This window comes from Mercurialis annua, linkage group LG7 (assembly GCF_937616625.2).
Source record: "Mercurialis annua linkage group LG7, ddMerAnnu1.2, whole genome shotgun sequence".
NCBI lineage: Eukaryota > Viridiplantae > Streptophyta > Magnoliopsida > Malpighiales > Euphorbiaceae > Mercurialis > Mercurialis annua.
In genome coordinates, this window is record NC_065576.1 from 42,139,552 (window position 1) to 42,203,810 (window position 64,259).

Below are 64,259 nucleotides of genomic sequence, written 5' to 3' on the forward strand. Positions count from 1 at the left end.
CGACCATAAATGACTCTAAATATGAGACGATATGCATAATTTTCTTTAAAAGAAGGGTAATTGATTCTAGGGGTCACTGTACTTTTCAAGAATTGCAAAATGGTGACCAAACATCAAAACGTAACAAATTGGTTACTAAACTTTCAAATATCTGATTTTGGAAGGTTTTTAAGTGTTTTACGGTCAAATTATACATACGTAGTAATTAAATTTTGATTATTTATAACAAATAATATCTTATATTTCATATATACACAATCAACAAAAAATCGACTTGAAATAATTTTCTTCGGTAACCAAAAATCCTTCTACCTTAACATAACCAAATAGTATAGTAACTAAAATGTTACGTTTTGAAGTTCGGTCACCATTTTGCAACTTTTTAAAAGTACAGTGACCTCCAAAATCAATTACCCTTAAAAGAAAAACACATTTTCAAAACTTTTATCTATTGTGATAGTTATAAAAATTTAAATTCGGACTCCAATTTTTTTTGTCATATTGAAAGAATTTTCAATTTTTTAAATAAATTCCAAAATTCCTGAAAGCTTAAACTGTTATTTCCAGTCAATGTGTTTCAAATCACAATTCAGCCGATAAATTTTACTATTTTTTTTCTATCTCCATCACTCTTTTATTTTCTTCATACAATAACTTGTACATCAATCAATCTAATTTTGGGGTCCATTTGCTTAACATCTTTTAAAAAGCATTTTCAATGAGTTCCCAGCAATGTGTTAATTGCCGACAAGTAGACAAATGATTGCTAATTAGCTGGATTATATCTATACTATATATAAAAGCACGGATGGGAGGGGACAGACAAATTTACCGAATAATACTTTTCAGTTTACTACTAAATAAAGGTTTTATGGTCATTAACTAATTAGTTATTTAATTGACCACTATTGTAATTAAAGTACTAACTAGAATAGGTAGCTAAAATTATCTTCAATTTAATTTTTAGTATGTAAAAAATAGCTAAATTGTCTCCAAATTAGTAGGAATACCTATCTTTTAGTTTGATTGAACTACAAAATTAAAATACTGTATTTGGTCAATATATTATTATTTAAATTTCTATCTTATTATTTTAAAAGATATTATTAATAAAATTAAGTTAATTATTTAATTATAGTTATTATAAAACCAAAAGAAGAAAATTTAATAACCGAATATATTATATTTACTTTTACAAAAAATCTTAACTAATTTAATATTAATTATAAATAAAAAATTGATATAATTATAATAAATTTACTAATATGTTCATTGAGGAATTACGTTACGAGCCACGTGCATAGCACGTAATGCGAAACTAGTATTATTAAACACACTCATTTTTATCAAATTCAAGTACTATTATGCGTTTATGATATTTTGATTATAAGTTGTGTTGTTCAAACAGTCAATTTTACATGTGAACATATATTTTCTAAAATGCCTTACTAATGCTTTCTCCGTTCCATTTTAGAAGTCCTGTTTGCTTTTAGACATAGATTAAAAAAATATTTATTATTTTTGTCTTTTTATATTTTTTTATGTTTTATCCCTATTAATTATAGTGTAAATTAAGAAAATAAAAATAGAAGTTTAATAGAAAAACAATCCAAAAATAGAAATGAAACTTTATAAACGGGACATCCCAAAATGGAACGGAGAGAGTAGTATATATTAACGACATCCACATCAGTGATATTATGTCAAAAATCCAATCAATATTTTATATTATAAAAATTTAATAATTCATTCATGTTTCATATTGTAAAAATTGAAAATTTATATCTAAATTGCAAAATACTTTAAAATTCATAACTTAATTTACAACTGATCCAATAAAATTGTGTTCTAATAAAACGATAAATCTATTAATATTTGACTTGATAAAGATAAACTTCATGAATGAATGAATTTTTATTCAAATTAGTCATAAATTATAATCTGAAACACAAACAAAAATACTTTGGATATTTAGGGATTTTATATGATTAAAATGTATGATTGCTACAGTTGATTTATAAATTTAATTAAAATTAATAGTTTAGCAAGATAAAAAAATGTGGATAATCAATCATTTTCTAAAATCTCACCTTCTAATAAGAAAGTGTTAATCCACTATCAATAACAGATTATTTTAATATTTTAATATTCTAAAATAATTCTTATAATTCCTTAGATTTTATATTCAATCTATCAGCAAGTAGTTTATGACATCAGTAGTCCATCTGTATATTTTTTTTTTTGAAATCATCTGTATATTTTGATCATCCGTTAAATGAACAGATATATAGAGAAAATTATAAACTACGAAATGCTCTTATGGTTTTTTAGTTAGGAGCTCCCATCTATAAACATGCAATATTGGAGGGCCAAACTATATGAAAATGAAGTATAGGGACCCAGTTGCAAATAAAGAGAGATAGAGTTAAGACACCAGAAATAAAAAGGTTGAAGAAGATCCATCAAAATGTAGTTAATTTGCTTCGCCTTTAAACTGCCATTCGCGGCGGCACATCGGACAATGTGCTTGAGAAGTTTGTGAATTCACCCACTTTAAGATGCAATGTAGATGGAATGCATGATTGCATACTCCCCAAACTGCAACATTATATGCCAAATGCACATTATTAGTTTGCAGAATAAAATTTCAATTCAATTTTAGTACATATAAAACCGAAGAAACCAACTGAATGGTTCGGTTTAGTTTGAAATATATTTTAAATCTTTGTTAATTTGGTTTGAACCGAATGCACATTTCCTGGCTAAAACAGGTAAAATACGAGGAGATGAATATTTAACTTGGCATACACAGGAGGTTCAAGAAATTATGCTGTGAAAATTGATTGAAAAGAACAAACCTTGAGTAGATATTCAACAGTAGGAAAAAAAGATTGATACTGAAGACATTGAAAAAGAGAATTTAAAGAAAACTAGAGATGAAGTTGATAAGGGTAACTTACTAAGTGGGCAATCATCCCCCGGAAGTTTACAATCAGGACAACAACCGTCAAAGGCCATCCTACAGATCCCACATGTTTCATCCTGCGCATCCCAAGTCCATGTAGCAATCGCATGCCACCTATAATTCACAAAGGAAATTAGAGTTTTAGTCTCTCTGATTAAAGAAAAATGTCGAGATTTTCAGCCAGTTCGTATAAAGAATGAATCCCATGAATGAACACAAGTTCTCAACCGTATGGAAAGCTAATGAGAGATAAAAGGACTTACTCTTTGGACAAATCCAGAAGAAATTCAAGAAGGAAATATGTTAAGGAATAGCTGTTATAATTACACCATTTTACCTTAACTATAATACAACAGGTGCAAGCATCATCTAAGAGTAGTGAAAAGATTTAAAACACCGATATTATAGAAGAGTAGTGAAGTTTTCTTTATCATATGCACTAAGGCGATCCTGGTTGAAATACGTATACAAGGTTAAATGGAAAAATTGAGGTTATCATTATATACAAACGTAGTTGTGTACATGCTCATTCTAGTACGATAAACCATATAGTTTACATAATTCCTCAGCAATATGAAAGAATAATTTGCTTAAATGATAACTGAAAGTCATCTCAAATCGATTGACAAATAATAAATTTAATAAATTAAATAAAACAACAGTATATAATTCTAATTTCAGAAGAAAGATTGTATATAATAAAAAGGATACGGAGCAGCTTGACTTTCATCGCATACGCTACGCCTGCTCTCCTGCATAACAAACACATATGGATTAGAAGCAGATACACTGTAGCAATAGTCATAATACATTATATGAAAATTTAGGCTAATAATCACCCATGGACCCTGACCTTTACCCTAAACTTCATTAAACCCCCTGACTTTTCAAAACGGTCACTAAACCCCCCGACCTTTATGGCGGCGCCATTCACGGCCCTTCCGTCTCCAAAAAAATGAAAACGATTTAATCATTTTTCAGCCTTTTCCTCGCCATCTGTCCCCATGTGGCCCTGTCTCTCTCCGTCTATGTCAGGACATGTTGAAAAATTGAATTAAAAAGAAAAAATTTAGTAACTTTTCTCTCTCTCTTTATTTTCTATGTTTCCTCCTCTCCTTTCATTTTCTCTTCTCTCCACCATTGTCGTCTCTTCGATTACCAGTGACAAACATAAAAGTCTTCGATCCTTTCTTGTTGTTGTGCTGTAAAGAAAATAAAAAGAGAAAACAAGGACATTTGAACTGATTTTTCCTTTGTTTGTCTAATATTTAGTATTCTGTGAATGTTTTCTAATTGAAACTCATCTCAACCGTCCTCATCGGTGTTCCGGCTGCAGTAATAGTGCCATCCCGTCTATGTTGTTCTTGCTGCGTATGGCGGTGCTCCGACGATATGCTTCAGTTCTTTATAGAAATAAAGAACAAAAAGAATATGGATCCCTCCTCTCATAATTGAAATGAAACGCTCCAATTCTCATTTCCTTTCAACTTTAATTTTATTTGTCTGGCTTATTCAAACTTTTTTCAGATAAATAATTGAGTTCTGAATGCAGCAGCCGGAGACAGACGCAATTTCCCTGCCATGACATGACTATTTGCAGCCAAATGAACAGAATAATAATCCAAATTTAACGGTTGTTTTCTTCCTTCTTATTATATATCAACACCAAAACTTATTGGAAATGCAGACACGAAGTGTTTAACTGCTGCCCGGAAGTCTAGATACCGATATTGATATTCTTCCAGGCCACCGACTAGCATCAGGATACTAGCTTCATTTCACTTTCAGTCGAAAAAAGCAGGATAGCTATCAGACTTGCTTCCTGTTCGAATTAACGTAGTCTTGTGACTACTGACTTCCTCAACCCTCGAAACACTTGATACAAAGTACAAACTGCATATCAAAAATGCAGGCAATAGTTTGGAAGCTGCAGAACTCTTCGAAGTTCGAAACTTCGAATCCATGAATGTTCTATTCAGCACAGTTAAGAAAATTTGAGAATGTTCTATTCTTATAGCATTCTGCTGCTGCACCAATTGAAAATGTCCTTACATATGGCATATCACCCACTTTTGACTGTTATATCTTCAAAGTTCTGCACAACTAGTTCACCTATGCTCCTTAACCTTGCCAGTATCTTGATCGACATGAAATAGAAGTTCTAGCCAAAAGTGCTACACTACCAAATTGTAGAGATTTGGAAGTAGATAGCAAATACTCTTTCATTCTCTATTGACAGCTAAAAGAAAGAAGGATTTACTCATTGTCAATGTCAATTTTTACAAGATTCTACCTTCAGCTTTCATTATTTGAAGAATTCTTCCGTGTGTGGTAGATTTCATTCAGTTTTTCTGCTTCCAGTCCACACGTGGAGCTAGCAAGTTGACTAGTACTAATTATTAATAGTCGGACAAACTAGGTAGATGCCGAAGCCAAGGAATTCTCAAGCTGTGGACCTCAAGACTACACGATCTGCGTCAAAGCTTCCGCGCTATTTTCTAGTGCAACATTCTTGAAACTACTATGGCTGCTGCTCTAAGGTGTAAATACAGAAATAAGATAAATAACATGCTGATGATAATAACAAAAGATGACATAAAAAAGTCAGGAGAGACCTGATTCAGACTTGACAATGTGCAAGAAGCAACAATAAAAACATCGACCAGAGGAGGAGGCATATTAGCTTATCATTCCATGCTAACATCCAAAAATTCCCATAATTGTTTATTTCTTCTCGTGATCATAAGCACTAATGACTACAGAGACTAAAAGTTCCAATCTCTGTTATTGTTCACCTTCAAAATTCTGCAGAGGATGGCAAGACAAGGCTCAATACTTGGCCAGCCGAGTATTATGTCCCGAAATTGCAGAAAACGAACCATCATAGTCGGAAAAAGACTAACCTACTCAAAGACATAAGAAATCCATCGTTTTCTCTTCAAAGCACAACGACCTTCTACCGGCCAGCATCTAACGTACTAAAACAACCTATAGCTATTAGGAACTTGAGCTATTGGAGCACTTGCTGCACAATGTAAAATGGACCTATATAAAAAAATCTGCACTTGAATCGTGTCAAACCACCACCCCAATAAGCAGAGCCTAACAGTTAAGACTTCTCTAGAGCTAAGAAGCAGTTGCAGCTGCAAACTGCTTGTATTACAGAGAAAAAAATAATACTTAATAAACCCTTCAATACCTTTAAACGTCTTACATATTCACATTTTGTTCCTTGTTTTCTCTTTTTTATCTTATTTACAGCACAGCAACAAAGAAAGGATCGAAGAATTATATGTTTGTCAATGGTGGTTTACTAAGAGAATTTAAACTAAGAACAATAGCAAAATGAAACTTCCACACAAGCAATCACAATACAACAATTTGTCAATTTCTAGTGAAGTAAATGAGGATGAGGGAAAATATTAATCATCAAACCAGAATCAGAAAAGCCCTAAAAACTTGTGAGATCATCCTGGTATGACATGTTTAGGGTTTGGTGATAGACTGATAATACATGTATTAGAGAGTGAATGACATAAATTTAAAAAGTTTCATTGAGGCAAATGTACAAACAGCTTGAGGGCATAATTAGTAAGAGAGATTACTTGGTAATTGGAACTTAGTTGCAGCCCAAAGAGTCGCCTTTGTTTTGCCTTTTTCTGAGGGTGAAAACTGAAATAACTTTGATGACGAGTAATGAAGGACGGAATTAAAGCTGAAGAGAGGCAAAAATACCCACCAAAATATGATTTTCGATTTATGAAAGAACAGCAAAAGAGTACCTTTATTTTGTTCGACTTTGGGTCCCTCTACTTTGTTTTATAAAACTTAAGTCCTTATATTTTCATTCTTGTCAAAAGTAAGTCCTTTTTTTAGCAGCGACGACTAGTAAGAAAATTTTCCTTTTTGTATTTTAGTTTGTAGTAGTAATCTTTTTTTGTTCATCCAATGGTAGCAAGTGCATTAAAAACAAAATAACTGTAGAATTTTGTTCATAAAATCTTTATAATTCTATTTTTAGACTATATTTTTAATATAAAAACTGAAAATTATTTGTTAATTTTTTATACTTGTATATTTCTTTAAAAAATATATAAATTAATTTATCAATAATGTACGATTTTTTTTTTGGTAAATGATAAATATATTAGCACAGTTTTAAGAAATTATTATTACCTCATGAGTTGAGGCATGAAATTTTATTTCTCTCATAAGTTTTAAGAAATTATTATTTCTTTCTAATATTTTAGTTATTTTAATCATTATGTATTAGACGAAATTATTCCTATAATTTTTTTTTACATCTCTAAACTTTTTTGTAATTCAGATTTACATCCTTTTTATGATCAAACAAAGTGATCCCTTTGGTTTCAATAATGTAAACATTTAATGTATTCTATTAAAATTTTATGATTTTGCAATTAAAGACTAAGGAGAATTCGGAATATGATTCACAATTTTGGTCCTTTATTTTACATTTTCTAATGATTTAGGCCTTTTTATTTTTAAATTTACAATAATTAGTCTTCTATTTTTTTCTTTGACCGTATATATTAACGGGTTTTCATTCATACAACACTATAACTGTTACCAAAATTTAAACTTAATTAAAGACCACATAGTTTGATTTGAAGCAAGAGAATGCAAGTGTAAATTATAGTTAATGCTAGAGTAGTGTGCTCTAATTTTTAATACATATTTACAATGAATATATCCTTGGAATCTTTACCTATCACGAAATTGCATTACAAATTCGTCATAAACATCAAACGACAATGATTGTAATCAGGGACGGTTCTTTTACTTTTCATTTTATTTTACATTAAAAAAATTAATAATTATACATTGTGGTTATATTTTTTATGGTACAATGTTTCAATTTTGTTCAAGTTGAATTTGTGCCCTACTTTAATTTTGGGTCTGACTTCGTCACTGATTGTAATTCGTTGCAAATTCCATCGTGTAATAATATTAACCCGTCGTAAATCCATTACAACTACGTTGAATTGCATTACTAATTTTTGTCACAAATTGATTGTTTTCTTTAGTTGCGATGATCATGAATTCCATAAAAAAAGTAAAAGCAAAACTTATAATTAAATTCTTAAATAAATCAAAATAATGTATAATAGATAACAAACCAATTACTAAGTAGTACAACATACATGCCTGTGTGACATGAGAAAAAAAGAAACCAAGAGATTACACAATTAATGGTAATGAAAGCGTCAAACAAGAATAAAAAAACATATGCAACTTTGTTGCACTCAGTAAAAATCAAGAATCAATCACAGTTGAAAATAAAGGAATAAAATCAAAGCATGGATCATCACCATTTGTTAACAAAAGCACAGGTCTTCCTGATTTCACCTTGCCTACCAGTAAGAACTCCAAGATAACCCAATTTCTCCATGGATTTAGAAAAATCCCTACCAAAAGTCGATCCACGGCTGAATGATTGAAATTTTACGTAACTTCGGGTCTCATAATCGTCAAGAAGAGCCGCGTCGGACTGGAAAAACCCTCGTTTATTAGCTACAACAGAATAATAAGCTGCATCAAATGATTTGACGCTTCCAGGGTCCAGTTCAGCAACTACGGCTGAGCTTCCTCCAAGTAAGCACTTCTTCTTCAACTGAGCTGCGTATATCGGATCCAACGACGGGTCTGTGTCGCCTCTGCCCGTGAAATTGTATAGCCTGCTTGAGATTATAGAGCAATGTCCAGTTCCAATGGTGTGCCCTCCTGTAAATCATTAACAATCTCACGTTTATACATATATATGTAAAGTGATCTTAGATACCTGACAATTTTAGTTTTCTTTGCTAAATATAACATGATCATTAAATTTTGCCAGTTTGTTCTGTCATCTTTTCGGCTTTTACCAAATTTATTAACGACTTAAACGTTGACGTATAGATTCATGCCATGTCAACTCCGAATGAGCCATGAGTATATTTGATAACCCTCGAAAAAATATGACCAAGGTCATAAAATTTAAAGCTCATAAATGTATAGATAAATTTATTTTGCTTTATATATACTCTGGAATTACATATTGTTTCGATTTTGTAAATTATAAGTTGTTTTTTACATGAGTAAACTTTAATTTTATTTCACCAAGGATTTTTAGTTACTAAAGTTGATATATTTCATGTTTTCCGTTTTGGGTGAAATAAATTTAAAGTTTAGTCTCAAACAATTAATAAATTAAAATTTGATAATCAAATTGAAAAAAATGAAAGTTTGAGTACTAATTAACGGAATCAATTACCTCATAAATCAATCATTAGTAATAATAAATAATAATAAAAAATCTTAGATTTTGGTTGTGACCTGATAAAACCGCAAGTTCTTTGGCATTAAAACCCTTGGCAGCAAAATTTTGTTTAAGTTGGGCAATGTTAGCGAAAGGAGATGGTAATTCTGCTGAAGCTTGTGAAGCAAGGGACGTTCTTCCATCTCTACGTCCAGTAGGAACATCCCAAAATGGTCCTCCAATCTGATTAATAATACATTTTGATTGATTAGGTACATTAATTACATAGCGCGATCATGCAAAATATATATAATTTTACCATTAAAACCGAATCTCGAGCTGCTAAGGCGAGAATATCAGCACAAGAAACGACTCCAGGACACTCCCTTTCGAGTGCAGATTTGACAGCATCAATCACATTAAAGCCTTTTAAGGTTAGGTTTGGAATTGCATCTCTCTCAGCTTTATTATTCGCTGTAGATTGTAAGAGCACCGAACCATCGCATCCCTGCAATCAAGTCGAGTCAAAACACTGCACTGGACTTCAACTCCATGAATTTTTACTTTAGCAGTTCGAATTCGAGCTCAATATAATAATTAAGAATCAAACTCGACTAGAAATTAATCAAAACTGAGTACCAACTTACCGTAACGAAACAATCATGAAAATACATTCTCAACAAACCAGCAGCAAGAGTAGGGTCCCTGGCGACATAGTTGTAAACTGTTTTATGGGCAATAAGCTCAGCTCTAGGGCATGTCCTCCTATAGTACCCCATATTTATAGTACTCTGTGGGTATGTCCTTCTATTCATGAACCCTATATCTATACCCCATGCATTAGTCACTTCTAGCACGAAAAGGAGACAAAAGAGGAACACGAAAAGCTTTCTCGTTGCCATTTCCGATCGTTTAGTTATTCGGAGAAGATCGGAGATTTGTTAATATTTGTAGGCAATGATGAGATTGTTTGAGAGGCTAATTCCTGCTTTTATAGTTAAATTCAGACCCCTTGACAATGTCTTTGACAAACTGTCTGTATTAATCTATCATTTTAGTAATCGTTATTGTTGGTATGATAAGGTCAAGAGCTTAAGATAATATGACTTTAAATTATTAATTTAAGATATAAAGGTTACAAATTAATTTTTATTGTGAATTAATTTTCTTTTAAGTTTAGTTCTCATTCAACATGACATCATTTTGTTCATTATAGAAAAACTCTCAATTTATGACAGCCAATAAATTTGTTATAGATCAGTCACGACTGCTTGAGACGGATTGCTGCTCATAGAAAAAGAAGTGTAACAAATTATATTATGAAAGAAAATAAAATGTCATATTGTTATAACGGATTTATAATATTAATCATTAAATAATGTATAAGTGAGTTAATAGTAATTAAGATAAGTAATTAATTAGCTTTGTCCAAAATAGATTTCATCCTCATTACTAGTAATTTTATCTAGCACTTCTAAATTTTAATATTGTTAAAAAATACCAATATTTTTGTTATAGCACTAGCTGAAAAAAATAATAATATAATTTTTTAACTAAATCAAGTGTATTATATCAACAATAAAATTTAAATATTATTAAAAAATAATTAGTAAACGATCCAATACTTTATACATTCATCTTGTAGCGAAGTCATGCACACACGGCCAAATTATTGTAATTATAATAACAATAATTTTACAGTTATATCAGTTTTGCTGCTAAAAGATATTTTATAATAATAATTTTAAAAATTATTACTGTTAGTTAAGTATAGATTAACAAAATCAACATTATTGTACTGGATAAGGTAAAAATAATAATATGAAAGATATTGTGTGACATCCCACATCTAAAGTGTGGGGATAATTTGAGTGACTTATAATGCTTAATGTTTGCTTTGACGGTGAGAAAGTCGCAAATTAAATTTAAAAAGTAGTGAATGTAAAATAGTTTGAGTGAGTTATAATATTTAATACTTGTTCTAGATTCAACTATTAGATTAACTTGGATAATTTATTTTTATTATATGTTTACGGCAATAATTTTAGCAATTTCAAGTAATCTCTGTAGGGACATTGAATAGAAATCAAAAGAGAAACAAAGATGAGTAGCACGAAGTCCGTAACGTAGTTTATGAAATAAAAAAAATGAAATTTAGTGTAATGTGATTGCACGTTGGCTACTACATGCGAAATATGGAAAGATGTACTCGTAGGATAGCTTCACCTTAATACTATTTTTGTTGTTCAAAATATAAATATAGGTTGACCTTACATGACCATTCCTACAAGTTGCTCAAAGATTATTAATTAATGTTAATTACTTCAATTAGAAAAACCAACTTGCTATAATAATCATTATTATTATTATTATTATTCACCAAACCAACCAACAAATTTGATTATTTTGAGTTCTTAAAAGGGCAAGTTGTCTATTAATCTTGAAATTTCTAGTGCAACCAAAGAGGATCGTGATTGGTGGCAAATAACTACTTTGAAAAATAACAAAATTAGATATTAGAGTTAATAGAGATGAATACTTCCTCTGTCCTATAAACATAGAAAAAATAGTACATTTTTATGTTCTATATAATAGAAAAGGTTGTCTCGTATAATGTTAGTAATAAATTTATCAAAATACTCTAATAATTTTATGGTAAAATATCTTAAAAAAAACTGTAGAAGTATGGGCCTCCTTTCCTTCTTTGGGCCTCAACTGCACTCAACTTCTCATCAATCATTGGCCACGTCCTTATTCCTCTGTGCATTAGATTCTACTAGTACGACACCCTCGCGATGCTTCGGGAAAAAAATTATTTAACTAAAGAATAACCAATAGAAAAACATAGACATAAAATAAAATGAATTTAATTATACATAAAAATACTCCAAACGGTAAATATTTTATTTCAGTCCTTGCATTCGCTTCGAAATTAAACATATTTAATTTAAAGTAGAACTTATATTAAATTTCAAAATACGATTAATTGTTCATTGTAATGTCATAACTTCCAAAACATAAAAAAGATCAAATCATTTTAAATATTTTTGGAAGGGCGCATAATTAATCATACATTAATTCTATAGCAGATTAAAAATTACATTTAATTCAAAACTAAAGTACTCGTATGAAGAAGTTTTGAGTATTCTATATACAAATCATAGTTTAACAATAAAAATATTTAAAATTAATCTCATTTATGAAACCAAACATGTCTAGCTGTTTCAGTTAAAAATGATCGGCTACAAACATATTTGTTGCATTTAGTTACTGTAAAAATACACAAATGAGTTCAGATTAATTGATGTTGCTGCTTTTTCGAAGAGTCTAGATGCTACATCTTCTTTATAGGTGATACCATAATTCAGTAACCCAATTAGCCCAGGGAAATTTGAAGACAATACAAAGCATGCAACATGGACCCTATTGGATTATTTCAAGGATTTATTTTTGTGTAGAATGGATATATAAGTACCTTTTCACCAAGAAACTATAATCTCATCTTAATGATGATGCTACACCATGGCTCAAAGTCTAATTACAATGCAATTCCTGCTATATCTTGACTTAAATTTATCTCTTTCTAAACCATTGTTCTGTTATATTCTCGAGCTACAGTACATAAACAAAGTAAGAAAGAAATAGGAACATAAAATTACAGAATACATTTTTCTGAAAATAAACATGTTAAGGCAATCTGTAATAGGAATTAAGTTTGAAATTATTTTCAAGAAACTTTCATGAGTTTCCACTACCTACATTGAAAAATAGCATAAGTATGCATTATGCATGGTGATTAAGCTTACCTATTTATGTGAACTATGACAGATACTTAATTGAGTGGTGCCTAGATCACCTTCATGTCCAAGGATTGCAGTATTAGTCAAAGCATCCATCTACATGATTCTCGCTATTAGACAGACCTATGTGTACTCACCATTTATTTCTCGAAATCTGAATGAAAAGGCCAAAAAAATCTTGCATAATAACTTTCGAAAGCTCATTTTACGATTCTTAGGTCACATTTCATTGATTTATTATTAATTATTATGCGAACTCTAGCAATGCAATATCGCAAAACAAATACATCAAGTGGAATAGCACGGACCAGCCAGAATGAAAATCATAATGGGAATAGCAGGAAAGGAAAGTAATATCAAATTCACATTGCTAAAGTGTCTATTTCTTATACTCCTGCATTTTATTTCACAAAGCTTCAGTTCCTTCTGCCCACAAATTAAAAACTGATAGTCCTATAAATGAAATGAAATACTGTAATTAGTAAGTATTAAACATAAATTGTCTATATTTCAAATTATGATATAATGATAACTGAAACATTTCAAATTCTAATATCATCAAACTGTAGCCTACACATTCAAAATCGATTATCAATCAATAAAATAAAAGTACACCTTCATATAAAAAATTAATACAGTTATTCGGAAACAAAAAATTAATAATTATAGAAACTAAAAATATTAGGGTTTACAGCGAAACACCTTAAGGGGGTCGATTGACATTTATGATCAGCTGGCAAGTCACTAAAAAAAAAAAAAAAATAGTAAGACAGATTTTTAAACTTGTAAAAATAATAACAATCAGGCAAAAGAAATCAATTGGAATTTTGCACTGAAATTGACCCAAGTAAGTAGTAAATAACTAAAACCTCTAAACATCGTCATATTCGAGCAAAATAGGGTTTAGACGTGAATATCAGGTGCACGAAACAGTGATATAAAGAAGAAGTAGCGAGAAAAAATAGAGGCGATGAGAGAGTCGGTGATAAACCATGGAAAACAAAGAAGATCAAGCCAAAGATTGAAAATAGGGGAGGAATTAAATCTTACAATAAAACAGACACATTAACAAAGTATGGAGGAGAAAGGAAAAGAAAACAGATAAGAACCAAGGATATAGACGGAATTTTTGAATTAGTCAAGGGTAATTCATAGAGATAATGGCATGATTGTAATAAAGCTTAAGAAAGTAAAATAAGTTGGAACCCAAAAACACTGTTCAATGTACAGTGTTTTTGGGTTCTACTTTATACTATATAATATTGATTTGCAGCAAGTCACACGCTTTCATTTTCTGTTATTCTTTTTGTTTTCTTGTACAGTCACCATAATATAATCTAGAAGATAGTTGTTGTATATATAGGTCTCTTCTTCTTCTTCTTCTTCTTCTTTGTAAAGATAATAAGAATATATATATAATTAAAGATTTTTCTCCATTTCTGTAATACCCCAAATATTTTAAAATAATTAAGTCGTGTCACGTGTCGTGAATTCCGATAAATTAAATTAAGAAGAATTTAATTTAATTATATTGAAAATTTAAAATAATTTTTATTAAGTCAATTAGCGGGATTTTAAGGAAATAACATAGAAAATTAATATAAAATAAATTATAAACCCCGAGCTAATAATTATTTCGCCAAAGTCCGCAAAATAATTTATAGTATTTATGATTAAAGTTTCGAGTCAATCGGAGATCGTTTAAAATTTGGACGCGGATAAATTTTTAGATTAAATTGCAACTTTTGAAAGTTTTAAGAACCAAAATGCAAGTTAGCAATTATATATATAAGAACATGATTATGAAATGAAGATTCCAGGATTATGTTGTTTTACCTTCTTCGGTACTTTAACATTTGTGTTCTTTTCATATAACTATGTTATTATTTAAAACAACACAATTGAAAAAGCAATCGTTTTCAAAACATACATATATAATACATTTTAAAACGTACATTTCAAATATATAAATATTCATATAACTTTTCGTATTAAAATACGTAGTTTTATGAATATTAGCGAGTAATTTAAAGCTAGTGTACTCACCACTTGCTATCCAAGGACTTCAATTAAGCACTTCGATATCTCGATTTGTTTGCCTCAAACCTTATCGATAGTCGCTTCGTCGAGTCTTAGCTTGGAGACACCTCATGACCGAAGCCTCAAGTCCTTAAAATCAAATAGCTTTGTCAAAAACGATTTTTTCAATCTGTGTTGAAAAAAAGGTTAATTTATGATTTTAGCAATTATTTATGTCTACACTACTAATTAATATTTTAATTTTTATTGTTTAAAATAAATTTTCTACGAAGTTTGAATTTTTTTATTATAATATAATTTTTTGTAAGATTATGGATTATACAAATATTAAAAGTTAATTTATGTATTTTAAATGATTTTTGTAAGTTATATAATTTGAAAAGTTATTTTTGTTACTAATGGTTATAAATTATACAATTAAATCATTTTAAAATGTAAATTTAAATCAATTAAGTTTGAAATAAATATATATTTTTATAAGATTTTGATCATAAAATTTGAAGAGTTTTAGTATGATATTAATATTCAGAAGTTATGAATTTTCACATTAAATAAATGACCAATAACTATTATATATGTGTGTGTGTCTTACTCTTTGCTCACATAAAGGAACATGTCATTGATAAGTATTTCTTTCGAAAAAGATATTTTTATTGGCTAGCTACTACCATGGTATGTATTTCCGGTAATATTCTAATATTCAAATTTTGCATAAGCATCTTTTATTATATAAAGATGCCGTTAACATCTATAAAATATGGATATAAATTTTTTTCATAGAGTTTGATATTTTATGATGTTAAAAAAGTTATCTCATAATTTTTATATTTTTAGTGCATTTTGATGTTTCTTTTGAATTTGTCCATTTTAAAGGAATTGAACGCACCCAGAGATCATATAAATTGCGGCCAATATTTGTTTGCTAGATCTTTCAAATTTTTTTTATGAAAGTATGTCCACTTATAAATGTGTGAATATAACTTGATCGTTAATTACTTCTTTACTAAGATTGATTATTTAGGAATAACTAAACTTCATTTGAATGTAAATTTTAGATGCTTTTATAAGTAGAAAATCAATAGCTACAATTTATTTTAAAATATTATAAAGCTAGATATGTGACAAGAATTTATCTTAATTATACATATTTAAGCAGAACATATTATGTTTCTATTTGTAGTACGATGTAAATTTGTAATATAGATTACTAAAAGTGTGTAATCGGTAATTTAGTTCGATTTAGTAGTATATATGTCAAAACCAATCACTTTTATAATAAAATACAAACATAATCAAATTAAAGAAATAAAGTTTGAGTTTTGTATTTTATTGAAATACAAGAAATTTTTTTCTTTTTCAAAATTTTAAAGATAAAATATAAATATTAAATATAATAATTATCATGTGTTATACATTTAGCGCGGTTTTTATTTGTTTCATGGGTTTTTTAAAAAATTTAAAAATAAACCGAACTAAATTTTTAAAATGTGTAATATGTAAACCAACCCAACCATTATTGCTTTCGTTCGGTTTGACTTCTATATTATTTATATCTATATATACTATAATTTTAAACTCCAAATTAAGATTAAACATATTTTGACTGCTCATCCATTCCTTCACGCCCTCATGCTATTTGAAATTATAATATTGCAACTTTTATATTAACATTTGTTGGTTCCATAATAGCTAAGTTCAAATGTGAGTTTATAAATATATCATTAATAACCCGCTTATCTCGGTATCTTCCATTTAGTGAATATTTAAAACCACATTCAACAACAAAATAAGCCACATTATGAGGTACATAGAAATAAAATTCTGAAATGAAATATCAACCATTTCCATTTTTATATTCATTTTCTATTTACACTTACAAATTAGAATTTAAGTTCCTCTAAATATGAGAACAATTGATATTTATTACCATCATCTTACTGAACATCTACTTATTCGGATATAATTGAAATTTTTTGGATCTTATATATATTATACCAATATCGATATTAAATATGCATAATTATAATTAAAATTATAGAAATTAAATAAATTATAGCATGAATTGCATGCATAGTATATGCACAAGTTAATTATAACGCAAGTAAACATTTCGACATATGAAGTCATTAAATTATAAACATAATAAAATCCTGTTTCTCAAACTATTGTATACACACACATCTACTAATTGTTAACCAATTAACTTCAGAAGGCAATCCATATATATTCATAATAAAAATTCAAATTTAAGACATTTTAAATAATATTATATATTTTAAAGTTAAAAATTTGAAAAAATAACTTACACTCGCGCAAAGCGCGGGCATCGACCTAGTTACAATAAAACACTGGGTAAAATTACAACTCTTCGTAAAGGGTTGGATAAAATTACAATGGTTGTGTATCAGCAAATTTGGATCAAACTCCTAATAATTGCGACTCCTCTTTCATGCTTCATACTTCAACAAGCTCTTTTAGCACATTCTTTATTCCACTTACAACAAGGAGTTTAGATTTATTGTTCCATCCCCTTTGAAGAGTCATTTGGCTCAATCTCAAGCCTAACACCTGCATGACATGTGAATCACATTAATTTGACTCTTAATATAGATGATTAAGGCTGGCCGTTCAGTTTTAGTAGTTTCACAAATAAGATAAAGGCCAATATAAGATAGAATAAACCATACCTTGCCCATAAATTCCAAAAGTTCATTGTTAGCTTCCCCATGAGCAGCAGGTGCAGCCACAGTTACCCGAATATCATCAGCATTTACTCCTGGTAAGCCAGTAAGGTAAACAAACTTGATCCAGCACTCCTCTACTTTAATGAATTATTCCCTTTATGCAATCATAGAACATAAAACTGTATGGTTCATTATGTAAATGCAAGCTGCATCTTTGTATCTGCATACACGTATCATGTATGTAAATAATGAAAGGCATAATTTGCAATTTGTGTTTGACAGAGTGATAGGGATTATACCTGGGAACACATGTGTTGCTTGTACTAGATGTCTTGAAGAATTCTTGCTGCTAGTATGACACTGTCTTTACTATAAATTGATTTCTGGGTAGACTTTATAAACCTTGTAGCTAAGTTAAATGGCTTAGCATATCCTGGTAAATCAAATAACTTTTGGTCTAATGTAACTTGATTTCTTAAACATGGATAATATTGGTATCACCCTCTTATGATGTATTGTTCAATGTCCATTACATTCATGTATGCTTGTGATGTAAAATTTTGGATGCTTAGGATTATAATGTTATTCAAAATAATTCTGATGTGGTGCTTTATATTGGTTTCATTCAAGTGGAGTTATAATTTTCCTCTTCTTGGTGATGCCTTCTTAGACATAGATTGTCAAGCCAATGTATCTTCATAGACGCTTTTGCACCTGATCCTCGCTTTCATACTCATGTATCCACAAGTTTTTCCAGAAAGCAAGGAGAGTCGACTGGTGATTTCTGTTCCTTGTCTGATAAAATATCTCATGTCAGATTTCCCTTTGCAGTTTATAATACTTTGCTTACATATTATAAATGACATCTTAGATACTCGAGTACTCTATCCGCCCCATTTTAGAAAGGACACATACCTTTTCTTTTGAAGGCCTAACTATCTTTTAATACCTTTATGTCTTTTATTAGTTACGATCAAGTCTTTTAATTTTTACAACTATGTTCAATTTGAATTTTTTTTTTTGCAATTATGAACAAAACTTTGAATTTTATTCTTTAAAACCAAATGTTTGCATTTTTTATCAATTGCGACCAAACTTTCATAGTAATTATTTTTTTTCTTTTCTGAAGTTGTTCATAAAAAAATTATTTTTAAAAGTTAGATAATATTTTTAAAATTTGGTCGTAATTAATAAAGGACGCAAAAATTTTGATTTAAATAATGAAACTCAAAGTTCTGGACATCATTGCAAAAAACTCTTTCAAATTGGACATAATTGTAAAAATTAAAAGGTTAGGTCGTAATTGATAAAAGATACAAATGTTTAGATTAAAATAAATAGTTTGGCTTTTTTGAATGTCCCATTTTAAATGTCTCATTTTTATTTTTGGAGAAGTTATTTTTTTTGCCCCTTATTATGTTCTTTAAATTAAACACTGATACTTTCGACACAATTTACAAGATATTAATAAGGATAAATAAGAACAAATGAATGTAAAATTGTATTTTCTTAAAATGTATGGAAAAAAATTGACCCTTTCAAAATGAAATAAAGGGAGTAACTTTTTTAGTTGGTTAAATCTGTAATAGTTTCCCCATTAGTGTAAAGCTCTCTGATTTTATTTGATGAAACAGCTGAACTGTTTCATGCATAGAGCGCTACAAGGACCAATTATGCCAAATGATGCATTCAAGTATAGGAACTGGTGCCCTTTCATATGCTGAGGATGATGTTGTGCATGATATAGAACCTTCAACACGACCAGAATTGAAATTTAGAGATGATAAAATGCACAGTTTTCAAATTAATAACAACATAGATTTGATTGTGGATTCCAACGGTTCACCGTCTAACTATGTTTCTTATCGCATCTCTGAAATTGAAATAGTTCATCATGATGATCGTGAACCTATTATACGATCAAATAGTCAGTATCATAATAAAGAATTAGTGAATAGACTGAGAATTTCAGATGCTCCAGAAACACCCATGTCAAAGGTAACATCTCAAGAAGGGACTACCGGAGAAGACAAGAGTAATTGAACGACTTTGGACTTTGTATCGGATATGTAAATTGACTACGCATCTATTCACATTGTAGAAAAGTATACAATTTCCTTTCCTATCTATATTTTAAGCTACCAACATCTCTTGTTTTCAGCTGTTGTGGTATGAACAGATAGTCATTTCAAATTCTACGAGGATAAGAAGAATATAGCTAGGATGTCTGATATCCTTGTTGTCTATGCATGGATTGATCCTGCCACTGGTAACTGTTAAGGTTGTGGCTTTGGATTGTTGTGTTTTATTACTAAACTATTTATGGCTATGTAATCATTTTTAGAAAAAACTTATATAGATGTTAAGTTTTCATCATTAATCTAGTTTATATAATGCTCAAAAAACAATTTTAGTGTCATTTTTCAGAACAGTTTTCTTAGTAAATTAATTTCTCCTCTTCCCCTATAAGCTGATTTGAAATATAACACTAGAACTAATCTACCCTAGCATCTTAACCCTATGAATTTTTTTTCCTACAACAGCAAATAGAACTTTATCACTTTACATTTCACGTTTTTCAATAAATCTAACAAAATGATCAACAATTGAAAGAAAAAAATGCACTTCCGAATTCCAATTTTTGTTCTTTCTGAATGTTAAAAAAATAAATATAAAAACTTGTCAAGAAGCAAAAATAAAAGAGAAGGTTGTCAAGAAGAGAGTTTTCCGCAAACAGAAATTGAAAATCTTTAATACTACGAAATAGAGTTAAAAAACAATGGTAAATTTGAACGATGAAGAAAAGAATAATTATACAATGCAACGGTTATGACACGTCATTCGTTCAAACTAATGAGGCGATAGTCATGTGTAAATATTTAATTATAAAAAATTAAACAGTATATAAAATTTTCTATTGCAATTGTTTATTGACTTGTTGTAAAGATAACATAGCACATTCATTGTGTGGGATAAACACTCTGAAGAGAATGGTCAGCTCCTTGAGTTTGTCTCTTTGGTTCGTGTTCTTTCGCCTTTATTACACTTGTCTCTCTAACCTTTATTTTATTTTTCTATCAGTGTTATATAGTTTTAAAATGGTTTTATGAATGAAACAATAATAACATGAAATATCAAAGGAAAATCAAGTCAGCTCAAACTAAAACTCGGGTATTTGCAGAAGATTGCAGTTGAAGACCAACACTGGAAACATTTTGATGAAAATAAAAATATCATTATAGCATCATTTACAACTCTACACTTGCAAATATGAATAAGCATAAGAGAGCAACCATTTTTTTATCATCATGAACTGCTAGGCAAAAACACAACAGGAATCAATTATCCCAAAGCTGGGCATCACGGATTGTTAGAGGAACATATCGAACAGAAGTTTCAGAAGCATACCCTCAACATGCACGGAGAGAACATTCCTGTAAAAATGGAGCAACTGCACTTTTCTTGATACTCTTGATAGACGAAGTAACCGATTCTGGAATATGCTCCACACCAACAGCACGACCTTGTGGTCCAACCATAATGGCCAAGCATGCTGCCAAATACCCCGTACCTAGATGCAAAAAGAAAACACAGCAAAACTCTGAGTCACTTCATCCAGCAACGAAATGGTTATCAATAACATGAAGAACCCACAGTATATCAGCATGGACACAACAAAGCTATGGTCCAGTCATAAAGTCAATCTGGAGAGTAATAGAATCTGAGCTAACATCTAATGCATGCATGCCAGGTTTTAGATGCTCCTCCAACAGCTGAAGGCATGTTGCATGCATATGAGGTGCAGAAATAGTAGCATTGTATCCTATTGGCATGGGGCTGTCAACGTAAGCTTGAGCACGTTTTGGTACACATAAAGCCCTACCCATAGTTTCCATTACTTCAACCACCTTCTTGAAGCTGATCACCCCGTAATGTTGCAAATGCTCTTCCATTGCTTTGTTCTTATTAATACTACTCCTAGTCCAGAATTGCTGTAAATTTGTCAAAAGATCATATTTCCAAAGTAACACGATATGATGTAAGAAGATCCAGCTAAAGAAAAAGGAAATGCATAAAAAAAATAAACACGACACACTTATCCTACTCATTGCATGATTCTCAAGACAATTAAAAGGACGGTGCATGGTAGACTACCATCTAACACCGCAACATCAAATTGAAGTTCTTAAGTCAAAACAAACAGACCCCATGGTGGAATCTAACCCCAGGAATGCATAACCTAACCACTAATTTTTACAAGGCCAAAAATTAAAACACAAACACAGTGTATTTTCTATCAGAAAAGTTGAAACTAAAGTGTCAAGGCAAGATATTTTCCATGCAACTATGCAAGACCTCTGTCCCATGGACAGGTATTTGTAGAGTTTGGAGGTCTAGAGCTGAGTTGAGCATCATTTGCAAAGCCATCAATCCTGCTAAAAAAGGCCAGTAGAAGTAGAACATAGCATGTCCAAAAAACTTGGCATTTATTTCCCTGAAATTATACACATAAAGAAACCCAAAGTCGACTAAATTTGCAGTGAATTGAAGTCAACATACACTTTGTTCATGCACTACGATAAATAGAAATCATCTTTTTACTCTAAACCTCACGGTCTTCAATTCAGCAATTGAATTTGCATAGCAAAACTTATCATTTCAGCATTTCCACTTAATTTAATTTTTCTTCCAACGATCAGCAATTGAAATTAAGACTGTAGCATCAAAATCATTACATGAAATCAAATTCTAAAAACTAAAAACAAAATTACCTCCATCCAGAAGATGATTTAACCGTGAGGAGACAATTGAACTTGGGGAAGGGAGACAAAATAGAGAACTGATAAAGCAAATTCTTAGTGTTACTAGTCTTACGGAGGAGAGCTAATTAAAAAACTGTGGTGATGATGGTGATATGAATAGAAGGAGTAGTTAAAGAAGATAAGAGTTGATATCCTATCTTCATTTTCAACTCGCAACTCAGAGCAGCATAAAGTACGGTCTCACTGTAGGATGGGGTAAAGATAATTAGGTATGATTTTAGAAATGGTTTTGCTAGAGGCATATTCATAAACACTGAATTTGCAAAACACTGCAATCTTATTCTAGCTTCAAGATTCTTCGGAATATTGGATACAGTGTCCTTTACAATAAGAAGAGATGCAACCGTTTCACCTGCTCTTTCTGCGCCAACAAATTGAGATGCCTATTTATATACAAAAGCCACAAGAAGCTGAGACAAAAAAGCAAGACCTAAAAAATATTGCAATTTGTGGATCTCTTGGCCATTCTATTGTAGAAAACGTCTCCTATCATTTCTCGTCCTGGCTAAATATTCCATGTATCAAGCTGCCCTCTGGATAATGAAAATTTAAAAATAACTCAGAATACTGGCAGGCTATAGCATATACAAGGAGCAATTTTCAAGCGGTACACCAATACCTTAGATCAGATGACAGAAGATCACGAGTTACAACTTCATAGAGCTGATATAATCATATAAAGCATTTGCGGCACCTTTAGCTAGTTCAGGCTGGTCACGTATCTGATTAAACAAATCACAGAAAAGAAAGATGAGAGTTCAGATATTTGTGAACAGGTCAAAAGCTTGGCAGGGCTCAGCCTGTTACTAAAAGCTCCGAGTCATATCTAAACCTGATTGAGGACATTAAAAGAACTTAGAAAAGATAGGCAAAGGTACAAATGACTAGGGACTTTAAGAAAACATTAGTGCAATTTGCTACTGCCTACTGATATTTTAAAATGAAATCCTTAACATTAAATGTAAAATTTGCAGTCAAAAAGAATCAATGCATCAAACGGGTGAATTAACTTAAAAATTTATGAATCCCGAGACCAGACAAAAAATCGTCAAGATTGCAAGACCATTTCCAGTCCTTTACCCAATATTTGATCTGTTGCAGTAACGGTAGCTGATCCTATCTTGAAGGTTCCACACATAACCAACAATTCATATACACATAATTCAGAATAATATACAGTATTTGCTGTGAATAATGGGCCATATAACATAGTGAAAGTCTTAGAAATCAAAAGAAAGTAGGCAAAGTTGGCAGGTGAAGCTCATACTTTGCAAGTTTTCCAACAATCTTAACTAAAGTTTTCAAAACTGAATCAAAAGTAAGCAATCAACTATTTGTTCAATCCTATGTCACGAGCTATATCATAATAATTAGTTTATAAAACATATTATGATGATATAATTCTAAAAAGTAATAACTACAAACATAAACAAGCCGATGAAACCAATGAATAGGAAAAGACTGGTAATAAATTGGCTATCTGCACCAGCAAAATACACTATACTTGTACGAAAGGTATATATGTCAACTTCACCAGTTGTAAAGTGAGCACACAAATATCATTTGAGATAAATTATACATAAAGATATTACTCTTCTTCATCTGATAGATTTAATCATAGCCATTGGTTATCACTTGTGTAAAGAAACACTCTGTTAAGCATGAAGCCATGTACAACAGGAACAGGAAGCATGCCCTTGGATCAGTAGGTCAATTTTCATGTAATATTTACTTTTCTATAATGAGCCACTTGAGTTTACTCTATTCAGAGTTCTCCAGCAAAATGGGCAAGATTCAGATCTTGTGTTCCTGCAACATCTGAATAAAGGTTTAAATAACTCGAAACTAGAAGAGCTACATGAACAATCCATCCATTGGAGCAACAACAGACATAAAGGTGCCAAGTGATTGTAAGCCAGTTTCATTTGAAGACATGATCTGCCCCTACTTCTTGGTATAGAAGCTGCCCTACATATCCAATTCAAATTAATTCAACCAAAAGCACATGAATGCAAAAAATCGTTCAGGACACTCATATTAATAGTCCAATTCAACAATTCAGTACAGCTCCTAAGAATATTACCAAGTTAAAATAGTAGCTTAAGTAATGACTAGATATAAAGAGTAAAATTGTGAATACGGCATATACATTCCATAATTGCCAAAACAACCAGTAATAAAATTCTTTAAATGAGACTTAGAGCTAAAATCCTGATAAAAGAAAAATCCATCAAAGCCTCGCATCCAGAAAATCAAAATTCGTCAAGTGTTCATGTGTTCCTGGTTATGGTCCTTATGGATATGACACTGGAAGCACTAGATCTGCCTCAGCTCCATACTGTGACCTCAAAGACAATCCGAGTAATGGTGTAAACTTTGCTGTTGCTGGTTCAACAACTATAAACCATGCATTTTTCAAAAAGAACAACCTTACATTTGATGTTACTTCTCAGTCTATTCAAGCTCATACTATTTGGTTTAATCAATAATAATTTTATATTGAGGCTAACTTTACATATTTATTAGGCATACATAGAACTTAGTCTTTAAATTATTTATCTAATATAGAAGATGGCTTATAATTTGAAACACCAAAAATAAAAGATGGTCTATCACTTTAGAACAGAGGGAGTATTACATAAATAGCGCATAAATATTTGAATAATGATCAATAATACATATATTAATTTCCAAAAAATTATAATTCAAAAACAATATAAATAAGATTTCAATCTAAGTAAAAGATAAACAATACTAATTAATTAAACCTATTTTTTTGCAATAAATGTATCATTACTCTACTTATTAAAGGTAGCCATTCCATAGTTCTTGCCGTTGCAACAACACCGGCCAATTTCAGAATAAGCATGACGATCACAACAACCGCCGACTGCCACCAAAATCCTACAAAGTTGAAATTGTCTTTGCCTTTCACCGGTTCAACTGAACTCTGGACTTTCATATCGCCACAGATAACGAGAGTATGGATATTGATTGAGGGACCTAGGTTGCTAACAAATTTAAAAGTTAATTACTACCGGATTGAAATTTAACCTAATTTTAAAATTGAGAAAAAAAATTAACTTACAATATTATGGCCCTGCTATTGCGGTCAGGATTTTTTTTTGCCATATTGCGAGACCAACAGATATTAGTCCGACAGTTACACCAAATTCTGATTGAAAAACAACAATAAAAACCTTATTAGATCAAACAATCAAAGAAATATTACTTGAATTTAAAATTGTAGTGATTTATGCTCTTGTTCAAATATTTTGTTAACTTCAAGTGCGATGGCTTCAGATTAAGCCGGGGCCTGTTCAGATTAGACATGGCGAGCAACTTTAAAGAAGCATCGGAGGTATTCTGGTAGAGGCGTGGCGTAGGCATGGCTGAGTTGGAACGCCTGGATTTCTGATTTTAGTCGTTTAGGTCCTTCTAGAAAAACTAAATATTTTAAATTTTTCTTCAATTCTATCAATTTCCTCAAAGCATCTTTATTTTAAAAATAAAAAATAAAAAGTTATGTTAATGAAAAGCTAATTTGACGACCATTACACAAAATTTATTAACAGAAAGAACACATCTATTTATTTAGATAAATTAAAATACTCACATACTACTACTAAAACAAATTCTCTATAATCTATACTATATATAAAAGCACGGATGGGGGGGGGGGGACAGGCACTTTTACGTTAATACCCTTAATATTGTTAATAAAATTAATAGTTCTAATACACTTCATAAGATATTTTATATTCCAATATAGACTCTAATTCATCTCTAAGTAATTTATCGTTATCCTACTTCTAAGTAAGTTAAAATAGTAAACACTTTTGTTAAAACCCAAATACAAAAAACTCACGGATAGCATCTTTTAGTTTAATTATAAGTATACCTTATTATACTACTTCTAATACAATATGTATACTCATGGGTTCAAAACCTACAAAAATCATATAATGATCCATATAGACTTAATTATAATAGTAAATTATAGTATAGCATCTAATCCTACTTCTAATAAAAATTAAATTAATACTCTTATCAATTGAGTTGAAAATCTACCGCTAAAATACATTTAGTTTATTTAATTAATTATTAATTTAATAGCTAAATTTAATTCAATTATATCATATAATCATACTTTTGATGATTAGTTTTAGATAATCAAACGAATTGAATATCAAGTAAAACACAATTAGTAATTGGATGGATAAGTAGTATCTCTTGGTGTAATAAAAGACCTTTTGTTAATTATGGCACTAGAGCATTGGATATTCGTTATCATTAAATTAAAGAAAAATTTGTGGAAATTTTTATTTTAAAAATAGCAAACAAATAAACTTTAACTAAAAAATTGCACTCTCCACACATGCACTTATATGCACACGTTATTAATAAATAATTAAATAAAAAAATTTAACTAATTTAATATTAATTATAAATTAAATATATTGGTATAACTATGATAAATTAAATTAATACAGAAATTGACGAGTCATATTACGAGCCACGTGCGTCGCACGTAATGCGAAACTAGTAATTATTAAAAAGCCAAATGTTGTAAGAAGGCCAAATCTTTTATAAAAGTTTCACAAAAGTCCTGACCTTTCAATTTTGTCGATCTTGGCCAAAAACAAATTATTTGATTTCAATTGTGGCCAACACTCAATCTGATTTCAATTTGCCTATGCGACGCCTATGTGGCATTGCCAAATATTGAAAGGTTAGGAATTTTGTGAAACCAAATAATCCATTTTTGGCCAAAATCGATAAAATTGAAAGGTTAAGACTTTTGTGAAACTAAATAATCCGTTTTTGGCCAAAATCGACAAAATTGAAAGGTCAGGACTTTTGTGAAATTTTTGTGAAAGGTTTGGCCTTTTTACAACATTTGGCCTTATTAAAATACATCTCTATTTGGTTAAAGTAGTTATATGCTATTAAATTAATAATATTACAAAATAAAAGGTTGTTATTAAAGACATCCATTACGCCCTTTGAAATAGACTGAATAATATTTGTTTTGCTTGCCATGATAATTCTAACTTTAACACGATTGCTACATTTAGCAGTTATAACTTCATCGTTAAGATCGCTAATCACATCCTTTGCGATATATCTCTTCTTTTAAACATTAAAGACATCATCGATATTGACTAAAACATAACTATATTTGGTGAAATCCGTCGTGAGATGGTGGCTTTAATAATTTCAGAGATGCAAGTTACTTCCACCGCAAAAGTCATTTTTTCATCCCAAAAGATGAAAATAAAACTATTATGAAATGAAATATCAACCATTTCCATTTTTTTATATTCATTTCCTATTTATACTCTCAAATTAGGATTTAAGTTCCTGTTATTATGAGAACAATTGATAATCAGAACAATTGATATTTATTACCATCATCTTACTGAACATCAACTTATTCGAATATAGTTGAAATTTGTTGGGTCTTACATATAGTATACCAATATCAATATTAAATATGCATGATTATAATTAAAATTATAGATAAATAATAGCATGAATTGTATGCGTATTATATGCACAAATTAATTATAACGCGAATAAAAATTTCGACATATGAAGTCATTTAAATTATAAACATCATAAAATCCTGTTTCTCAAACTATTGTATACACACACACACATACTAATTGTTAACCAATTAACTTCAGAAGGCAATCCATATATATTCATAATAAAAATTAAAAATATATTTTGAGACATTTTAAATTATGTTATATATTTTAAAGTTAAAATTTTGAAAAAATAACTTACACTCGCGTAAAACGCGGGCATCGACCTAGTTTCAATAAAACACTGAGTAAAATTATAACTCTTCGTAAAGAGTTGGATAAAATTACAATGGTTGTATATCAACAAATTTGGATCAAACTCCTAATAATTGCGACTCCTCTTTCATGCTTCATACTTCAACAAGTTCTTTTAACACATTCTTTATTCCACTTACAACAAGGAGTTTAGATTTATTGTTCCATCCCCTTTGAAGAGTCATTTGGCTCAATCTCAAACCTAACACCTGCATGACAATGTGAATCACATTAATTTGACTCTTAATATAGATGATTAAGGCTGGCCGTTCAGTTTTAGTAGCCTCACAAATAAGATAAAGGCCAATATATGATAGAAACCATACCTTGCCCATAAATTCCAAGAGTTCATTGTTAGCTTGCAGGTGCAGCCATAGTTACCTGAACATCATCAGCATTTACTCCTGGTAAGCCAGTAAGGTAAACAAACTTGATTCAGCGCTCCTCTACTTTACAAAATTATTCCCTCTATGCAGTCATAGAACATAAAATTGTATGGTTCATTATGTAAATGCAAGCTGTATCTTTGTGTCTGCATACACATATCATGTATGTAAATAATGAAAGGCCTCTCTTGCCCCATATATTTCAATATAAATGCAATTGGTTTCCATCACTGAAAGGATGTTTCCACAAACAAAAGATATTATCATACAATTAAATATGGAGGAAAAAGCACAACCGATCCAGGCAGCAAGTTATAACTTACAAGAAGAGTACAAAATGAAATCTGATATGCTTGTGTTATAGATCACAAGATATATTCAGTATTCCATTATCCTAACATTTGCCTTGCATACATTTCATTCATGCTCTACAATAGGCTACTACAGGATTCAATGTGTTCTTATTAGAGAGACTCCTATTGTGCATGGGGAGGTGCTAGATGTTGCACTCTCATCTCCTACCTCTTTTACATACATGTTCCATCAACTAAGCCTTTTTTTTTAATTTCTAAAGGCAGGGACTTCGTTCTTCCCTTCACTCCTCTTTTTAATGTATAATGTATCTTTCCCAAAAACCATGCAGGAATTTATGCGCCCGCAGGGCTTCACTATCTACAGATTCAAACTAGATCAATAAATCAACAAAAGATGAAATAAATTCAAATTCAATAAACTTTTAAGTTTTAATTACTATAAACCTCTACTAAAACAGAATTTTGCAGAGCCATTTTAGATTTAGATGTATCAGATTTTCCGTCAAATTTAGATGTTAAGGAGCCATCATCAATGTCCATATTTGCTGTCATACTCTCAGATATTACATCGGTGGTGCTTTCCAAACCAGCCGCCTCTTCCCGGTAATCTTGATTTCCGTCATTAGCACTCTCGTCCATTTCCATAGCATGAGTTCATGTCCTAAGGTGTAAACACCTAGAACTATCATATATAACAAGCTCAGTATAATTACAAAAGCTTTCTATTTCAAACACCATCATCATCTCTCACTAGTGGAAGTTGAGGTGCCTAATAACTCTATAATACTTGATCTTCCCGCATGAGGTGCCTCCATAAAAATTAACTCACCCCCAGGGCTCGAAATAGACAAAGCAAATAATACCTCAAGTGGATTGACAAAAGTCAAAGGATAAAAGAAACAATAACCAAGTAATTGAAATATCCTACAAATTTATAAGGCTGCTTTCAAATGCTAGACTTCTTTAGCCATGAAAAGTTTTAGAAGTTGACATCCTTCCACGTGACCAAAATTCTTCGATGTTTATGAAGTCTCGACTTTACAAGTGATATTCTTCTGAATTAAGACATATGAGGACAGACATACATGCACACATGACTTTATATAGCTATGCATTACAAAGAATTTTATAAAAATACTTTTTTTCATCTCTAACAGACATCAAAGTAACGTATATCATTTTTTGTCTCATTGTGTTTTTACTTGGCAACACATCCACATGGATACGTGTTTTCATGAAATTATACAAATAGTTGCTTTAAGGAAAATGAGACAAGGCCTATGTAAATTAATAATAAAACCATAGTTTGAGCTTTTGGTGAATTGATTATTTGATATGGTACCAAACCTCGAGGATCGAAAGGTATAAGGTTCAACCCTTGACAACTTCCATTTAATTAGTTACATATTTTAGCAAGATTAAATGGCCATGTGTTTGTTCATGTTTTAAACCCAATAGACATTTCCATGGAGGTGTGTTGGAAATAATAAAATCCTAGTTGGAGCCTCTCACCTGACAACTTAAAAGGTAAAGTGGCTCTTTACTTGTTCATACTTTAAATTTAATGGACATTTATGTGTTGAGGTGTGTTAAAAAAAATATTGAAATTATAGTTAGAGGCTACCTAACAACTACACATTATGGATAAATTAGTTATTTGACAATTTAGAAGAAGTCATATAAAAGAAGTCAAATACAGTCTATTGGAAGAATTGACGCACAAACCACGTGGAAATAAACCAACCTTCCATTTCCAAATCAGCTACACTGCCAAATAACATAGCTCGCTTCTTAGGGACACACATAGAAAATCCAGCACGTAGCTCAGGAGGCATCCCACTTTTCTTTACCTATTACATCAAAATTATGTTAGCCATAGCATAGCATATTAGCACAGTACATAACAAATGTGAAGAAATGAAAAAAAAATGCAATCTGAAAAGAAAAAGGAGTTAGCCAGGTCAAAAAAGTGGAATACTCTTGCATGAAAAAGCAAAGCAAAAAAAAAATTAAGCCACCAATAATAGATGACTCAAAATTGATATTTGAACATGAAATTTTCAGGAGCTATCACGTTGACTAAAAGAAATCAATATACTTTCAGAAGACTGGGAAGAAAAAGAAAGAAGAAAACCATGGATACATCAAAAGAAATCTTGTACTTTCAAATACACACATTTACAGTAAAGACCATCTTAAGACAAAATAAGTATGGATAATGACATGTGGTCGAATCATAACCACAATGTGGCCACATTAAAAACTAGAAGTCGATAGTCAAACATAGAAACAACTATAATAAGAGTGAAAGAAGTATCATTTAAAGTCTTCTCAATTTTTGTTGTAGAAAATGAAACTCACCTTGCTCCATTCCTAAGTCCTAGGATCAAGAGACCACATATCTGAGTGAACAATTCCTTTTTCAGAGCTGTTCTTATCAGATGAAACCTCTTTCGAGTAGCCTCCATATAAAAATATCTGCAATATTAAACAATAAGCATGTTATCCATCAAAACACATTATGATGAATATATCAAAAATGAAGATGCTGCCACATAAGAAAAATCTGAAGTAATAGCAGTTGATATAGTTTTGCTTCAATTGGCTATCCTTGTTAAATGTTAGCAATTACTATATGGAAGACAGTTATGAATAGGTTAATTTATAAGTGACAGTAAGTATAAGGTTTTACACACTACACTATTGGTGCAAAGGGTGAAGGAAGGAATGTAAAGATGGCTTGCACGTACAAGAAAGGGTGGAGTGTTCTGACATAGACAAATTTAATAAAGGGAAAACTACTTTGACTCCCTTGATATTTACCATAATTCACACTTGCATCCCTCTTGTTTTAGGATAAAATGATGTAGTCCTTAAGTTTAAATCCCATTAACAATTAGAATGTTTTGTGAATGACAATCCGTTAATGTTCATAATCAAGGAAAAAAATAAGGGACTGAATTTTTGAAAATTTTAAAAGAAAGGGACTAAATTATTGGAAAAGATAAAAAAAAGGGACTAGAATACCTATATACCTCTACTGGAATTTTGACTTTACCTCGTCTTGATAAATAAAGAACTGAAAACCACTCCTTGCACTTGGCCATATTTTCCGAGCTCTGGCTTTATTTCTTGCCACTACAGTACACCAGAAAATTAATCTTAGGAAATAAGAACTGACAGAAGATCAACATATACAGTAAAATAGTTCACAACAAATTATTATACATATATGTTTACCTTGAATTGATCTAAGTCAAATATATACAGATCTTTGTAATATCTGCAGAAGTAAGAATAGCTCCATCATCCACTGTGCCTTATTAAAGGAAAAACATAAATGCATGTTAACATTCAACAACATTGAGCAAAGAATATAAAGCTGAATCGTTGACTTCATCAAAAGAAAATTGGTAATGCACAGTCAAAACAACTATTATATCCGTGATAATCGACAGACTCTATTGGAGGGATTTCATAAATCATAGATTTTAACAAAATCCATAATTTTGGTTGATGTAAAGTAAGAAAAGTCATGACATGATATGAATTTTGAGACATTTTTAAGGTAGATTTTGTTCACAACGTCATCTGCGGACACAACAAATTACATAATACTAAATGATCGCAATAATGTGATTTTGTTCATTGAGATTTTTATACATTTAACATTGTTATAATGCGATACTGATAATAATGTGGAGTATACGTAAGAATTTCTCTCCTTTTTTTGTGGTGAAGCACATAATTTTAAATCATTTCATGGGCTACAAGCTGAATGAGAAGAAAAATTATTGTCTACTTAGAAATGGCATTGACAAACAAGTGGAGCATAAATGCAAGATCTGAATCTATAAGGCATTTAGGTTAGAAACCACAAACAATTATCCATAGCAACTCAATTATGTCTAGTCTGTAACTTAACTGGTTCTTAACACAATGATTGGTGCCCAATATTGGAAAGGTGTTAAGATTGTTAATTGAGAGTGTAAGTTAGGGTCTTGCTGAGCACAAACATGACAAACGAGATCTCAAGGAAAAAGATAGTGTTGATGAGTGGCCGATCAATCATCCATCCAAACACAGAAAATCCACCAGCATTACTCTGTAAATATGCCACTGCACCAAAAAGAAAAAAAAACAACTTTCAGAATGTGATATTCAACAAAATTTGCAACAATAAACTATTGAAGACGGAGCAACGGTGCATACCAAAAGATTGTCTCATGTTAAAAGACTGACTTTATGAACTGAGCTGGGAATTTGTAGGCAGTGGCACGTAGTTAACTGACTGAAGATCACTTTGAGAATAACTGGCTCGCAATGGACCGCCAGTATTCGGAGCCTCTAAATCTGTATTACTATTTCTTGAGGTGCAAGTAACTAAAGCATGCCATTACGAAGCAACTGACGATACACCTTAAGCTCTATGTGTGGTCTTTGCAGCTGCATGTAGGCATATTATTAATCCAACAAGCTCCGCCACCGAAGATATCTGTCAATATCACATCATTGAAACGTGAGAATGGAAATTAGTAACTCGAGAAGTATTACACGAACGCATGAGGGCGAAACACTTACAAAAAAATTGCCACTATTTACGAGGTTGATAATTGTTTTGTTTCCTGTGGTTTGAAACAGAACCACAATCTGGCTAGCAGTCAGTACCAAAAGCTCGAAAATGAAAAAGATTCGGAATATGTGGCTGATCTTCGACAAATCATGTGTTAGACGAATGTGTTCCTCTAAAAATATAGCAAAACATCCATATCTTTCTCTAATAGCCTTCCGTAGTTGTCGAATGTACGACTTGTAAATTGTAGAGCAGGTTGAATAAAGCACAGCCGGATAGATAGATGATGGTGGAGTAAGTCCATGAGACAATAAAACCAGTCAGTATAGCTGCAGATTCCCACAATGGATCATGATGAACATAGATCAGATGAAAGACCTCACGAGCAATCTTCAGAAATAGACATGGGGACACCCATATTGCCAACAACTTGAAGAATTCCTGAATAAATGAAGACACCAAATTCATCCTTTAAAATAGTTAACAGTCTACTTACATATCTCCGAACAATCAAATTGAACTTTAACGGTGGGTTTATTTTTAGTTTTTTGGTTAGATTTGATTTATATCAAAATTTAGTGATTTTTCTTTTAAATCAAACTGGATTGTCAAACTAATTTAGTATGGTTCGGTTATAGCATATCCTAGACAAGAAGTATTCATTTTCATATGTTGGTTCTTCTGGATTACTATTAGTCTATTAGCTGTTTATTAAAACCTCAGTAAGCTATAAAGCACACTTTAAAACTATAACATCAATAAGTTACAAAAAAAAAATTCTAATACTAGCTCTTAACCAAATTTAAAGCAATGATAATCATATGCCACAAAGTGGCTAACCAGATTTTTTGCCTTTTCCCTCGGATTCATATCCTTTTGTGCGAACAACATAAGGATTCATTATAGATGGCTTGTAGGGGCGATGTTTTTTATTCAAAATTGGTTGCTCTTCCCACGTTGATGACCGCATAATTTGGGTTGTACACACTGACACACCAGCCATAGTTTGTTTATAAAGATCCTTTGACTCTGAAGCAACACTGCACAGCTGGAGACATTGTTCTTGTAAAGTTCCAAACATGATGTCCTTCATTCCTATCATGGATATAGGCATAGTCGAATTCAGCCTCTCCCCATCCGTTATAACATTTTTGTACCACCAGTTTTGAAGCAACGTTGGAGGAATAGCGCTGAAAAACACATTTTCATCAGTGCAAACATATTTGAACACGGCCACCCGTTTGCTTCAAACAAGCCACATGTGAATGTCTGATCTTGCTCACAAAATATAACATTTATATTATTCAATCTTGTTTTCATATATTTCATTAATATAAAACATATGTAGCCTGATTTGCATTTTTCCTCTTTCGGAGTAATCATTGTGTCTTTTGCAATTTTAGCACGAATCTAGAATAAAAATGGCAAAACAGCATATGAAAAAGGCAACTCAAGTAAAGAAATAAACTTAAACATAAACATATGTATCAGCATATTTTAATGCCTAACTTGTGCGACAAAAAATTGTTATTATGAATTCTAAGTTGAGCAAAATATTGATCAAGTGTCTTCACATCAGAAAAATGAAGAGTCTTCTAGAGACTATATAGAATGTGTGAGACAGCAAAAAGTAAGCGCATGCCATTTACTAACACCAGCTAGCATTAAGATGTATAAGACTTTTACCACAATCTGCATATCGCTTAAAAATGGCAAAACAGTATACGGATCTGCATTAAAAATGCATATCACTTTTACCACAAAACCCATTTTCTCTCGAGCTGCATATCGCTCTTGAGTTTTTGTAAAGACAATAGCTAGGTCAAGTAGCATTACTGTTTTGAAACAAGAGCATTTGAACCAATTATTGATCATATAGAATCCAATGACATTTCAGTAATTAACAGCTCCTTATGGTTCATGTTTTCATAAGCTAAACAGCGGAGGAATCTAATCATCGCACAAATTGCAATAAATTGAGCCTCACTAACTTCCAATCTATTCTCAAACTTTAAAACAAGGTAGTCAAAATTATATTGAAATTTTATAAGATAAATAAAATTGACAACAAATAAATTTCAACGTGGGCAAACTATATAATTTAAGGTGACAAAATCATATTTTTCAATTCCATATCAACATTTTTTTAAAGGGACTCAAAATTATAAGGTGGGCAGTTGCCCATCATACGCCCTTTCTAGGTCCGTCCCTGCATCTGATACATCAGAATCTTGCAGCTTAGGAGATTTAGGATCGGAATTGATGCAACAGTTTGTGCGCAGAACACTGAGGAAAAATACTAATCAATAACAGTAATGAAAGATAATTAAAATAATTTACATTAACTTACCTCAAGGACCTCGTCGTCTTCAATCCATAGATAGTACGCTTGGGAGAAGGAAAAAAATGCAGAGGAACGAATCACAAATGATGAACTCATATTTCCCAAACATACAATTTGAAACAATTGTATTGGCGCGCGCTATTTATTGCAACAGGTTAGTGATTAAAGTTACGAACAATTATTAATTACAAAAAAGCCCAGCCCAAGGTCTTGGAGGCCTAGGGTCTCAACATTTTTTGGCAACAAAGTCCGTCAATTTCATAAATTCCACTAATTTTATCCAAAAAATGTTAAAAAGGTGAAAAATTATATGCCTACTAATTGAAGAGAACTAGGGAAATTATTATTTTTGATAAAATATGCTTAATTTCGACACAATTTAGTCTGTTAATACTTTTAGGATAAATAGGTCCATAATTATGTAAAAATATAAAATTTTAAAAATAAGTACCACAACAAAATTAATTTATTGTGATATAATTATAATGGCACTCTTTTAAAAGTGTTACTTGATATGATAAAAGTACATTCAATTGTATAAATGATACTAAACACAGTTGTAAATTACAACAATTTTGATAAATGATACTAAAGTTGTTTTTGAGCTACTAAACCTTTTCATAAAACTGACAAAATTTACTAGTTTTTATTATTAATAAACTATAGAATGGTTTGATTCGGCTAAAAAGATCATTCATTAAATATGTGGTAAAAAAATATTGTCACTCGTGTTATACTAGATTTTTTAATATTTTCAACATAAAAAATTACATAGAAAACCATTTTACCGATTATTGTAATATTAATATTTTATAGGATTAATGTCATAAAAATTCACCAACTTTATAAGTTTTTTTCAATTTGATTACTCCTTTTAAAACCTGTCATAAAAATACACTAACTTTCATTTTTTTTGCTTCAAATTCATACACCATGCTGAATTGGCACCCATTCATTAGTGTAATTTGCTGAGGTGAAAGTCATTTCAATAATAAATAAGTGCTACTTTGATTCCGACACTTGATGGCCTTCTCATTCTTTCAGCCAAACACGTGTCGCTCTGTCCTTTTTTAGATTAAAGTTTATTTTCAAAATTAAGATTGTAACCTTTCTTTTCCGCTAGAAGTATTGTGGCTGGTTGTGACGGCAATGGTAAAAATGAAGTCGTCCTTGTGGTCGCGATATCAGCTTTTTTTGGCGACAAAGTCCGTCAATTTCATAAAGGAAAAATTACATAAAAAATACTAAAAAAGGGAAATGTTTATAAAAATGCTAATATGTCTAGTTCTTTTTACTCAATGCTAAATTGTCATTTATATTTAATAGCGTAAAAGAGAAATAGTTTACATTAAATACATACTTGATTCTAACTCATATATGCTCTCTTTCCTTCTTTTTTTCTCTCTCTCTCTCTCTCACATGTGATCCCCTCCCTTTCCTCTCTCTTTCACACATATGTTCCCTCCTTTTTTTCTCTCTCTTTATATCACTTACACGCGGTCCCCTTCCTTTATTATATTTTCTCTCTCATTTACATGTGGTCCCCTTCTCTCGTTCTCTATTTTATTTTTTTTCACATTCTATTTATATCCTTCACCATTTCCTATCTCTTTTAAATTCTTTTTAATTTTTTTTATTAACTATCATTGTTGGTTTTCTCCTACCATTTTAATTTTTTATCCACATTGTATTTTTATCGTTCGCCATTTTTTTAAATTCTTTTCAATTTTCACTAACTATCATTGTTGGTTATTGGCTATTTTCTAATTCTACTCACAATTTTGGCAGTTTTTTTCTTTATAATTTTCTTACTCTTAACTGTTAAATTCGTTTTTTATAAATAGAGTATAGCACTATATAAATAGCACAATGGTTGTCTCTACAAGTTTAACCGCAATAGTTGATAGAGAAAAAAATAAAAAATAAAAATGATTAAGCGTAAATTAGTTAAAAAAGAAAGTGGAAATAGTGTTTACAAAATTGAATAATTATTTTAAACAAATATTACATGCCATATTAATTTTACAGAATAAATAATAAAATATCTCAAATGTAATCATATATCTATAATTATATAAATTTTTAGTAAATTTAACCATTCTCTTTTCTTATTTCTTGTGTAAAATAGCAAATGAGGTATATTTGAAAAAAAAATGGTATATACAAAAGAAAAAAGAAATGTAAAAGTAAATATTTTATGTAAATCAAAATATATATCACTTAAAACTAAAAAAAATATTTAAATAGTTATTGAATAAAATAAAACTATTTATCATTAAATTTAATTGAATCTTTTAGTATACGAAAAATAAACTCTAAATAACTGAAAAATACATGTTCCGATAACTTATTTACACTTTTAGTTTAAAATAGAGGTGAATTTCATTACCAAATAGCAATACAAATATAAGTTTAATAAACCCTAAAAAATAGATTAAATTTTAAAATATCACTGGAACAAACAATATAGAAATGAACAGAAAGCATTTAAAGTTATTAAAAATATGTTTCTCTAATAAAAATCAAGAAAAGTAAACCCTAACTAAGTAATAAAATGACATAACTCAGACAAAATTATAAAAATGTAGTCAAAACAATCAAAATACCACAAATAATAATAATGTCACTAAAACTTTAAATTTTGCAGTGGTTTTTCAATTGAATCTCGTTTTTTCCTCTTCGAATCACGGCCAGGTTCAGCTACTTTCCTTTTCCTAGATGTTCCACCCACTGTTCTCATTTTAGTTGACACATTTTCTTTCGTTTCAGATCTAGATGAACCTGTCTTCTCATTTTAGGAGATTTCCGTTTTCCAGCAGCTTCTGAAGCTCGAGTTTGAACCATTAATGAAAAAAAAAAGCGACTCACATGAAGATTAAAATATAAAAAGAAGAAAAGTATCAGATATATAAAGACAATTAATGGCAGTTATTAAGCTTTTAGAAATTTAAAAATGGGGAAAGCTTGAAGAAACGTGTGTGAGTGGGGAAGAAATAGTGACATGGAGAATCAGAAGCTAAATGAATAGACAAATTAGTGTGTTAGCGGGTAGTTAGGGGTAAAATGGTGATAAAAATAAATGATGTATAACTAAAAAGTATTAAGGACAAAAGAGGAAATTATGCACTTTTTAATTTAATGAGTCACGAACATATACATCTCACATGTTTGAGATATAGGATGTAATTTCTCAACATATAATTTCTCAACATAATAAGTACCTAGAAGTTTTGCTTCTCTACCATTCGATTCTATCTCATTCCTTTTCACATTTAGGCCATTTTTGGTTCATGAAATAGAATAACATGGGATAAAATAGTTATTCCATAAGAAATAGAATAGTTATTTTTTAGTTTTTGAGAGAAATGTTCATTCCACAAAATCATGAAATAGCAATTCTTTGAAATATCTATTCTATTAACCAAATTAAAGAATTGCCATTTTATACGGAACAATTATTCTATTCCGCACCTATTCCATGAACCAAACATGGTCTTAATTCTATCTCATTTTTGTTCAAACTGAAACTCCTATTGTGATGCAGATTAATACCCTAACCGCTATATGAAGATAGCATAAGGTATTGTAATTCATCAATCTATTCCATACATTATTTTCAGAATATTATTAAATTATTTTAGTTTTTTAGTTTTACTTATTTATTCGTTTAGTTTAATTAATTCTATTATTGAAAAACACGAGGATGATTTTATTTAAACATTAACACAAGACTATTCTTCATTTTTATTTCTAATATACATGATATTATTTTCTTGTTGATTAATTTAATTATTTCTAGCTAAATATTCTAATCTAGGATATTGTGAGTAATATGGGTAACTGATTTAATTGAACTTTTAATTACCTATTTTTAATTGTTCATACAATTTCTACTATCGAAGTTAATGTTTATAATTACTTGATCAACAATTACATGATGCTAGATTGATTAGCGAGTAAGAAATTAGAGATAGTTGATTTGAAAAAGGTAATAAAAACATAATTAAAAAACATGGGTCAGACCACTATTTTTGCGTTATGTGGTTTATGTGGATACCGAGTTTTATAAATTGCTAATTATCTTTTATTATTTGGTAATAATGTACATGAATATAGGGTTAGTTCATTCGATATATCCTCCATTGTATAGAACAATTAAAATTTATTAATAGGGATTAAAAACCAATTTAATTAAAACTCATATGAAAGTTGTTTGTTATTTTTGTGTGGTAATTTTTTGAAATATATGTTTCGGTAACTTATTTACACTTTTACCTGTCAAGTTTTGACTTTTATTTTTTGACTTTTTCTATTTACGAAAAATACCTTTTTTTAATTTCACAAATATCTTTTTCGGTTTCCAATTTTGGTTTTTGGTTTTTTATTCGGTCGACCGAACCAACCAAACTAGCCGATTGCATAGCCCTTTTTTTAGTTTTTAATAATTTATTCTCTTTTTTATAGATTTTTTACCTGGAATTTTTTTATTTTTTCATAGTGTAACAATAGTGTATATATGGTGTTTTTATAGTGTAAGATTAGTGTATATATAGTGTGTATATAGTGTATTTATATTGTATTTATGGAATTTTGTAGTGTTTTTGTGCTCTATACCCTAAAAACACTGCAAATACACCATAAACACTGTAAATGCACCATAGATGTATTAAAAAATGGCAGAAATACACCAAAAAAACATAGATACCCTGAAAAACATCAGAAATACAGTATAAATACACCAAAAATACACTAAAACGTAAATATATTATAAAATTACTACAAATGAACCATAAATCAATTTGTTCTTTATAAAATTAGTAGCAATAAACAAATTTATGAATAAGAGAAAGACAAAATAAATAATTATATGAATAATAGAATAATTTTATAAATAAAAAATTATAGATCTACAATAGTTTATTTACAAAATGTTTAAATCATTACAAAAAACTTAAAAAAATTACACAAATCTAAAAACGAGTCAAAAAATCCATAACGCGAACGGAAGAGACGAACGGACTAGCGCGAACGGAAAGACGACCGGGACGAGAAATCCATTGAAAGTGGATGAACGGAAGCGCGAACGGAAAAGTAACCGGAGGAGACAAACTGAAAATCAAACAAAAAAGAAGAAGAGAAGAAGAAGAAGAGAAGAAAAGAGAACTTTGAGAGAGAAAAAAGAGAAAAAATAGTGGCTATGTAAAAATTTAATGTAAAATGAGATTAAATTTCTATATATAGTGGGTATTTTTGTAAATAAATTAGAAAAATGGGTAGCGTAGGAAATAAGAAAAATATGGCCAAAAATTGTGTAACTAAGTTTCAAAAATAAGTATTTGATGAGAATATAATCATTTTTTTATCTTTTATTATTTTCTATTTTTATTAGTTTTAACTAATACAAATCCAAATCCAATTATTGTTTGCTTAAATAACATACTAGTTATTGTTTGATAATAAATACAATTCTTGCGGGATCGATACTCTACTATTCATTACAGGGTTAATATCATAAAAATTCACAAACTTTACACGTTTTTTCATTTTAATTATGTAGTTTAAATTTTCTCATTTTCATACACGAACTACCACTTTTTCTCAAATTCATGCATGGTGTTGAGATGTCATGGTTCTATTGGTGCAATTCAGTGAGGTGGAGGTCATTATACGCCAATGAATGAGTGCCACCTCAGCACCGTGCATGAATTTGAGAAAAAGTGGTAGTTCGTGCATGAAAATGAGAAAAATTAAGCTGCGTGATTAAAATGAAAAAACGTGTAAAGTTCATGATTTTTTTTGACATCAACCCTTCATTATATTACTTATATGCGATCGTGCATCACTAAACCTATTAGGCGGGGATTCCATTTCTAGTTAAAACAATTAGGTTGCCATATATCTAAATGAACTGGGCACCCCATTAATCAACAATCAACTAGAATTAAGATAAAACTCGAATCAATCATCAGAGTCATCGATTTCACAAAGAATTGCATTAGATTATTCAACTAGAGCTCTAAAAAACAAGCCTTTGATTCAAAACGGTATTATGAGATCTTAAATAAGTCTTTGCATCATATGAGTATCATAGATTTCATTTTTAATGTTTAATTTCATTGGAATTGCATTATCCAGGTGTTTTTATGCATATATATCATGATCTCATTAAAACTGTCTTATGATGTGTTTTTGATCCGCATTTAGTTGTATTTATGATGTTTATTAGTGTTAAAATAATCCCAGAACCTTACTTGTGCTTTTTGTTTTTGGTATTTTTCGCATGTGAAATCAACAAAAATAGTGCAAAAAAGGCACACCAACAGCTGAGATGGCGCTAGCGCTATTTGTTTCATCCTTTGCCACCATTTACAGATGGAGTTGTTTCCCATAATGCCTATATTTCCGCCATTTGCAGAGGTTCAGAGCCACGACGCCAACTACAACCATAATTGGGTTTTCTGCCTTTCATACCTTGATCGAACTCCAAATAGCCCCCTGTTTAAACCAGTAGTCCTATGTTGATGTACAAAATATTTTAATTGTATTTCTAGCCGTTGTTTCTCGCTAAAATTACCAAAAGCGGTCTGATAGACACCATACGCCTTAAAGATTAAAAAATATTTTTAACCTTGTAGGTATAGATTGTTGTGGAGCATGTTAACATTGTTTATTGTTTTGAATGTATGCGAGATCCAATATTAACAGGTCAGGTTAATTTCGTTCTAAATTAATTCAAACACATAAAAACCCTAGGACTATCATGAAAATATAATTGGTGGTTGTATATATATGAAAGACAGTAACTAAATAAAATCAATATATGTCTGTTATTTGATAGAAACCCTTAGTTGGATGCTTGTTTAGGAATATATGTGACCTGCTTGTCTTGCTAGTCGAATAAGTCGAGTCATATGCCAGTCTTTTATGGCACTGCATGAGTCTTATTCGAATATTTCCATTATTTTTTCCCAATTATTCTTTTGAGATGTATATTAGAAGATACTTTTGTTTAACATGGTAAATATTTACCTTGGGTATATCGATAAAACAATAAAATTAATGAATGACACATTTTGAGAGTTGTTTGTGTCCATAAATTCGGATCTTTCGGTTTGATGAACGACGTCTTATGAATCCATAAGCGAGTGAGACATTCTATTCAGTATAAAAGGTATTTTCCTAGTATTGTAAGGTGGTGACTCCCTCCCCGTGTTTACCAACACAATTTGTCAAGAGTCCGAGCGAATTGGGCAATTCCATGGCCCTTGCCGCTTTCACTAAGTATCACATAAAACAATGAGACATCTCATCTACAATAAACTAACAAATATATTAAAGCAAAATACTTTTTTATATTCACAATTTCGATCATTTTTTTAAATATATTTCTAAAATATAATTTAGACATTCTGATATGCTAATTTTACGAATTAACATCATGTAATCCTCATTTTAAACTCGCATGACCCTTCCTAAATTGAAATAAAAAAATTGTGTAAAACAATCATTCATGTAAGTTAAAACTAATTATAAACACAAATCCCAAAAACAAGTATAATTTGAGGTTTGGATATAATTGTCGCAAAGCGCAAAATTGATAGGCTACAATGTCCAAGTTATTTTTTACGGATATTTTTAACAAAATGGTGAAAAATTGTGGACATAAAAAATCATTTAACCTAAATTAAAATAGGTTATTAATTGATATATCATATAAAGTTTGGGTACCTTTGATATAATTAACCCACATTTAGACAAAGGTGCATATTGTTTCATTTCAATAGTCTAAGAAAGGAAGAAATTTCAATGTTGCATTGCATGCATGAAAACATGATCTATTCATGCTACCAATCATACAAAACATATCTATTCTAGCCATTCTAATACTATTTCTCCAACATGACTCTTCATGCCAACAAACATATAAATTCCTTCCCATTTTGAGCCTATAAAATCAAAAAGATTTAAACTGTAAAAGCATTACTTAAAGCAAAAAAATTATAAGGTTCTTTGATTGCAAAAGAGAGTGAGAAAATGAGGGTTATGATTGTAGCCTGGGGACGAGAGTTTCCCTTCGAAGTTGGTCAGCAAGAACAAGTTCTTGAAATCAAAAAAAAGATTCAACTTCTGTTCGGTGTGCCCGTCTCTGCACAAACCCTATCAATCTGCGGCTGGGAATTACTCGATGATCTTGACATGGAAGACTATCCCATTGTCATTGAAGCTACAAGAATTGACCTAACTATCAACACCATCAACCCTATTCTACTCAACAATCAGACCAAAAAAATCCAAATCACAGTCAAATTCTCAGCTCGACAGATCAACATAGAGGTCGATATAACCGATACAGTTCGTAGTCTAAAAGAAAAAATCCACATTGTCGACGGAACACCAATCAAGAGACTATCACTCTACTATTCTGGGGTCGAACTCGACGAGGATTTTCGCAATTTGAGCGAATATGGCATACGCGAATTCTCGGAAATCGTCGTGTTTCTTAAGACAATGAGTCGTTTACGAGACGAACCTGCTGCGAGGAAGCTGAGCATCACAGTGCAGACATCTTCATCGTTGCTTAATGCTGCAAATATTCCTTTGGAGATGAAGGATTTGAGTACGGTTAATGATTTGAGGCGGGTTCTTTTGAGCAGGAAAATTCTTCCTCAAGATGATTATTTATTTATACATAAACAGAGAATTATGCGAGATCATTGTAGTCTTCGATGGCATGGTGTTGAGAATGGAGATTTGCTCTATGTTTTTAAGGGAACAGTGAGTCGCAGTGGCTACTGATAGTAGAGATTTATTTCAGAATTATTATTGGTTATGGATAAACATTTATTTGCTAGCTATGGTTAATTAGTGTTATGTTTCGGTATTAAATAAATCTAATATATCAATTACTTAGTAATTGAAATTGTTAACGAACCCAACACCCTTAATCTCATTCTCCTTTCCAAAAATAACTGTAAACGGGTGATTAATTTTTAGATATTACAAAATACTCTATTTTTAAAATTTATTTACACTATTTTTAGCCATCTTTTCTTCCTTCGCTACTTATTTTACTAATTTATTTACAAAAATACCCAGTATATATAGAAATTTTATCTCATTTTATGTTAAATTTTTAGATATTATTTACAAGATACCCTATTTTTAAAATTTATTTACACCATTTTTAGCCATCTTTCCTTAATTTTTTTAGCTACCTATTTTACTAACTTATTTACAAAAGTACCACTATATATAGAAGTGTTATCTCATTTTAGTGTAATTCTGCCGTTCTTTTAGTATATCTATGGTCAAAGACGGAGATAGGCAGGGGCTAGCAATGGCACCTGCCCCTCCAAAAAAATCCAAATACTTTTGTACGTAGTGTCCAATAATAAAATATCTCTAAGTATTCTTTAGCTTTTACACAAACTTAATGATATAAAACTCATATATTATTAAACTAGTTAATATTATTATTTTAATTTAATTGATCATTTATTTAATAAAAAAGTTAATTGTATCACTAATATATTTTCATATCTAACTAGGTCTAATTCTTATTATTATATAAAAAAACGACATGTAAAACTCCGCGACTAATATTCAATACTTTTATATTGAATTAGACTCAATTATTTTTATCAGTGAAGATAAATTTTAATTTTATTATTTTCTATGATAGTTTTTAAATGAAAATTATAATTTTTCGCCCTACCAAGAAAAAATTCTGGCTTCGTCCCTGTCTATGGTGCATTTGCCGTGTTTATGGTGCATTTGCAGTGTTTATTGTGTATTTGCTGTGCTTTATGGTATATACCATAAAAATACTACACTGCCATAAATACACTATATATACACTATTATTACTATAAAAACACCATAAATACACTATATATACACTATTGTTACACTATAAAAACATCATAATTACACTAAAAACGCAATAGATGCACTATAATATACTATTCACTATAAAAAAATTAAAAAAATACCAGAAAAAAATCTATAAAAAAAGAGAATAAATTATTAAAAAGTGAAAAAATGTATTGTGAAATTAAATGAAAGAAGAAGGTATTTTTTATAAATAAATAAAAATCAGAAAAGAAAAATAAAAAACTGACAGATAAAATTGTAAATAAGTTAGTGAATAGTATATTTTAAGAAATTACCACTAATTTTTATTGGCAGAGATGATTAGGGGTGTAAACGAGTTGGGCTACTCGTGAGTTATTCGAGATCTACTCGAAAAAAGCTCGAGATCGGCTCGAAAAATTCGAGTCGAGCTCGAGCTCGAGTAGCTCCATCTCGAGCCGAGCTCGAGTATCGAGGCTTGTGAGGCTCGCGAGCCTAAACGGACCTAAACAAGCTTGTTATAAAATAACAATAATAATTTTATTATCATTATATTAAATTTTTACACCTCTAAATTTAGATATGCATCATAAAAATTGGTTAAATTGCATAATATATAGTACAAAATAATTAAAATACCCGAATCTAATTTTTTAAATTATTTTTTTTATTTTTATTAAATTCAACTCGAGCTCGAGCTCGAGCCTGTAAAGCACACTCGAGCTCGAGCTTGGCCTAATTCGGGCTCGGCTCGGCCCGTTTACACCCCTAGAGATGATAAAATAAAGGCCAAATGTCATAAAGAGGTCAAACCTTTCACAAAAGTTTCACAAAAGTTCTGACCTTTTAATTTTATCGATTTTGGCAAAAAACAGATTATTTGGTTTCAATTGTGGCCAACTCTCAATTTGATTTCAATTTTGCCTATGTGGCGTCTAAATGACATGCACATATATTAAAAGGTCAGGACTTTTATGTAACCAAATAATCCATTTTTGGCTAAAATCGACAAAATTGAAAGGTCACGATTTTTGTGAAATCAAATAATCAGTTTTTTTGCCAAAATCGATAAAATTGAAAGGTCATGACTTATGTGAAATTTTTGTGAAAGGTTTAACCTTTTTACGACATTTGGTCTAAAATAAATTATCCATAAATTTTTATTTCATATTTTGTTAACATTTATTTTGCCATGTCTAATTATTTTTATAGAATCTCTCCAAAACAAATGGTTCACTTTTTCCAACTTTTTTTTGGTTTTGTTGGTCAAAATTTGTGAATGGAACACATATCATTTTTAATTCATATGCGAATTAAGAATCAAAGATGGATTAAAATTTTTAAATCTAAAAATAATATCGTTTATATTAGATTTATTTTTGAAATTATTTTATTACCGACTTTTGTCTTCTCTATGAAAGGTTTATTTATCTTTTTTTATGAATAATTAATGAGTATTCTATTAATAAGTTAAGAATTTAATTTTTATTATATATAATAGATCAATTATGTAATTTATTAATTTTATAAGACAACCTACTAATAAATATTTTACAATATCAGATTATTAAAAACAGTTATTATCATTTCGAAATTAATGAAAGGTTATTTTTATGTCAATAAAACATTTATCATCAAAATACGTACCTAAATTGTGTTCAAACTTTGTTGAGAAAATGTAGGATGATAAGACCTGTTAATATTCGTGATACCAAAATGTGCGATTGACTAAAATACTTGAACTTAAACTTTTTTTGTTTTTCGGATCTAGAACCTTAATTATTTTTTCTCCTTTAATCTTTAATAGAAAAAACATACAATTAGAGTGCATTGCCCAGCCAGCCTTAGGATTCAAAGTTGAAAGCGAAGGCCAAAACTTCCACTCTTTATTTATCATTCACCAATGGTACGTCTGCTTATATTTATTTGTGAATATTTTCTTACCCTCCATTCAATTTTATTTCATTTTTAAACTATAAAGATCCCAAAAACTTAAAAATTGTACTAATTCTATTTGAATGATCATTCAATCGGGAAAAATGAAATAATATATATTAAGGTTTCGAGTTCGACTCCCGGTTAAGTATTTATTTTTGTGATTGTATGAAATAATAGTTTACCTTTTTTGTTTTTTGAAGATTCATTTTGTACTATTAATAAGTCGGCAAGGGAAAGTGAGATTAACCAAATGGTACTCCCCTTATTCCCAGAAAGAGAGATCAAAGGTATGATTTCAAGTTTTTTAATTAGTTGTATAATTAAATTTAGAGCTTGTAATTAATCATAAAGTAATTATGTCATTTTAATGCAAAGGTGCTTCGAGAGCTGAGTGGCATAGTAATCAATCGAGCTCCTAAGCTTTGTAATTTTGTGGAATGGAGAGGACTTAAGGTGGTTTATAGAAGGTTGTATTTCTACCAAGCCGTTAATTATTTTATTTACATACTCAATATTTTACTATATATGCATTAGAAGGTTACTAGATTATGAGTTCCATGATAAAAAAAACTAGGCTAAATGTATGTTTATGCCCCTACACTTAAGTTTGTGTATTTTTATATATTTAACTATTTATCTATTTATTATTTTTATTCATATTTCACATCTAATTTCTATAATAATTCAACTGTTTTTTGTGTTGTATTTATGATTAAAATGAAAAAAATTAAAAGTTCAATAATTAAAAAGAAAAAAAAATAGTTTAATAACTGAAATGAAAAAGTTCAAAAGTTCAATAACCTTTAAAATTAATTATCCGAAAGTTTGAACTTAAAAGTCTCATAAATATTTATAAAATCGATAGTTTAGAATGTTTCAATGCATAAAATAATTATAATTTAAGATTATCTAAAACTGATGGAATGTGGTTTGAGCAGGTATGCTGGTCTTTATTTCTGCATGTGCATTGATCATAAGGACAATGAGTTGGAAGTTCTTGACATCATCCATCATTATGTGGAGATATTGGATCGATATTTTGGCAGTGTAAGTGTGCTTTCTACGAGCATTTCAAATACACTTTTTAAAATTGTCAAACTATTTAAATTAAAAAAATTTGAAAATAAAAATAAAATTCAATAAACTTTCTATTTTTTATATTTAGAGCATCTCTAATGGACTCTTTAAAATTGTCAAACTCTTTAAATTAAAGAGTTTGACAAAAAAATTAAAAATTCAATGTACTCTCTATTTTTTATATTTAGAGTAGAGAGTGAAAATGGCTCTCCACATGTACAGAGTCATTTTCACTTTCTACTTCATTTTTCAAATAGTAAAACTTTAAATTTTAAAAAATAAAATGGTTATTTTTACTTTTAAATATTATATTTTTACTTTTAGTAAAAAAACAGAATAAAAAAATGAATAAAAAATTAAATAAAAAATTATTTTATTAATACTTTTTATGAAAATAAAGTAAAATAAAATTTAATATTAGAGAGGCAATTAATTTAATATTTTTATTATTCAATATTTTTATTTTTATTTTATTATTAATTATTAAAATTATATACAATAAAAAAACTGATATTAAAGAGTTCATTGGAGTAAAATTTTAAATATCACTCTTTATCTTTAAGATGTTCTTTATTTTACAAAAGATGCTCTTTATTTTAAAAAATACCATTGGGGATACTCTTAGAGTAGAGATTGAAAATGGCTCTCCACATGTAGAGAGCCATTTTCACTCTCTACTTCATTTTTTAAATGATAGAACTTTAAATTTCAAAAAACAAATTAGTTATGTTTACTTTAAAATATCATATTTTTTATTTTTAATAAAAAAACTGAATAAATAAATAATATAAAAAATAAAAATAAATTCATTTTATAAATATTTGATATTATTATTATTATTATTATTATTATTTAAAATACAATAAAATAAAAATTAATATTAAAGAGTCAATTAAATTAATATTATTAATATTTGATATTATTATTATTATTATTTAAAATACAATAAAATAAAAATTAATATTAAAGAGTCAAATAAATTAATATTATTAATATTTGATATTTTTATTATTATTTCTAAAAATAAAATAGATAAAAAAAAGTTAAATACTAGAGAGTCAATTGGAATAAATTTTAAAATATCACTCTTCATCTTTAAGATGCTCTTTATTTTGCTGAATTTTTTTTTTTTTAAAGAGTACCATTGGGGATGCTCTAAATTTCTATACTTCTAATTTTATTTACCAATTTAACATCTACTCTACTTTTAGTAATGAAATTCCATAATTAATGAACAAAAATAAATTTATAAAAATAAAATTAATTAAATTAAATAAAGATTGAATTTATAACCTAATTTAAAGTTATTGGGAGGAAAATACAAAAATATTATAAAAGGTATGAATTGAATTAAAATTTATGATAATTGATGTAAAAATTGAATATAATCACTTACATAATTTCACTATGCCATAATAATTAAAAATAATCACTTACATAGTTTTATTTAAATATTACCTAATTAGCAATTAAGTCATTTTCTATGGGGAAAAAAGCTATCATGCTTTATATGCTTAATTGATGTAATTATTACTTGAATTGATTTTTTTTTTTGAATCATTTTGTGTTATTAGGTTTGTGAACTGGACCTGATCTTCAATTTTCATAAGGTATTCATTACATGTATTACCAACTGAGACTATTAGCCAATTTTCATTGATTGTACCTCGACCTTCATCTCTCTCCCAATACTCTTAAAACTTTAATTTACAATTATATTATACTCTACGACTTATGTTTTATATTAATATTTATCATGATGTCACTTCGGCTACATTAAAATTAAATTTAAATAACTTTATTTAATTTTTTTTCAAATAGAACACTAATCAACACTAACAATGAAAATTACAGAAACTACCAACTACTACCACTTTTATTAAGGTAAGCCTAAGTTCGGCCGAGTCCGTTTCAAAATTTATCTTCTACTCAAGCTCGCATGTACATTATATTTATACGGGCTCGGGATGGACTTTTCGGATTTAAACAAAAAATCACATATTATTGAAAGTTTAACCTTGTCCATAAAAAGTCGAGCTTATCATGGGCTCCAGCTCAGACCGGACCAAGTATAAAATTAGATGTCTAAACCCGGCTCAAAGTGGACGAGCTCGGGCTGGCCAGCTAATATCCAGGCCCATGTACATGTATACTACTGCTCAAGACTAATGGAAAATGAAAAGTAAGTGCAGGCATATTATATACTTGATGAGATAGTGATTGCGGGTGAGCTTCAGGAAACAAGCAAAAGAACTGTCATACGCCTCATGTCTGCACATGTATGTATACCTACACCTCATTACCAAATCCATTTCATTTCATTTTATTAACCATTTTGGATTAAATTGTAGGATTCACTGGTTGAAATAGCTAAAGAGCAGGCCAGTTCTATCGGCAATATCATTGCACAAGTCACCAAATGAGATCTCAAAACTGCACCCAGCATTTTTTTTCTCCCTGTTTTACATATTTATCAGAATAATTCAGTTCAATCTACTGATTTATGATATCTTTTAAGACTTGTAATGGTAGATATATTAGTTTATACTACATGTAATCATTTCTCCAATTTTGTTGTAAGGTTACTGATAATATTTGCCAGCCCTTTTCATTTGAGTGCTGGCAGTGGCGTAACCAGAAAATATAATTAGTGGGGACAAATTGTAAGAAAAAATATAATCGACAATTTCTTCATACTAATTATGTCGGAACTTTGAATCGGGACTCTTTTCCTAAAGAAATTTGATTCTTCGATCAAATTAGATCGGATGCGCCTGCATGTGAATGGCTCCGATATTGAGAGTAGGAACTAAAATTAGCATTATAAACAAATTGATAACACAACACATAGTGCTCAATTCCAAAAGGAAATTAACAAACAGTTTGGTTGTATTGCAAAGACATGAAATATAAACCAAATTACAGAACAAATAACAGGTTCCACTTCTAGGAATAATAGCAGCAACAACAACAAGGTGGCTATTGTCATGATATAAAAATCCCAGTATAGCCTCATTGCATAATAAATTATTAGTGCAAATTATTCACCACAGTTCCGTAATGCAGGAACTGCGAATACGCATTACAAATTGGTCCATCTTCTACATCCTCGACTTGGCCATCACCTCGCTACCTCCCGTGCTCACTCCCATAGCCCCCGGCCTGGTCCATGTTTCTTTGAACTGCTCCTCTGTCACTCCTGCAGTACAATCCACACATTTATATTATAAATCATCCCACATCGAAAATATAAAAATTATTTGACGGGTTTATAATGCTTATGATTCAACTAACAAATTAACTTTAATGATTTTACCTTTGCCCATGGCAGCGGTGGAAGCGATACCACCCTGGACAGTCTTGAGATACCGATCGTAGTAGTTAGCACCGGACCATTTCTGATGAGCCAGAGTGTCCACTCCATGCTTTCTCTCCTCTCTCTGAATCCTCTCCACATAAGCCAGCATTCCTCTCTTCGCATAGTCTTTCGCAAATGTATCGATCACCAGCGCATCAGCATGGAACCCTGCTAGTGTTATGAACTGCCAGCAGAATCCCAATCGCGCAATCCTCGGAATAAAATCTCTCATTTGTTCATCGTTCATTCTTGAGGCGTCCCAGTTGAAAGACGGAGACAGATTATAAGCTAACATCATCTCCGGATGAACCGATTTCACACCTTGGGAGAATGTGGTGCATTCTTCAAAGTCTGGTTTAGCAGTCTCCATCCAAATAAGATCAGCATGAGGAGCGAAAGCCCTCCCGCGAACAACAGCCGCCATTACGGAGCCTTTAAATCTGTAGAACCCTTCTCTTGTTCTGGCCAAATCCCAGTCCCAGAACAGATTCTTAAGCCCCATTCTATCAGCAATCTCCCTCCCTTCCTCTAAAGAAAGACACTTGTCGTAGCTCGAAAGGTTCATCCACTCGTTCATTCGCCTCCTCTTCTCATCTTCTCCGAACATATTCGCATTCTTAATCGCATCCATCACGCATTCAGAGAACGTCTTGAGGTTCGCCATTGCAAGCCAGTTATCCTCTACAGCTTGAAGTTCAGCTCCGGTTTTGCCATTAGCCATTCCCTCAGCCATAAGAGTAGCCAAGCTTTTCCCTCGAAGATTCGGGTTAGTAACCCCCAAAATGAACTGATGATCCCTCGTATCGACATTACTTTGGATCAAAGTCGCAGCCTCAGCATCAGTTCTCGCAACCAGAAGTGTCTCAGTGCCCATAACATCAAACTGCAGCCTCGCAGCAACAAGCCTATTGATATGCTCACTAATAGCCACAAGCACTTTTCCAGCCATATGCCCGCATTTCTTAGTAACAGACGACTGATCCTCAATATGAACACCCGCAGCTCCGCGCTCCACGAACAACTTACAAAGCTTGACAGTAGCAGTAGTGCCACCAAATCCAGTATCTCCATCAGCAATAATAGGCTTAAGATAATCAACATAAGGCGTTCGCGCACGTTCTTCGCGGCTCATGCTCATTCTAGCCTCCCGTTGCTTCCTATCATGATACTGCTGAGCGAAAAACAGATGCTCAACTTTGTTAGGGACAGTGTCATAAGGGTAGTCAGCAAGATCAGGACCTGGCTCGTTGGTGCTCGTGTGAGTCGACGAGCATTGCCAACCCGAGACGTAAATGGTGTCTAAATGTTTAGCCATCATGGTGACTTGAACGGGGTCGAGTGCACCGAAGGTTCTTGAGGCAGTGCCGTTAGCTTGGTGGTTTTTGAGAGTGATCCATAGTTTTTTAGCTAGTTCGTTCGAGGCGTAGGATTGTTTGAGATTGCCTCGTAATGAAACGACATCTCTGGCTGTGTAGGGTCTCTTGGTTAGCTTGAACCTCTCTGAGTTCCACCATGCTTGCACCTCTGCTACTTCTGCTTCAAATCTTCCTTCTTCTTCCATTATCTGTTCATCATTATGAACATTTTATTTTGTTATACTTTCATTTAATGTCACCTTGAATTAATACATATTTGTGTTCAATGTTTTTGATATTTTAACAAGAATTTATTAAACAATCTCATACTTGATGAACTAATTAAAATTGCTTAAAAGAAGTTCAGTGAACAATTATTAAAATTTTAATAAATGTAATTTAGATGTAAATTAAGAAAAATTGATAATTAATTATGTAAAGGGTATGCTTTCTTAATTCTTCACATGAGCTTATAAATACAGCAAGCATAACTAAAAAATTAAAATTAGGCTAATTATAAAATTAGAAGGTTTGGGCATAAATAGAACAGTCAATAACTTTTTTTGATTTATTCTTTAACTAAATTGAGTTGTTGCAATAATTAAAATGTTCTTATCCAAGCTAAAAAAAAATATTTTAAGGAATTGTGACATAAATAAAATAGATCAAAAAATTAAATATTTTGAAATAATTAGACTAAGAAACAAGAAGGTAAGCGGTGCCTGTATAAATTGAAAACTAAATATACTTTTCCTTGTTTTAAAGAAAGAAATTTTAATTTACACACATCCAATATAGTTTTTTTTTTATAGGAAAACTAGTTTTCTTTTTACATAAAATTTTGAGAATAAAAATTAATTAAAAGCACCGACCATCCAACTAAACTGGATTTATATAGTTTATAATGTAATTAAATATCTTGGTCCAACATAAACAAAAACGAAGAAATATATACTCAAAGAACTGCATGCAGTTCTAGAGCAAAACATATGTGTATACTTTAAAATCATTTCCCTGAAAAAAAATATAGAAATGGTTGGTGTTCAAGAAAACAAGTTACTAATATATTAGAGTTTCTTAATGCAAAGTATATAATATAGTTTGCATAAGAATTGAAATTAGTCCCATATACCAATCTAATGTAGAGATAATAAGCAAGTAAATTGTGGAGTCTAATGAACAAATATTGTGGTGTCTACCTTTGCAAATTAAATATGAATTACGAAGTAACTTAACAACATTAATCAACAATAATTAACCAAAATTTTAATAAGACAAGATTTAACTTACCATTGAAGGGCCGGAGAAAGATGCAGCCATTGCTACAAATTTGTAATCAAAGAATTTGTTTTTAATTTTTTTCTTTCTGTAAAGAACTTAGAGAAGTTGATATAAAACTCACTCCAAGCTCCTCAATTTATAACAAAAAGTAAATGGTGTAAACTTTCTGGATAAGGCAAAATTAATATTGCAAAATTCAAGAAAATTTCTATATATAGATTAAATTATAATTTTTGTTGAATACAAATATTATCTTATAGTGTGTGTATATTTATCTTCAGAAAGTTGGCGAAAGATGTCCCTAGGGAGGTGCATTTCGCAGGCACGTATTTTTCTTTTCCATGCTGCTGTCTTTTTCCAATTTAACCAATGATGTCACCTTTTTTTATTTATATTACAACTGATTTCTGTTTTTCTGTTCGTCTTCTTTTTATTTTTATTTATCTTCTGCATATGATTTGTTATGAAAATTCGGTCAATAATGCCCACCGGGTTTTTTTTATTAGTTTCGACCGATTTGTTTGATGATTATTTCAACAACTGGTCACTGATTTGTTTTTACTAAATTAATTAGATAATGGCTTGTTAGTTCAAAACTAAAGATTCAGTATAGGTTTGATAAAAATTAATTTTGATGTTGCGATATCCAGTAAAAAATTCAGTTTGGAGTTGGCTAAAAATGCATATGGTATGATTTTGGAATATTTTGGACCCAATATATAATCCCAAATAAAAAATAAATCATACCAGCTGATTTTAAGGACGTGGCGTTTCTAACGGTTGAAGCTAGAAATCATGGACGTGGTGTAATGCAACAGTTACAGAAAAAGTGAAATCCAAAAACACAGACCTCAAATAATTTTAGCAAAAGTATAAAGAGATCTCATAGTTTCTATAAAAATACAAATTAGTCCTTAAATTATTTTTAGGTATAATTAATTTTTTTGTTTTTAAAATAGAACAAATAACTTCTTTCGTCCAATATTATTAAAGCGTTAATTGTTGATATGGCTTCCATAACCATATAGAAAAAAATTCAAAATTTAATATAAAAGATATTTATAAAAAAATTGAGAGATTAAGTGTCCAAAAAATAAATTAAAAATAACTTAAATGCCTTTTTCCAAATTGTGCAAAAACGTTTTTTAATTACAAATGATTTTTTAAAAGATACAAATTTGATTTAACTCTGTATATGTGGAGAGTTAAATTGATTCTTTACTTTTATTTTTAAAATTAGAAAGTTTATTGGACTAACTCTTTATAACAAAGAGTTTTAAACTAATAAAGAGCGCATGATCTTAGTATTAACACATTCGGTTTACATTGACAATATTTTATTGGAATTCCTTGTTATTTTTTAGAATGAAATTCTTTGAAATTTTAGAAAATAACTTTAAACAACCTATAATATATATATATATATATATATATATATATATAAAATTTATAAATAATATAATTAATTTACTTGTTATTGGATTGAAAAATCATACTTACCTAAAAATATCTAACGTTTGCGATTTATATCAATTATAGCCAAATATTTTCAACTCACGAGAGTGTGTCATGTCATTCTCAATTCGATAATGTTATGGCAAGTAAAGATTGACGAGGATGTCAAACTAGCAATAAATCTGATTTGTTTCGTTTTTAGCTACAGAGAAACGGAGTATGCTCAAAATAGTTAAATCTAGTGAGTTGAAAAGATTTGACTATAACTAACACGAGTTATAAACGTTTGGGATTTTTACTAGGCGTATCCGGTTTTTGTACGTGTTTATTTTTCAATACATTATCCTATGAATTGCATGAATGTCGAGATGAAAAATAACCAGATACACTTAGTAAATAAAATGTAATCGTGAAGGCAAGTACACGAGTTTCGTCTAGGCGTATCCGGTGATTTTTCATCTCGACATTCATGCAATTCATAGGATAATGTACTGAAAAATAAACACGTACAAAAACGGTAAAGGATAGTAGTAAATCATGTTTGACGCGCATATGATTCGATCTGAACTAGCATGTGAGGCAAGTAGCAGATACTCTTAAACATACATCTAACCTTGGGATGTCTACCAAATAACAAATAAGTGGCTGGTCTGAATCATTTACATGCGCAAAGTCTAAAACAAGATGTCTAAGGGAGATTGATTTTATTTGAGTTATCTTGAATACCTATACAACTTTCTAATTACATTTTCATGACAATCCTATGATTTTTAGATTATTTGCTGTATATGCTGTGTTTGATTACTAATTTATGTGGTTAAGTCCTTTAACTTGTTAATAATGGATTTGGACATACTTTGAAAAGCGTTTAGACAATTCTAACATACACAATAAGCATGTGATATGCATATAAAGTTAGAAATACTTTTGAACCTTGTCGAACCGCAGTGTCTAGCACTTGTCTGTTGTTTGCTATCGATGTGGCCGGAATTGAAACTCAATCAGAATACAAAAGTTCTTCGTCTCGTCAATACGAATCCATTGGTTTAAACCAGGGTAAATTCTAAGTTTATACGGACATAGAATTGCGTCTGAAAGTTGCTGGTTTCATCGGATCCGGGCTTCATTGCCCGGTTGGCTAGGCAGATTACAAATTTGGGCTTCGAGTCCCGAAATAAATTGGAACATGCCCATTAACACTGATTAAGATCCTACAACTAATTACATGTCTGTGGATTCAAACGGGGCCCAAATTCGAGTTCAAACGAACTTGGAAACACAAAAATAAGAACTGAATTGATATTCTGAAAGATTTGGGAACGGTCTGGGAACAATAAACTGGGGACACCACGGCGCTAATTATTATATTAGTTATTTTAATATTAATAATAAATTGTTTTATATATATTAATTAGTATTAATGATTTTAATATTATTAATTTTAATTACTTTTATAAAATATAGTATATAATAAAAGAACAAGCATAGCACGTTATTTTTATTATAAAATAAACTTTACTTTTATTAATTTAGTTTTTATGTAATCTCAAATTCAGTAAAATTATTATAAAATTAATTTCAAAATAGAATCAAAAAATTAAATTTTAAAATTCACTTTAAATATAAATATATAAAATTTATTCCAACTTTATATTTGTCGTTTTCATTTCAAACTGCAAAATTTATCTATAAATAAATTTCACATAAAATTCATTTACAATTAAAATCTATTATATAAATGAAATTGTTTCAAAGAAGGCTTAAGACTAGAGTAGGCTCCCGCCAGAAATAAAATTGAAATCTTTTTAGATAAAAGATAAGAGAGATACATTTTTTTTAAATCAAGATATTGATTATTATACTAATTCTGGAACAAAAGCCATTACACTGCAAGAAGCAGGTAAACATATAAATCTGATAAAAAAAAGCAAATTACTTTGAGTTCCTTAAAATATACTACTCCATAATTAATTAACAGTTTGATATCTTTTATTTCAAAAGTCTATTTAATGGTTTTTCAGTTTTAATTCCGTTAACTATTAGGCCTCTCCGTTAATTTCGACATTTACTTTCAAACGATTTGATATCCCATTTTTAATTTTGTGAACAGTTTGGTCCTTCACTTTTAATTTTACTAAACGATTTGGTACCCCCACCTTTAATTTTGTAAACGGTTTCTCACTCACTTTTAATTTTAATAAACGATTTGGTATCTCATTTTTAAACGATTTGATACTTTATTTTTAGTTCCGTTAAATGATTTAGTCCCTCAAATTAACGGAAGGGTCTTTCAGTTAACAAAATTAAAATTGAGGGATTATTAAGTAAACTTTTGAAACAAGAGATAGCAAACTGTTAATTATGATATACCTCAGGAATCTCAACGTAATTTGCTCAAGAAAAAATGGCCTATGCGACAATCTTAAGCGATTTAGTCGCATATCTGCTTTACAAACTTATAAAAGATGAATGAAATAACTGCATTAAAATATAATAGAAACTTGATTCTTCAAAAAAAACTGCATTCAGAAGCTTGAATCATCGCAAAAATTGCTAAAACAACATAAATCTGCAATTAAATTACCAGACAGATGGAAAAATTCATAAATATTCTAAGACTTAAGATTATTTAATTGAATTTTGCATGGACATAAAACTCCAACGTCCTGCCCAAAGCGAAGAGGAAGAAGGTTCACGTACGTAAGTGAAGCTTATGAACATGTTTCCAGGCGTCAATTAAATTACCAGACACATGGAAATTAAACCTTATTCATGGGAAAATGTTATAAAATAAATTAATTCATATTCCAACGGTGGCACAATATTTTCATAGTTATCTACTCAGTCAATAAATGCTGCCTCTGAGGCTTCCTGCATTTTTCTATTTCAAATTTAGTTTAGATCCTACTCAATTGGATATGTTTTAAATCAGATGTCATTCTTCAACTCAAAGTATGCTAAGGTATTTTTAGGTCTAATTTTATCTAATTGAAATGTACTAACTAAATTTTATTTCTTTCTATATAATAAATTTAAATATTTATGTAGAAATGAAAATCTCGAACGATTTTGCGAGCATGAAGCTTGAATTTTTACCCGATCACCAATCTAGCCATATTTTATGTCATCTAAAGTTTAAATGTTATCTTTGTGACATGTCATGTTTATAACAAATTAATAAATATCTTTGAATTTTTTTAGTTATTATTAAATTTTTTATTATTAAATATTTTAACATGGCAAATGCATCATTAGTTTGATATACGAATAACATGACACAACCATTATATTGTATAATTTTTCTTAAAGTTTATAATTTATTTTAAAATAAAATATATAGTTTGATAAATTTTAGAATTTATACTCAAATTTACCATTATATAAAACAAAAAATTAATAAAGTTCTAATCATGCAATGTTGAATAAATTGTTTGAATCAATTAATTGACAGTGCCATGAATTAAAAAATTCAAAAAAAAGACATAACATTAAATTAAATTTATAATTAATTAACAATATTATTCAAAGAAAGTTTTGATTTTTTTTAATTTTATTTTTTAGTGAAATTATTTTTATAATGTATCAAATTATTTAAAAACAATTAGTATAATTTTATTATAAATTACTTCATTCATCTGAAATTAATAATATTTAAAGTTTATTTGTCCTTAATTACCAAACGCTCAATTACTACTTAAATGATCAAACAATATTTATACTTGACCAAATAACTAATAAAGACCAAACTTTTCATGAATGTTTCTAAATTTTTCAATTTTAACCAATTTATCCTAAAATGCGAGATTTTATTTCAATTATGTCCAATTAGGCTATTTTGCTTATGCGGTACTGACATGTAGGCGTCATATCAGCAAAATCGTGTATCTGGACATTATTGAAACGAAAATCTGCGCGCATTTTATAGGACGATACAGATAAAATTAATAGGTTTGACCTTTTGTAAAAAAAAATCAAAAGTTTATTCTTTTTCAGTCATTTTACATATATATTTTCATCAATTATAATAAAATGCAATACAAGTTCACAATTAACTAATTGAGAATAAATATGATATTACTTTTATAAAATAATTCTTCTATTTATATTTATATTTATAATATCAAATCAGAGTAATAAATTATTATAAAATTTAATACTTTTTATGTTCTATAAAATAGATAAAAAGCTATTTTGGACGTTTCAAAATAAAAATGAAATTGCTATTTTAGCTTAAATAAATAAATTGAATAACAAATTTTATTTTTAAAAATTAAAAATTGACATTTTCAACATATCTAATAATTTTTAAAATATTTAAAAATACAATAAACATTAATAAAAAGTAATTAATTTTATTTTATTTATTTTTGTGGGACAGGGTGTAGTTGAAATAGCAAAAGCATCTAACTTTATTTTTAAGTTCTATATTGATATTACCTATAATTTTATTTCATTTACAAAAAGCACCCTAAAAGTTTGTGATCTTTTTGATAAAAATGACCGAAGTTGTGGGAGCATGAAATCAGAAATAATATTTAGAATTATAATATAAGATTTCAAAATAATAATAAATGTAGTATAAGAAATAGAGAGTGGAATGTAGTGTAAATAAATGAAGAAAAAGTTGGAAAATGTAGGGAGTTCCTTCTTATGTGGGAAAGTAGCCACAAGGTGACGAAACAGACAGTTAGAATAGGAGATTCCCAAGAACAACTCAAGATAAACCCTATCTTCACTATTCTTATCTCTGCCGCTGCAAACCCTCCGATCAGTGTTAAAAATATCAAACCGCTAGTCGAACCGACGAGATTACTGAATGGAAATTAATCTGAATATGGAAGGTTTAAAGGTGTCGTTTCAAAGTTTGAATTCGTTCACGACACGTTATTTTCATAAAAAAACGAACATAATCTATAACCTTATAATTGGTTCAGCTGTTGAATTAACTTATTTAACCGAATCCCTCGCCAACTTGATCATTGATTTATACAATTTTTTAGATCAATTATCCAAAAAAAATTATTTAGATTGGACAACTAATCGATTTTCAATGCGATCATTCCGTCCAATCCAATTGTTAAAAGGAAAATGCTATTTAATCCAATAAAATTAACCTATCTTATTGTACCATCTGACGTGGAGTATTTTATTTGCTTAATTCTTTTCTAAATGTGTATCTCAAATTTTCTCTTTACATATATCTACTCGTTTTTTGACTCGTCAGGCGGTAAAATAAGATGGGTTAATTTTGATGATTAAATAGCATTGCTCTTGTTAAAATCACCGCCTCCACCACGATTCCCTCATATACTTGAATAACTTTTCTGAATCAGGAACATTTTTAATGAGAATATCTATATATCTTCTTATCTAGCCATATAAATAAACTACACCAATAAAAATAACATTTTTTTTCATTTGTTTCACTTTTACCGACCTATTTTCTGAAAAGTTAAGGAGTTGACTTTCCTTTAACTAGAGAAATGACTTTCCTCGTAAAATCTAGGGAAATTTATCTTCCCTAGTTAAATTAATTAAAATACTATTATATTCCTACATTTAATTAGTCAATTTAGTTATTGAGGGTAATATTGTCCAAAAATTTTAATTAATTAAAAATAAAATGTAACTTCCCGGAAAGTTATTAAGTGAACCAAGCAATGCAAATATTAACTTCCTCTACATTAACTTATTCAGTAATTAACTTTCCGGGAAATATACTTTCCGAAATATTAGAAAAGCTTAATATCATTTTCATTAATTAGAAAAAGAGATTACAGCTTCTTATTTATACTGCTACAAACAGCAGTTACCAGAATTCTCTAAGCTACAGAATTCTGTTATACACACTGTTAAGGAATGACAGCTAATCAATCCAAAACACACTTCTCACGTGGAAAGACAGCTCAGCAACAGCTCACTCTTCAACAAGTCACACGTGACTTTTATGTTTGAGGACTTGCAGCAGAAGGAAGCAAAACAGCAGAAGTAGAATTATTTGTTATCCCCCCACAAGCTGGAGCGTACAAATTTTGTAAGCCCAGCTTGGAAATTGCTTGTGAAAAGGTACCTGGGGCAAGAGGCTTTGTGAAGCAATCTGCAAGTTGTGCAGCGGAAGAAACAGGAAGCAAATGAACCACATTCTTTTGTATTTTGTCCCTCACAACATGACAATCGATTTCTATGTGTTTTGTGCGTTCATGAAACACAGGGTTGTGAGCTAACTGTAGAGCTGACTGTGAGTCACAGAAAATTAAGGCTGCTTGAGAATGATCTATTGACAGATCCTTCAACAAATAGATCAACCATTGCATTTCACAAGTCAAAATAGCTAGTGCTCTATACTCAGCTTCTGAAGAAGATCTGGATACAGTTGTCTGCTTCTTTGATTTCCAAGATATCAAAGACTGTCCAAGGAATACACAATACCCAGAGACTGACTTTCTAGTATCCATGCAGGTAGCCCAATCTGAATCAGTGAAACCTTGAAGCTGATATGTTGAGCTGGAGGAGAGAAAAATACCTCTACCAGGAGATGACTTTATATATCTCAGAACCCTATGAACAGCTTTGAGATGAATATCAGTGGGACATTCCATGAACTGTGAAAGCTGTTGAACAGCAAACTGAATGTCAGGCCTTGTAGTGCAGAGATAAAGTAATTTTCCCACTAATTGTCTATAACCATGAGTATCAGGAAGAGGAATCCCATCAGATTTAGACAACTTCTTGGAGTTTAGCATAGGAGTGGGAACAGGTTTTGAATCAGAAAAGCCTGTATCTCTCAGCAAATCAATGACATATTTGCGTTGGCACAAGTTAATCCCAGCCTTGGATCTAGCAACTTCAAGGCCTAAGAAATATTTCAAAGAACCAAGATCTTTGATTTTGAAAAGATCATGCAAGTGGTCTTTGATATCTGCTATTGCTTCAGAAGAGTCACTGGCCAATATAACATCATCTACATAGACAAGTAATGCTATGTAGAAGTGTGTTGTGCTTTTCACAAACAGAGATGGATCTGAAGCTGAACTAACAAACCCCTTTGCAAGAAGAGCCTGAGTCAGTTTATTGTGCCATTGTCTGCTGGCTTGTTTAAGCCCATACAAGGATTTGTGTAGTCTGCAATACTCATCATCCTTAGATTGAAAACCAGGAGGGACCTTCATATAGACCTCTTCTTCTAAGTCACCATGTAAGAAAGCATTGTTAATGTCAAGCTGACTTAAATGCCACTTCTTGACTGCTGCAACTGCAAGGAGAGTTCTTATGGTGGTCATTTTAGCAACAGGGCTAAAAGTATCTGTGTAGTCCAATCCTGGTTGCTGTGTAAATCCCTTAGCAACAAGTCTTGCTTTGTGTCTCTCAATAGAACCATCTGCCTTGTACTTAATTTTGTATACCCATTTACAGCCAATGGGGTGCTTTCCAGGTGGCAGCTTGGATAAAGACCAGGTACCATTATCTTGTAAGGCTTTGAGTTCTGCATTCATGGCAGTCTGCCATTCAGGAGAATTTGCAGCTTCATTATAGCAAGTTGGTTCTTTGAACTCAGTCAGTCTGCTAGAAAAAACTTGATGAGCAGAAGTGAGATTATTTGTTGAGTGAAAATCAGATAGAGGATGAGGTGAAGTGATCTGGTTGCACTTATAGTCTTTAAGAGAAGTTGGCATTCTTGTGGTTCTTGTACTTCTTCTTAAAACTGGAAATTCCTCATTGTTCAAAGAAAGAATAGGTGTCTGAGAAGGAATATGAGAAGGTAAAGTATTCCAGACATTTGGTGAAGTAGGTGTCTGAAGGTGTTGGGGTTGGGTTGCAGGTGGTGGAATGTCAAAAGTGGGATCAATGGTGTGGGAAAAAGAAGGTGTTGGTGAAGGAGCCTGTGTGACAGATTTTTCAGAAGGTGGAT

The 64,259-nt window shown here is 30.3% G+C and overlaps 6 protein-coding genes and 2 long non-coding RNA genes across 12 annotated transcripts; 2 read left to right on the plus strand and 6 right to left on the minus strand.

The window, feature by feature from the left end:
• Positions 1–2,288: 2,288 nt before the first annotated feature.
• Positions 2,289–6,773, minus strand: LOC126657695 (anaphase-promoting complex subunit 11). 4 transcript variants are annotated; one of them, XM_056103836.1, is made up of 7 exons: positions 6,571–6,773; positions 5,869–5,990; positions 5,259–5,770; positions 3,677–3,717; positions 3,229–3,241; positions 2,961–3,079; positions 2,289–2,598 (listed from the first exon to the last, which is right to left on the minus strand). In XM_056103836.1, the coding sequence occupies exons 4-7, from the start codon at positions 3,693–3,695 to the stop codon at positions 2,474–2,476; spliced, it is 276 nt and encodes a 91-aa protein (XP_055959811.1). In that variant the 5' UTR covers positions 3,696–3,717; positions 5,259–5,770; positions 5,869–5,990; positions 6,571–6,773; the 3' UTR covers positions 2,289–2,473. The 4 variants fall into 4 exon arrangements, with proteins under 4 accessions (XP_055959811.1, XP_055959812.1, XP_050208396.1 ...); XM_056103837.1 differs by having other exon boundaries at positions 5,259–5,500; positions 5,581–5,990; XM_050352439.2 differs by lacking the exons at positions 5,259–5,770; positions 5,869–5,990 and having other exon boundaries at positions 6,571–6,772.
• A 1,301-nt stretch (positions 6,774–8,074) lies between these two features.
• Positions 8,075–10,192, minus strand: LOC126655001 (peroxidase 1-like). Its single transcript, XM_050349007.1, has 4 exons — positions 9,872–10,192; positions 9,544–9,732; positions 9,302–9,467; positions 8,075–8,710 (listed from the first exon to the last, which is right to left on the minus strand). Exons 1-4 carry the CDS (start codon positions 10,124–10,126, stop codon positions 8,295–8,297), a joined length of 1,026 nt encoding a protein of 341 aa, XP_050204964.1. The 5' UTR covers positions 10,127–10,192; the 3' UTR covers positions 8,075–8,294.
• Positions 10,193–13,339: 3,147 nt separating this feature from the next.
• LOC126654561 (uncharacterized) lies at positions 13,340–14,273 on the minus strand. Its single transcript, XR_007632643.2, has 3 exons — positions 13,894–14,273; positions 13,727–13,768; positions 13,340–13,477 (listed from the first exon to the last, which is right to left on the minus strand). It is a non-coding gene; the product is annotated as an uncharacterized LOC126654561 (long non-coding RNA).
• Positions 14,274–21,158: 6,885 nt separating this feature from the next.
• LOC126657204 (protein-L-isoaspartate O-methyltransferase 1-like) lies at positions 21,159–21,701 on the minus strand. The gene is made up of 2 exons (XM_050351861.1): positions 21,497–21,701; positions 21,159–21,319 (listed from the first exon to the last, which is right to left on the minus strand). Exons 1-2 carry the CDS (start codon positions 21,699–21,701, stop codon positions 21,159–21,161), a joined length of 366 nt encoding a protein of 121 aa, XP_050207818.1.
• A 133-nt stretch (positions 21,702–21,834) lies between these two features.
• On the minus strand, positions 21,835–25,362 carry LOC126656077 (uncharacterized). Its single transcript, XR_007633166.2, has 2 exons — positions 23,191–25,362; positions 21,835–23,104 (listed from the first exon to the last, which is right to left on the minus strand). It is a non-coding gene; the product is annotated as an uncharacterized LOC126656077 (long non-coding RNA).
• An 18,649-nt stretch (positions 25,363–44,011) lies between these two features.
• LOC126657352 (uncharacterized) lies at positions 44,012–45,008 on the plus strand. The gene has a single exon (XM_050352023.2). It carries the CDS (start codon positions 44,069–44,071, stop codon positions 44,828–44,830), a length of 762 nt encoding a protein of 253 aa, XP_050207980.1. The 5' UTR covers positions 44,012–44,068; the 3' UTR covers positions 44,831–45,008.
• A 2,631-nt stretch (positions 45,009–47,639) lies between these two features.
• Positions 47,640–51,595, plus strand: LOC126656368 (AP-1 complex subunit sigma-1-like). 2 transcript variants are annotated; one of them, XM_050350922.2, is made up of 7 exons: positions 47,642–47,792; positions 48,025–48,111; positions 48,200–48,291; positions 48,763–48,871; positions 50,476–50,511; positions 51,094–51,180; positions 51,253–51,595. In XM_050350922.2, exons 1-7 carry the CDS (start codon positions 47,790–47,792, stop codon positions 51,322–51,324), a joined length of 486 nt encoding a protein of 161 aa, XP_050206879.1. In that variant the 5' UTR covers positions 47,642–47,789; the 3' UTR covers positions 51,325–51,595. The 2 variants fall into 2 exon arrangements, with proteins under 2 accessions (XP_050206880.1, XP_050206879.1); XM_050350923.2 differs by lacking the exon at positions 50,476–50,511 and having other exon boundaries at positions 47,640–47,792.
• A 177-nt stretch (positions 51,596–51,772) lies between these two features.
• LOC126654864 (isocitrate lyase) lies at positions 51,773–55,017 on the minus strand. Its single transcript, XM_050348862.2, has 3 exons — positions 54,905–55,017; positions 52,218–53,823; positions 51,773–52,100 (listed from the first exon to the last, which is right to left on the minus strand). Exons 1-3 carry the CDS (start codon positions 54,932–54,934, stop codon positions 52,003–52,005), a joined length of 1,734 nt encoding a protein of 577 aa, XP_050204819.1. The 5' UTR covers positions 54,935–55,017; the 3' UTR covers positions 51,773–52,002.
• Between the last annotated feature and the right edge of the window lie 9,242 nt (positions 55,018–64,259).

What these genes read in the sequence shown, in the direction of transcription:
- LOC126656368 (XM_050350922.2), top strand. An exon ending in CCCAGAAAGAGAGATCAAAG is followed by an intron (nt 48,112 to 48,199) that starts GTATGATTTCAA and finishes TTTAATGCAAAG; the next exon opens with GTGCTTCGAGAGCTGAGTGG. An exon ending in TGGATCGATATTTTGGCAGT is followed by an intron (nt 48,872 to 50,475) that starts GTAAGTGTGCTT and finishes TTGTGTTATTAG; the next exon opens with GTTTGTGAACTGGACCTGAT.
- LOC126657352 (XM_050352023.2), top strand. Translation starts at nt 44,069, where the DNA reads ATGAGGGTTATGATTGTAGCCTGGGGACGAGAGTTTCCCTTCGAAGTT.
- LOC126655001 (XM_050349007.1), bottom strand. Translation starts at nt 10,126, where the DNA reads ATGGCAACGAGAAAGCTTTTCGTGTTCCTCTTTTGTCTCCTTTTCGTG. An exon ending in TTCATGATTGTTTCGTTACG is followed by an intron (nt 9,733 to 9,871) that starts GTAAGTTGGTAC and finishes ACTTGATTGCAG; the next exon opens with GGATGCGATGGTTCGGTGCT. An exon ending in CTCGAGATTCGGTTTTAATG is followed by an intron (nt 9,468 to 9,543) that starts GTAAAATTATAT and finishes ATTATTAATCAG; the next exon opens with ATTGGAGGACCATTTTGGGA.
- LOC126654864 (XM_050348862.2), bottom strand. Translation starts at nt 54,934, where the DNA reads ATGGCTGCATCTTTCTCCGGCCCTTCAATG. An exon ending in CTTTCTCCGGCCCTTCAATG is followed by an intron (nt 53,824 to 54,904) that starts GTAAGTTAAATC and finishes AATGATGAACAG; the next exon opens with ATAATGGAAGAAGAAGGAAG. An exon ending in CACCGCTGCCATGGGCAAAG is followed by an intron (nt 52,101 to 52,217) that starts GTAAAATCATTA and finishes ATTGTACTGCAG; the next exon opens with GAGTGACAGAGGAGCAGTTC.
- LOC126657204 (XM_050351861.1), bottom strand. Translation starts at nt 21,701, where the DNA reads ATGGAAGAGCATTTGCAACATTACGGGGTGATCAGCTTCAAGAAGGTG. An exon ending in GGAGGAGCATCTAAAACCTG is followed by an intron (nt 21,320 to 21,496) that starts GCATGCATGCAT and finishes TTTTGCATCTAG; the next exon opens with GTACGGGGTATTTGGCAGCA.
- LOC126657695 (XM_056103836.1), bottom strand. An exon ending in GGGGGATGATTGCCCACTTA is followed by an intron (nt 2,599 to 2,960) that starts GTAAGTTACCCT and finishes ATAATGTTGCAG; the next exon opens with TTTGGGGAGTATGCAATCAT.